At 35.2% G+C, this 72089-nt stretch overlaps 4 protein-coding genes and 1 long non-coding RNA gene across 5 annotated transcripts; 3 read left to right on the top strand and 2 right to left on the bottom strand.

Annotated features, from left to right (window-relative positions):
• The first annotated feature begins 30501 nt into the window (after positions 1-30501).
• LOC113764004 lies at positions 30502-32288 on the top strand. The gene is made up of 3 exons (XR_003467436.1): positions 30502-30653; positions 30848-31386; positions 31764-32288. It is a non-coding gene; the product is annotated as an uncharacterized LOC113764004 (long non-coding RNA).
• A 762-nt stretch (positions 32289-33050) lies between these two features.
• Positions 33051-38923, top strand: LOC113761789 (pheophytinase, chloroplastic). The gene is made up of 6 exons (XM_027304929.1): positions 33051-33315; positions 33897-34665; positions 37135-37361; positions 37650-37841; positions 37945-38101; positions 38304-38923. The coding sequence occupies exons 2-6, from the start codon at positions 33913-33915 to the stop codon at positions 38535-38537; spliced, it is 1563 nt and encodes a 520-aa protein (XP_027160730.1). The 5' UTR covers positions 33051-33315; positions 33897-33912; the 3' UTR covers positions 38538-38923.
• A 5533-nt stretch (positions 38924-44456) lies between these two features.
• LOC113761871 (serine/threonine-protein kinase-like protein At3g51990) lies at positions 44457-46492 on the bottom strand. The gene has a single exon (XM_027305031.1). The coding sequence runs from the start codon at positions 46242-46244 to the stop codon at positions 44781-44783; it is 1464 nt and encodes a 487-aa protein (XP_027160832.1). The 5' UTR covers positions 46245-46492; the 3' UTR covers positions 44457-44780.
• A 4808-nt stretch (positions 46493-51300) lies between these two features.
• On the bottom strand, positions 51301-60425 carry LOC113762263 (structure-specific endonuclease subunit SLX1 homolog). Its single transcript, XM_027305640.1, has 3 exons — positions 59841-60425; positions 53071-53177; positions 51301-51826 (listed from the first exon to the last, which is right to left on the bottom strand). The coding sequence occupies exons 1-3, from the start codon at positions 60137-60139 to the stop codon at positions 51633-51635; spliced, it is 600 nt and encodes a 199-aa protein (XP_027161441.1). The 5' UTR covers positions 60140-60425; the 3' UTR covers positions 51301-51632.
• An 841-nt stretch (positions 60426-61266) lies between these two features.
• LOC113759640 (uncharacterized mitochondrial protein AtMg00860-like) lies at positions 61267-62545 on the top strand. Its single transcript, XM_027302219.1, has 2 exons — positions 61267-61420; positions 62223-62545. The coding sequence occupies exons 1-2, from the start codon at positions 61267-61269 to the stop codon at positions 62543-62545; spliced, it is 477 nt and encodes a 158-aa protein (XP_027158020.1).
• Positions 62546-72089: the final 9544 nt, after the last annotated feature.

Here is a 72089-nt window from a genome sequence, read left to right as displayed (position 1 = left end):
CCTAAATTGCGTTTGCACTTGCCAAGTTTAGTGAAGTTATTGACACACCTGGAAGCCAGCTATACATGTGAATGACAAAGGAGTTTGATTTCATGCAGAATATTATTGATGTTTCTTTTGATATATGTACACCTAAATAATTCCCTTTTATCCAACCCTTAACCCAAGCCTCGTTACAACCCTTATAAAGACCCTTTGATTTTTGCATTGAATTCATTTTAAGTGGTGAAAATATGATATATTAGCAAGCTTATGGTAATGTCATTTCATGGTGTTGATTTAAGTGTTAAATATCCCCTTAAACACTTGAGTGCAGAGTGTATACATTATTATCCGTGTGAGGGCTGTTGAAACTTGTGCATCCTGATTTTGATAAAATTGTTGAGAAGACATGATACTTGTGTTAGTATGCATTGTGCTATGCGTGTTTGCCATCTTGACTATGATTCTTGGGTAGTGCATGCTTGAGGGCAAGCATTGTTTAGGTGTGGGGGAATTTGTTAAGTGATTAATTATGCATATAATTGGTGAATATTTTCCCCTTTATTTTGCTAAAATATGGTGTTAATTGATGAATTTTACTCATATTTGATTTTTGGTGTTGTTTTTAGGAATTGTTGGTGAGAATAGAGTAAAAGGTGTATTAAAAGTCAAATTTTCAGAAGACAGCATCTTATAAGGCGTGACCACGTCTTTGCTGATGAGAAACCCATGCTTACAGGATGTGAAGCGGGCCACCCTTTGAATCTTTGCTAGCATATTGGAAGACCGTTGATATCTTTAGAAATAGATAATCTATTGCTTCCATCTAATAGTATGAGTGGAATAGGAGTCCTAATCCTTTCTTTATTGGAAGAAGCATACGTGAAGTGGGATTCTAATTAGTTTCCTAAAGGGAAACGTTTTTCCTTGGGTTAGAAGAGACGTTAGTTAAAAGGGGGGACGTAAGCCTTCAGCAGGGCATCTCTTATTCTTTTTCCCCTTTTCCTCTTAAAAAGACTATAAACCCTAGTATTTTGTGGCCGCGAATCCACCATGAGGAGCGGCTAATTTCTTTTCTAGTTGAAGGATAATTGAAGCTTTGGTTCGACAATTTTGTGAGATCTAATTTGATTTGTTTGTTTCATTTATTTATGAGTATTTATATATTCTCTGTTCATTCATGACTATGATTATTTTCTACAGTTAAATACCTGATCAATATTTAATTGTCGAAATAGTCTAGTGCCATCTAAGATATCAAATCCGTAATTGTTTGATGGTTTTAGTATTTGTGGCGTGTGATATAATTTGATTGTAAAAGAAACTTTTGAATCTATGTCACGGGAATATATAATCTAACTTAAATGAATCGAGCGTGTGTGTTTGTTGGTTAGAATTGGTAGCTTCTCTAATTATTAATACTGTCAATAGGTTAAATCCTAAGAGCTTGTTTAGGGTTGCTTAATTGGCAAAAGAAATAGCCACAGAGCGTGTTGTGGTTATCGAAACAGTAAGGCGAGACAGGTTGTCAGAGCGTGTTGACGACCATAACCAATTTATTCATGAATAAGTGATTTCACCATTGCATCGATGATCAGTTAAATGAACCAAAGTGGAAATTAGACCTTTGACTAGAGTGTTGCCTATTCTTGGTTTAGTTTTATTTAATTTTGTGATATTGTCTTTATTTTTATTCAAGTGAGCTATTTAGCTAATTTCTCCTAATCCCCCATTTTTCACAAAGAAATAAATCACCCAGTCCCTGTGGATACGATCCTACTCACTACTATGCTCGAATTCATATTTTAGAGTAGGAACTTTTATTTTTGCTGGTTTGACAAGCCAACATGGCTGGTCTATGTATATGCAAGTACTGCTAGTAATACTAGGAAGGAACAGTGGAAATACATAGAGGAAAGGAAAAAGGACTGGGGAGAGGCTTGGGTTATAGTGGGGGACTTCAATGATCTGAAGTCAGATGAGGAGAAATGGGGAGGTCGAGAGAGAGCAGAAGGAAGCTTTACAGATTTTAACTGTTTTATAAGAGAAAATAATCTAATGGATTTAGAATACCAAGGGGTACCATGGACATGGAGTAGCAGCTGGGAGGGGGATCGTGAGGTGAAGGAGAGATTGGACAGGTGTCTATGTAGTACAGAGTGGATGCAAAGATATGAAAAGGCAAGGTGTAAACATGTTGAAACTGAAGCTTCTAATCATCTCATGTTGATTATAGACACTAATCCAGAGAACAACAAGAGAAGAAGGAGGTTCTATTTCGACCAAAGATGGACAAAGAATCCAGAAACGAAGGATGTGATCCAAGAGGCATAGAGCAAAGATATCTCAGGGTCTAGAATGTTCAAAGTGACTAGAAAAATAAAAGAGTGTAGAATAGCTATCTTGGAATGGAGGAAAAAGGTGCAAGGAAACTCCAAGGTAAGGATAATGGAATTAAAAGAGAAACTGAATATGGAGAGGGAAGGAAATGAGGTAGGAAAGAGTGGTCGAATAGCGGAGCTAAAATCTAAACTGAGCAAGGCATACAAGGAGAAAGAACTGTATTGGAGCCAAAAATCAAGGAGCACATGGCTCAAAGAAGGTGACAGAAATACAGCTTACTTCCACACATCTGTGATGGCAAAGAAGAGGAGAAACACTATAAGTACCTTACAGAAAAGGATGGGACTTGGTGCAAGGATGAAAAAAAGATTGAGGAGGAACTAAGTGAGTACTCCAAGGACCTTTTCTCTACTACAAACCCGGACAACTTTGAGGATATTCTAGTAGAGATACCAAGCATTATTTCTAGCCAAATGAATGAACGGTTGATTAGACCAGTGGATGAAAAGGAGATCAGACAAGCATTGTTCTCTATGCATCCTAATAAAGCACCAAGGACGGATGGTATGTCTCCCCTCTTCTTTTAATACTACAGGTATATCATAAAAGAAGATTTAGTATCTGCAATTAATAGCTTTTTTCATATTGGTTATCTTCTCAAAGTTGTTAAAGAAACAATCATCTCTTTCATTCCAAAAACTGATACTCCTAAGTCAGTTGTGAATTATAGACCTATCAGTTTATGCACTGTCCTGTATAAGATCATTTCAAAAATCATTGCAAATAGACTGAAAAAGGTACTGCAGCACTGCATTAGCAATTCTCAGTCTGTATTCATCCCTAGCAGACAAATTCTTGATAATGTAGTGGTAGCTCATGAAATACTTCATTTTTTTGAAAAATAGGAGAAATAGGAATGTAGGATTCATGGCTGTTAAGCTGGACAAGATGCTGAGACTAGTTGGGAGATAAGAAAGCACAGTGTGTGGATGAAATTGTGGCACATGAAGGTGAAGGCAAAACTGAAACATTTTATGTGGAAATGCTTACAAAACTGCCTTCCAATAAACGAGATTATGTCCAAAAAGCTGGGGAAAGGAGAGGGAAGATGTGATTGCTGTGGGGAAGCTGTGGAAACTATTGAGCACTTGCTCTTTTTTTTTGTGAAAATGCAGCAGAAGTATAGAAAATGACTCTAGGAAGGTGGGATGGGCTACAAGACAAACAACACAACCTATGGCTCTAGTGGGAGAAAGCTACTCAATCACTCTCGATGGAACAAGGACAAGATAGGGTAAATCTCACCATCAACATTTTCTGGCAAATCTGGAAAGCCAGGAACAAAAGAGTCTTTGATAGTGCTAACCAGGAACCTCACAAAACAATATAGAAAGCACAAGAGGAGTGGTTGGAGTTCGAGCAAGCAAGGGAGGAAGAACAGGAGAGCACGACAGGTCAGAACAATAGTGGACACCAATCAAGAAGAGAGCAACTAAGGGAAGATGTGGTATGTTTGTATACGGATGCTGCCATATCAGCAAAAAGAATCAGGACTAGACAAGGGATCATAGCAAGGAATTGGAAAGGAACGATCATGAGAGCCAAAGGAATTGTAAATCAGTGGAACGGAACAGCAAGTAAAGAAAAAGCTCTCGCAGTGAAGAATGCACTACTGATGGCTAAACAAGCAGGATGGACAAAAATTATAGTCCATACTGTGACGGCCCCACCTCCCCCTAAGGCGAACCAAAGGGTTCGGCGGGTCGCCTGCCCAGCTCTCACCGGGACTCAGTCGCTCACTACAGTCCTCACTTAAAATCTGAATAAATCACAAGAATAAATAGGGCAACGATCCAAAACTTAAAGCGAAACTTATATACATTGTCATCCCCAAACGGGAGTGTAAAGATCGAATATACAAAGGTTCTCAATCCTTCATACTCCAACCCGTGCCAAGCACTAGGCGAGAACCACTACAAAAGAAACAAAAGAACTAGACTGGCTAGTCTATGCTCTCATTCTGCTCGGCGTCCCCTGTTAAGGAAAACAAAACTAAAGGGGTGAGCTAAAAGCTCAGTGAGGTTCCGAACAGATAATCAGACAATCAATTTAATACATTAAACATGGAGTATCAATAATTCAAGAAACATTTACAATGGAAAGCGATAGTAACATTCATTAAAAGAATACGGGCTCACATGGAGCTATTTGTTTGTTCGTTCGTTCCCCTGACATTTTCCCTTATTCCTCCAATCGTTTAAAAATACATTTTTGTAAGTAGAATCCCTCGTTCATTCTTTTGTTCGTTCATCCCTTTTCCGGACGTTGACCGGACTCCACCCATCCGGACATTGGCCGGACTCCACCCATCCGGACGTAGCCGGACTACAAGGTAATACTCGAGTATACCAAATTCACCCAGGGTTACCATATCGCCCGATCGAGTCTGCTTCTGGCTCGAGTCGATCGGTAACGAAGGGCAGGGCCCAATTCAGCCAAACGGCTTACATTCATGCGCAACTAGCATTTAATCATTAATCATTGAAACTTTCACATTTACTTAGGTCGAGTGCGATAAAGTACACACTCGCCTAGAAAACTCATTTTAACAATCATTGAAAGTATTTAACACATTATCAATCAATAATAACAAGCCAATAAGTCAAGGAATATAGCAAACAAGGAACACTCACCTAGTTATGCAAAATAACGTGCAAAATATCCTTCCAAATATTACCCTTAGTCACCAGTGAAACCTAAGATTGAACAAGAGAACACATTATAGTTTATCGAGCAAAACATTTAAGGGGAAACGAAGAAACCTGACTAATTAGGAGTAAAGCGTGTAAAGATGACTTTCAAGTAAATAGAGGGTTGTTTGGACCCAAGGATGAAAATAACTAGGGTTTCAAAATCAATCGCAAAACCAAACTCAAAAGGCTTATAGAATTCCAATGGAAAACATTTGACTAACGACAAATCAAAAGACAAATAGATAGGCTAAGAAAATATTCTTTCGGAATCGTAAAGAATCGTTTGTATGACTAAAAGTCACTATATATTATATTCAAATAGAGGTTATATAACAAGGGTTTTGATGAAAATCATATGGAAAAGGAAGACTCTGAAAACCGTATTTGAAAGTAGTTCACTTGTGTGAAAATTTGGGCAGCACGCCCTTTGTGTTTACCTAATTTTCCAACCATTTTGGCTTCATTATTTTCTCAAATCAGTCTCAACATCTCGTACAAAAATAATCTCATTTCCAAAAGCCGTTCACTAGGCTTAAAGTCATTCAAGTCATTTAGCTAGGAAAATAAGTCATTTAGCTAGGAAAAAGATCGGAAAGGAAAGTCAAACCCTAAAATATTCCAATAAGCACAATAAGACTCGATTACAAGTCATAAACCAATGCCAAATACTACCGAAATAAGGTTCCATAAGCATACATAAGCATTAGAGGAAACCAGAAAATCCGGAAATGGAATTAGCTTTAGCCCTGAAAAAAAATAGTTTTTGACCTCATTTTACGGTAATGGTACCAAAGGCACTAAGATTATTGGATGAAGGTGTAAGACCCACCATTTCGAAGCTAAGAGATAGGGCTACAATATTACAGAAGGTCACTCAACCCAGTTTCGAGTGTAACCAGGTCAAAAATGCAATCTACTATACCAGAACCACAAAAACAGATTCACAGAACGTATTCTAGTGTAAACATCATAAATCAGGCTACCTAAGTCCAAATCTAGAAATTCCAAAGCCAACTGAAAGCTAAGAAACAGGGCTACATTTCATCAGAAGACCTCAACAACCAATTTGGAAGCATTCCTAGCCAAAATAACCAATTACAGAAGCAATTCCCAAATTCGGGTAAAACCAGGGCAGCAAGGGTAATTCCATCTTTTCTCAAGCTACGCTACTCCGATTGACCTGAAATTTTGTAAGCACCTCTAAAATGCCATTCCCTACAACTTTTATGTTTTAAGCCAAGGCCAATTCGGCCTTTAACTAGGAACTACAAAACCGGGCAGAATGTTCCCAATAAAACCCTAACTTTCTACAATTTCTTCCAAACCAGAAATTGGTTGTAATCATCCACTTTTTCCACCTTCTAGAGTCATTATATACCATTTCCAAGCATCATAGATAGCCACACAATCATGTTCATATTAAAACAGAAAAATCACCAATAAATAGAAAACTTCACCAATTCAACCACAAATCAAGATGTAATCCATAAAGTTTCATCACATACCACCACTAATCATAAATTAGGCATCATTAGAGGAAGGAAAGTGGTTCTTCACAACTCACCTTAGAAACAAGAGAGAGAGAGCAACTAGTCCTCTTAGCTTTCCAAATAACTCCACACAACACCTCACTATCACTCCCTTAAGTAGTTTTATGGAGCAAAAACAAGATTGGATGGTTGAGTGAGTTGATTGAAGCAAGATTGAAGCCAAAAACTTGAAGAGTTTTCTTTCTTTTGTTGCTTGAAGAGCTCGGCCAAGAGGAAGAGAAAAATGGTGAATTTTTTGGTATTTTTTTGATTTATTTGGTCAATGGTAAGAACATGAATAGTAGTCATAAAGCAACCTCCACTCATAAGGTGACACTTGTCACTTAATTAATACAAGTCTATCACTTTGTTTCCTCTCACACCAATCCAAATTGCAACCTCTACTTATCTCTTAACACCCGGTAAATTAATTCCAGTATCCAAAACCTAACCTAGTTGGCCGAATTTTTCCAAACTTTTCGCACTAGTGGGTCCCACGTCCGATATACGCTCTTAATTTCACATGAACTAACTTATACTAGGAAAATGATTTAAAAAACTATATTTTGCTCATAAAAATTATCTGGGGAATTTTCTAATAAAGAAAAGGTATAAAAGTGTGCAATTAAATAAAATAAAGCCTAGAAATTCGGAAAATTTTCGGGTCCTCACACATACAGACTGAAAATCAGTAGTCGAGCAAATTAATAGATGCAGTGAATATGATTACAGCATTGCAACTATCCTAGAAGATGTGCAGGAACTTAGAACAGGCTTTGACAGGTGTACCTTTGTGTTTATTCCTAGAACAGAAAATGAAATCAGCCATGCACTAGCTCATTTTGCAGTTAAACTGGTGCATAATATTGAATGGGAACATGACTTCCCAATATGGCTGATAGATTTAGTAAAGAAGGAAATGAGGGTAGTATCCCCTTTTTGTAATTAACTCTTGTAATATCAAGTGTTAATATTTATAATAGATGTTATCGTTTGTTGAAAAAAAAAAAGCTAATGTCAATTGTGACAAGAGGCCTGCAATAACTGATGAATAGACAATTATACTTCTTAGAAATGAAAGCTATCTAGTTAATGTAAATTGTGACAAGAGGCCGGCAATAACTAAGGATGGGTTTAATTGATGAACCCAATGTAAGAATATTTTCGTAAACTATACGACCACATATAATATTTGTAAACTAAAATAATCTCTCACAAATTAATGGATAAATAATTATATAAACATATATAGATAATAGTTACAGAATTCGAAAATAAATTAATAATTGTAGCACGTTAGAAACCTATATTAGATGTAGTTAAACTCTTTTACTACAACCTACTAAAGTTTGAGTTTCTCTAACATTGACCTATAGGAAGTTATCTGAGGTCTATCATTATGATATAAAAAGTATGAATGTTGGTATTAGGGAGTGCAAGTGTAAACACTTTTTTATCTTAGTTTTTATTATTTATAAATTACCCTCATGTCTTTTAATTAGAATGATTGCATTTTAATGTGACACTAATTAAAGAAATAAAACACTCCAATTGATTACATTTTAATAGTATTGGTAATTATAATTGACAATTGGTCATTAAAACTATTTACCTACCTTGGATTTCATTTCCAATTATTATACGTATCAAAATTTCTCAATTGAAGCATGAAAATTTTCTCATTAGTCACTAGTTGAGATTTTAAAAAAAAATCAATTTCAAAAAATATATACTCTCTAGAAAATGGAGAGCCATACAAGGACAAGAGAACCTTTATTCATCTATATATCTTCATATAAATATCATGAGTAAATTTTACAATTATTCACTTTTTACCAATATGAAGAATTTTTCATGTTGCTCTTAATAGGTTGCATTTTTGTCATTTTTTATGATTATTTTCCTCTTTTATTTTACCAAATATTGTATTAATTGGAGGATTCTACTTATTTTTGGTAATTATCGCTGGTTGTAGGGATTTGGATAAAAAAGAATTAAAATGAATGATTTCTTCACTAAACTTGCTGTTTGGCATGATCACGTCAAAGTTAGAACTTTGCACTTCCTAGAAAGCTTGAGATTTAGCATATGAGAAGATTTCCAACTCTGAGTCAAAGTCATGATCGGATTCACTTGGCCGAATGGATTGTCGTTTATTTGTAATAGCCTAATAGGACACTAGTCCATTCTTTCTATCTCGACTAGAATAGTAGTCTTAGTAGAAGTAGGAAATAAATCAAGAGAGAGGATAGTCTATTTTATTCTTTCTTTCACGTTTAGAGGTGGAACATTAGTAGTAGGCATCTTTCTCTTTAGTAAGAAACAAGAGGAACATCTTTCTCTTCTCTCCTTCCGGACTTCATCTCATATTTTGGAGAATAGTTATGTCAATTAGTTTGACTATTTTGAGCGCGATTTCTTCAATAGAGGTGAACTAGATTTCTTTTTCTAGTCAAAAAATAACGGAGGATTTGGTTCATCTAAAATTATGAGATCATATTGATTATATTTATTTCTTTTATTTTACTAGTATTCATATGTTCTCTGATTTAATTTCTTATGGTTGTTATTTTATTTGAATATCAAGGACGCCCAATATTTAATTTAACATAATAACTTAAAACCAGTTAGAGTAGTTAAATCTGTAATTATTTAATTGCTTTAAATTAATAATGATTGGTATAATTGGGTTTGTGTCAGGAGTACATATGTGTTAATTTAAAATAACTCTCGTAGCGTATTATTTGGTTAGAACAGGGCTTCTCTAATTTTTAAAACAATTGGAAAATTAAACTCTAAGATCGTACCTAGGGTTATTTTTTGATTAGGGAAGTGATTAACGGTCGTACTTTGATCGCCGATACAGTGAGAAGAAGTTGATTATCATCGCGTGTTTGGCAGTTATAACTTGTTTATCAATAAATAAACGAAATTATCTTTGCATCGATGATCAATTAAATAAACTATCTCCGAAATTATTTTTTGGTTAGAGTTATTTATTATTGGTTCAATTTTAAGAAATTATCATTTAGTTTTCTATTCAATTATTTATTTTATTTGAGTTGTTTAATTATTCTCATTTAGATAAAAATCCCCCAAGACTCTGAACTCTAGAAGAAACGAATTTTTTTCAATCCCTGTGGATTCGACCCTACTCACCCTATATACAAAATTTGTATCTTTTTGAGTAGCCATTTATTATTGCACAAGCTCGACATCTGTTAGCACCCAAAGGAATTTCATTATATAAAAAATGATGACACCTTTATAATTGAAAAAGCAATATTAAACTGGAAAAAAAATCTGAAATAGTACCATGCAAACCACTATTATCATTAATAGATACCAATCAAAACAAGAAAAATTGAAAACTATTTATAAAATGACATAAAATAAATAGCAAATGAATTAAAAATTTAGAATACAATTCAAATAATACCAAAGACAAAATCCAAATAATTGATATCCAAGAGAAGATAAACATTTTGACAATAATATAGTAATGCTTCATTTGTATTGTTTTGAGCAAACCAAGCCCATCCATTAAGTGAGAAGCCATTTCCAATGATAAAATAAAAATTATAATAAGAGTAAATTTAAAATGAAGAATGATAAAATGAAAATGCTATCCAAATTGTTTTTGGTGATGTCCAAAATACCCTTATTTTTCTAATGATTATATATATTTATTGTATTGCAATATTAGTGAATAATGGAAGTGGTTATGAAATAAAAAGCTTTAAAATTAAGTAAATTTCATTTATGGTGACAATTATAATTAGACAGATTTAGTACATTCCAATAATTGATAATAATGATAGCGGTTATGGATTAAAAGTTGGCAATTAAAAAAATAAAACATTGCAATATACAAAAAAATTAATATTAAAATTATTAATTAGCCACAGTTCTCATTCCAATTTCATGATTATCAAAAAAACTAATACTAAAACTGATAGAGCAATTATTGAGCACATTTTACACTGTTATTCCACCCTAATTTTGGCTACTTACTGTGCTAGGTATTTAGTTTTTGCTCATATTTCGTATTTGTATAAATTGTAGGTGGTTGGTGTACAAAGTGCTTCCGCAAGGCGAAATTCCAGAAGACTCTTTATTTCATGACGTGCTCACTCCAGAAATTGTAGAGGATACCCAAAACCAGACCCGCGGGATTAGTAGCAGCAAGGCTAACTAGGAAACCAAGCCAACGTGAACCAGATGCATGGAATCAAAGCCCAGGCTCCAAAAGAAAGTAAAACTGCAGACGTTTCTTGGTCTCTGGGGTGGCGGCAACAAAAGAAAAAGAGGGCCAGATTCACGTCATATCAATCAGAGGAGCTTTGGCTTTTGTTCCGTTAGACGTCTTTTTCCTTTGGTCTTCAGCAGCAATTAGAAAAGCCAGATTCTTGTCTAATTTTTTTTTGTCGAAACGATAGATGTCCTATAACCTAATCTAGCCTAGTCTAAAGGGAAGGGGAGAGGGTTCGATGTGAGTACAAACTCCATCGATGAAGGTCAATTAAGACCGCCACAAATTGTGACAAATTTGTGGGAGGCAGGGATTGAACCCCTGACCTCCAGCATCACCTTTAATGGTGATGACCACTGGACCAAATGGCCAGTGGCAGATTGATATATTAGTTTTAGTTTTCTTTTCCCATAGCGGTCAGACGTTGTAGACTTTCGGTTGCTTTTTGGCTTTGACGCTTTTGACTCTTTTGCTTTTGCTTTGGCCTTGTATAATTTTCATTGGCTTTTGCGTTGTACTTTTCGGCTTCAGTACGAACACCAACGCAGAGAAAAGGAAGACTTTTTCCTTTTTCTTTTTTCGGTACTTCATTGTTCCAAATTCTTTGATGTTTGTGTGGATGGAATCAATCAAATCACGTGAAATTGTTACGATGAGAAGCGACTAGTTTTCTCCTCTATCCAAAGGTCGACGCGAAGGCGCGGTCCATAATATCTGTGAGATCTAATCAAACTTTCATTATTTCTTCCAATTTGTTACTATTCATGCGTTTCCTGGATTAATTGTTCATGAGTATTTTATTAATTGAGTATCAATGGCCGGATATTTGATTTAATTTAATAGTCTACTGTCACATTAACTAAATTGAATCCGTAATTGTTCGTTTAGTTGATACCTAGTGACAACCACCATAATTGGCTTTATGTTGGAGGAACGCAAAATCTAATTTAAATAAACCCTTTTAGCATGTTTATTGGTTAAGGTTGGATTTTTCTAACTTTAATGCAATTGGATAACTAAATTCCTACGGTCGTACCTAGAGTTATTTTCTGGTTAGAGAAGCAGTCAATGGTCGTACCTTGACCATCGAAAAAGTAAGGAAGAATTGGTTGTCAGAGCTTGTTGATAACTATAACCAATCTAGTGATGGATGGATGAAATATCTTTGCATCGATGATCATTTAATTGGACCGTACCTGAAAAGTTGATCTTTTGGATAGAATTTTATTAATTACTATATTTTTTTAGTAATTTGTACTTGTGGAGCTATCTTTTGAATTTTATTTATTTTATTTCCATTTTCACCCCATTAATCATCTCCCAATTTTATTCTATTGACTTGGAAAGAAACAACTTCCTACCCGTTCCCCGTGGAATCGACCCTACTTGCCATTGTATGCAAATTTAATATTTTTATAGACAGTTCAGGTATATCGGATCAAGCAAACTCTTCGGAAACAGGGTGAATCGAGTAATCCATTGCACACCTAGGGTCCCTACTCCAGTACTTGGATTTGTTCTATAATTAATTGTGGTGATAATTAGGATTTTTTAGTAATTATTATTGCACAGGTTCGGCACCTGTCAAAAACCAAAAATATTGTGCTCATATGAAAAAAATAGACTTGTTGCTTTTGCTTCGCATTGAATTGTGCTAAAAACATGAATAAAGGAAAAGGATAATAGAAAAATTTCAACTATCTCTATCTATAAAATTTTAATTATTAGAATGTACAAGCCAAAAAAACTTTACGTGGTGGATTATTTATACTCCATTATTGAAAAAAATAGAATTATCATAATACAAAGAATTCAAATTACATGTATGTTTATTTTTCAAACTTAATTATATTCTTCGTTTATAAAAAATTGTGATGATTGAGGTTTATGTGCAATAGAATCATGAATATATGATAATTTTGGTAAAACATGATATTATCAATATTTGATATGTTAGAGTTCAAGTTATAATCCAAAAAGTATTTGGTTCATGATTTCAAATTCAATTCTAAGAGATATGTCAGCGACTTTGGAATGTTTTCTGTCTCTTTTCATTTAATAAAATTTTTAAAAGTAACAAGTTTAAAAAAATAAATAACATAAAAATACTATATTATGATGTTGATGATCAAAGTTTTATAAAAAAATTTTAGTATCTAAAGAATAATATATTTTAATATATTACAATCACGTGCAAATCACGTGAACTGTTACTATATACAAAGCTGTTGGTCCTCCCACTACTCTGTATACGACGTAATGCCCATGGTTTTGATCAAATTGGTGGATTATTTTGTCATATCCAAGAACTGCTACTCGCAGATCATAAGGTGTGCCTAGAAAATCTTCTACCATTTTTATGTCCAAACATAAAAATTGCTTTCTTTTGTCCAACACGTGGCAGAGCAAATCTTACTTTTTTATGTAAATCCATTGTGTTATACTTAATTCTTAATCTATTTGATCAAGCCCAACTTTTAGCCTTATAGGACTTGATAGTAACGTAGGACAGCTGCAGCCTTGTTTAGCATAGCCTTGGAATGGACTGTGGACAGAGACACAAATAAGTAGGAAAAAATTGATATATGTATATATATTATAATCATGTTTTTTTTCCTTTTTTGTAATGTCTAATTTATCCTTACTAATTTGTTTTCTCATCTCCTGCCATTATCTAGAATCCTGTCAATATTATGATTTCTCAATTTGACACGTACCCCCAAGTCGATTAATAAATTTCTTCATAGTGGGGTTGAATGTTGGTTGACTACTGAAAAGCCAGCCCATGAATGCATATATTTGTCGTGCAACCAACTGTACTTTCTGATGACAAAAAGGTTGGTGATTGTCAGCTATATTTGGGAAAACTAATGCTCCCTCCGTCCTATTCATTTGGTTATATTTGGAGAATCCAACTTTTTAAAAATAATTATTTAATTGTGATGTTTGTACTTCTCTTTCCAATTTTATCCTCTCAAATTCAAATTTTAAATTTGAATGTATAATTAAAAAGAAGGGTTATATTGGAAAGAGAGTGTAAAAGTTGCTTTGACTTTTCCAATATGACAAAATGAATGGGACATTCCAAAATGGAAAGTATAACTAAATGAATGGGACGGAGGGAGTAAGACATATCATTGGAGACGAGGTCAGACCTTCATTTTTCTCTAATTTTTTCCCTCTTTTCTTTTTCCATTCTTTAGGCTTATTACTAATTTGCTGCTGATATATGATTGAGGTATTTACTTTGGCATTTTCTTTTCACTATGAGACTTAGCTGTCTTTCAACTTAATGTAACTATAATACCTCTGAAATCTTCTAATGGATACTCCACAATTCTCCATTCTCTCTTCTTTATTTCTAAGTTTAGCAGTTCAAATGGCTTGTGAAAGGATCAGTGACGGAGCCAGGAATTTTTCCTTAGAGGGGCCAAATTTTTTTCGACAAAATTACCTTAATATGTTATGTTCAAAATAATTTTCATTTATTTAAATATATGACATCTTAATATATCAAATATTAACTTTAATTATAAAAGTATATCTATTTCATAAATATGTAACATAGTCATAACTAAAATTAAGACAATAAATAACCTTTGATTAAATATCTTATAACATCACAAACCACCTAAGTTGCACATTATGAGAAGATGCTCCAATATGTCACTTGTGCAAAACAAAAATATAACTATGCAATATAAATATAACTATTTTCAATTAAAAAAAGATAAAAGTTATGTTAACATACCTTGAAACTTCATCCTCTTTTAGTAAAAGTAAATTGAGTTTTATGTTCTTTCATAGAACTAAATTCATGTATAATTAATGAATCAATGCTAAATTTTCAAACAACTTACTTTCTTTATGTACATTGTTAGGCAAACATTCAAGAAATTATCTCTTATCTTGTTTTGGAGCTTTGTTTTGATTATCTTCATAATTGAAAATGTCCATTCTATAGACTATAGAATAGAGCCCGGATTTTTTTCTTAGGAGGGAGGCCAAAATTTTTCTGAACAAAATTATCTTAATATGTTATGTTCAAAATAATTTTTATTTATTTAAATGTATGACATCTTAAAATATCAAATATTAACTTTAATTATAAAGGTATGTCCATTTCATAAATATGTAGCATAGTTATAACAAAAATTAGGACAAAAAAAACCTTTGATTAAATATCTTATAACATCACAAACTACCCAAATTGTACATTATGAGAAGATGCTCCAATATGTCACTTGTGCAAAAATTAAAATATAACTATGCAATATAAATATAACTATTTTCAATTAATAAAAGATAAAAGTTATGTTAGCATACCTTGAAATTTCAACCTCCTTTCTTAAAAGTAAATTGATCTTTACGTTCTTTCATAGAACTAAATTCATCTATAATTGAATCAGTACTAAATTTTTGAACAACTTCCTTTTTTTTATATACATTGTTAGACAATTATTCAAGAAATTATCTTTTATCTTGTTTTGGAGCTTTGTTTTGATTATATTCATAATTGAAAATACCTGTTCTATAGTTGCAGTTGACACAAGAAGAGTAAGAACAAATAGAATCAATTTATCAACAATAGGATAGGTCACTCAATTTCTTGTCTTCACCAAACCTTCAAGTAATTATTTGTAAATTTGTTTATGGGTCAACAAGAGAATAGATCACTAATTTTAAATTTTTTATCAATTAGGCTAAGTTGCATAATTGTATACGGACCAATAAAGTAATTATTTTTTGTTTTAACCCATTGATAATTATGAATTGAGTCTTTTATTCTAATATATCAAATTGGGTCAATTTACTATGGATCATCAATTATATGTTTAATTTTTTGAACATTAAATAATTAGCACAATAAAAAATAAATAACTTTTTTTGAAGAAAAAATTAAATCAAAAGTGGCTAATTCATACACACACACATATATATAAAAACTCTCGTAATATAAACTAAAATTGTAAGATAAAAGTTATGTTAGCATACCTTGAAATTTCAACCTCCTTTCTTAAAAGTAAATTGATCTTTACGTTCTTTCATAGAACTAAATTCATCTATAATTGAATCAGTACTAAATTTTTGAACAACTTCCTTTTTTTTATATACATTGTTAGACAATTATTCAAGAAATTATCTTTTATCTTGTTTTGGAGCTTTGTTTTGATTATATTCATAATTGAAAATACCTGTTCTATAGTTGCAGTTGACACAAGAAGAGTAAGAACAAATAGAATCAATTTATCAACAATAGGATAGGTCACTCAATTTCTTGTCTTCACCAAACCTTCAAGTAATTATTTGTAAATTTGTTTATGGGTCAACAAGAGAATAGATCACTAATTTTAAATTTTTTATCAATTAGGCTAAGTTGCATAATTGTATACGGACCAATAAAGTAATTATTTTTTGTTTTAACCCATTGATAATTATGAATTGAGTCTTTTATTCTAATATATCAAATTGGGTCAATTTACTATGGATCATCAATTATATGTTTAATTTTTTGAACATTAAATAATTAGCACAATAAAAAATAAATAACTTTTTTTGAAGAAAAAATTAAATCAAAAGTGGCTAATTCATACACACACACATATATATAAAAACTCTCGTAATATAAACTAAAATTGTAAAAATTTAGGGGGGCCAAGTTTATCTTATACATATATTTACATATTATGCATTAAATTGTTCAAAACTTAGGGGGGACCATGGCCCCCCTTAGCCTCCCTTGGCTCCGTCAAAGGATTATATGCAATGACTAATATCTCTAGATACTGCCGTTGTGTACAATCTATTAGCATTTTGTTCAAACTTATTTATGCCACTGCTTTCAGTCTTGATCGTTTGGACATTGTATGTCCTTTCCTTCATTGTACAGGTCCTCAAATTTGTTCCAAACATTTAATGCATCTGAAACATAGGCAACTTTTATTGTATGAATTTTTCCTATTGGATACTCTGTTTTTGGGATGTTTTTCAAAAACTAAAATTTTTAAAAAAGTACTTTAAAAGGTAATCTAAAAATTAGTTTAAATTTTTTTAAAATTTTAAAAAATATCTCAAAATATATTCTAGAAACTTTTCTACTCTTAAATATCCCAAAATATTTTCTAAAAATATTCCAAAATATATTCTAAAAACTCTGCTACAGCAAAGTTTTTCAAAAACACCCCAAAAAACAGCTAATTCAAACGGAACCGGTCCAGTGAAATACAGAGGAGATGGTGTACTAAATTCTTTGTCAACACGTTGTCGATTGCATTGGCAGGGGAAAAACCTTTGATGCAGAAGTTTCTAATGTCAAGTGCCAATCTAGAATCTTTCACCCCAATTGTCCCATACGGTGCTTAAATTATTCCAGGTGGTATGTTAACTTGCATATTTTTCTGCAATCAAGCCTTCAAGTATTACCTTCTCAAGTTTAAAGCCAAATGCACGTGCTTTGCACGTGTATGAAATGAACAATATTGCTTAAATATATGAAATTGAACTTAATCAAAAGTAATGTCATTGTATGCAAGAAAAATCAAATGTGAAAAAATCTATTAATGTTTAAAGTTGAATTGGTCCTATATTATAGTTCTTAGAGCAAATCAAAAACAAAAGGAGCCCACTGTCAAGTGCAATACCATGACTATGGCTTTATAAAGAGATGCAATTGATTTAGTTGAAAAATACATGTTGCACATCAAATTTTAAACTCTAAACAAAAAGATTGAACAAAATTCTACAAACTCTTCTATGACTAATAACAAAATTGGTAAACATAGTAAAGAGTTGTATGGTGTACAAGCTTTATAGACTTTCTTTCTTTATCCATTCTTTAGTTCGTTGTCTACTTTAGTGTGCAACACATGAAGTGATTTCCTTCTCAAAATTAACAAAAAGCTATTTCTTTTTTTTTGAGAATATTTAATATAACATTATAAGATAACTTTTATTTTTTACATTATGAGTTTTTACTTTGTCTAATAATTGAAAACGGACGGTTGTCTTTGTGTTAAAGTATATAACTAATACAAACTCACTTACAAATTTCAATATTATTTAGGTATAACTTTTATTGCAATATGGACTCGGTTCAATATAATTTATGAAATATAGGTACAAAAACCTAAGAGTTACAACCATGATTCTTATTATCTAAATAAAGTTGTTGAAAAAGACTCAAAAGGATAAAACATCAAGATATCTGATATAACATAAGCCTAGCAATAAACCTTATATTTGCTATTTTATTTTTAAATGTCATATTGAGATGGTTGGCATGAAAGCATTTGTGTTTTAAAGACTCATTTATTCTTCAATATTTTAATTCAGTTGCATAAAGAAAACACTACTATTTTTTATTTTTTTGTCTTTTCATACTTATCAACGATTTACTTTAGTATTTTCTCTCTTTTATGGCCAATAAATGTTGAAGATAATGTCATGGAAAGTTACATTTTCTATCATACTACATAATTTTTCATATTTTGTTACCATGACTTTCCGTTTTTTTAAAAAGTTTTTTCTTAACTAACTGTTAGATACTAAAGTAGATCTTAAGCAATACCATTTGATAACTAACATAGTCATAATATTCTAATATTTTATAATTTAGTCACTTAGTACTCATAAAATCAATTTAGTTTAATAAAGATTTTTGGGAAAATGACCTATTTCATCCCTCACATTTCACAAAAATATTCTTTTCGTCCCTCACTTTTAAAATGAAGCAATATCATCCCTGACATTTAAAAATTAAAGCTATTACATCCCTGAATCTAATTTTCAATCTGAATCAAACCATCCAATAACTCAGTAATAAATTTTGGAGATAGAATTTATAGGTCACTCGGTCAATTTCATCATATTCAGATAACATTTATCAAACCACAAAAATAAATATTATAACATAAAGTCCATTATTTGTCTTGGAATAGTAGGATTTTTCTTTTGGGTAAATCTTTTCATGCACCGTTAATATATTCGCTTACGAGTCTAGATGTGTATCATATATACAAAATTTGGTATTTAAATTTAAATTGAAATGATATGGTACGTATATAAAACCATCAGTGTATACAATAACAATATAGGAATTCAAGTTGAGTTATATTCAAATTGAGTTAACCAAATAATCTACCAATTATAACTCCAAAATTTGTAATCAGGTTGATAAGTGGTTTGGTTCAGATTGAAAATTAGGTTCAAGGATGTAAAAGCTTTAATTTTTAAATGTCAGGGACGAAATTGCTTCATTTTAAAAGTGAGGGACGAAAAGAATATTTTTGTGAAATGTGAGGGATGAAACAAGTTATTTTCCCTAATTTTTTGTTTTGCATGAAAGAGGTTATAAATAAAAAAAATTCACATTTCTTATACATATTTGACTGGTTTGGTGTACACTGTACACATTGAAGATGTACAATTATTGGCTTTAGCACATTATAGAAGATATTAACAAAATTGTATCAAGTATACAATTACAAACATCTATTTAGATTCATAGACATTTTACTTTGACTCTTTAGAAATCTTTTTTTTCAGTTACATTTTGACTATATATATATTTTGAGATTTTCTTCAAATTTTAATTTGGAAAAAGTTCAAATCCTTTCTACTTTTTTTTGGGTTAATTCCACTTTGTCCTCCCAAATTTTGGATGATTACCCACTTCAGTCCCTAAACTTCAAAATGGGATACTTAAGCCCCTAAAACTTATAAATTGGGACACTTAAGTCCCTAAATTTATAAAATGGGACACTTAAATCCCTAAACTTATAAAATGGGACACTTCGACCACCAACGACATTCAGGATTCTGTCAACAATTTTTCTTAATTGGGAGATATTTATAAGTTTAGGGATTTTAGTATCCCATTTTGAAGTTTAGGAACTGAAGTGGGTAATCGTCCAAAGTTTGGGGGGACAAAGTGGAATTAACCCCTTTTTTTTGGCTAACCTCGAATTCGGGGATGGATGCCACCCCAAAATTTATTGATGGACCAAAAATTACGAAAGTGAGAGGGGGAATGAACCCTTCCAAAACAGGAACAAGACAACTTAATCAGCCTGATTCATGGACCACCAAAAATTACAAAAGTGATAGTGGGAATGAACCCTTCCAAAACAGGAACAAGACAACTTAATCAGCCTAAATTCTCTGAATAGAAGGCACCCCTAGTCTATTTAACTAGATTTCCCCTCGAGCCAATTGAGGTTATCTCATTCAGATTATCATAAATTCTAATAGGCTCTTGAGGATGAGAGATGGCCACATTGGACAATATATTTGCAGCCTTGTTAGCCTCTCTAAACGCAACGGATCTTCTGTTCCATACCTTGTGCCACTTTCTGTCCCACTTTGTATAATATTTGGAATCATATTATACCAAAAAATGTTCTAATTGATTCTCTCTCATATGGATAGTGAATCATTTATTAGGTTACTAATTATATTCTCATTAAAAGCAATATATTTCTTGAACTCATGTTAACCACGACTAAACTATGAGTAGGTTTGGATTGAAAAGATTTGAAATAAACTAATTTGCTTCACAAATTCCAATCACTTTTTTATCTTCCCAATTACCTTTTTATCTCACATACATCACATTACAAAAAGTGCTACAGTAATTATCTCAAATAAATCATCCAAATAAACTCCTACCTAAACAAACTCTATACTCTAACCAAAAGATAAACATTACAAAAGAATACAAACAATTCCAAAAGAAACTCAGATAGGAAATAATGAAAGAAAAAAAATTAATCAATCATTAAGTAGTTTGCCTAATTGTAATCTTGGTCGTCCATCAGTACGTGTTCCCCCTATCCACCGTCCACGTGTCCGCCTTGTCAAATACAACAAGTGATGAGTGATGAGTTGAAGAAACAAATTGTAAAAACAAAAATGGAGTTGTTTAAGTTTTGTAGGTTGAAGTTTCTTAAACTCTGCAACAACAAAACAAACTAATATCCAAATTTATTAGCCCACTTGGCATCATAAATTGACAATTATCAGCATCATAAATTGACAATTATACTTTATAGAAAAGAAAGCTAACTAGTTAATGTCAATTGTGAGAGGAGGCCTTCAATATCTGACCCAATATAACTTTATTTCTTATCCTACATGACCAAGTATAACATTTATAAACTAAGATAATTTCTGACTAACCAGTAATATAAATAAACACAAATAGATATGGATAGGATTCTTAATAATAATAATTAGAGGCAATTAGGAGGCCTATCTCAGTACAACCTATAATAGTAGTTTGAGTCCATCTCTCATGCTAGGAGTGTGCAAAATTGAAAAATTTCGATTTATCGATCGAATTCCAATTGAATTCAGAATTCAGCATTGAAATTGGAATTTTCGATTTCAAATTATGCGAATTTGGTAATGGAGTTTTTGAAATTGGAATTAGAAATCAAAATTGAAATTTTCGATTTCGATTTCGTTTTATAATACATATATTAATATACATATATTTATATAATAATATTTTTTATAATATATGTAATATAAAATTTATATTATATAACAATACATCTAACAAGAAAGGAAAAAAAAGGGGGGAAAAAGGTTTCCGAATTCGGTGAATTTGGAATTTACCGAATTCCGAATTGAATTCGAAATCAAATTTGAATTCGGAACTGGTGAATTCAAAATCGAATTTGGTCGGTAATTTTGCTGCCAAATTTTTGAAAAATTTCGAATTCAAACTTCTAAATTATCTAATTCAAATTCGTTGCATACCCCTATCTCACATTATACCATTTAGGAGGAGTTTGAACTCCCTATATATACAAAGTTTTTGGTCCCTCTCACTCTTCTATGTACCACTCTTTTCCTCCCCATCCTACTTACGTTGTGTGTTTATCTATGAATTTAACAATGCAAAAGAGAATCTTATGTGAGGGAAGATTGAAACATGTTGATTGGTCGCCTTTGATCTAATTGCTGGTGTATTTATTGATCTTCAATAAAATGATGCTTCAACTGATTGAGCTTCAATCAAATGCTGATAGATCATTGGCTGGATTGGTCGCCATCTTCATCGTTAAAGTTGATATATCATTGGCTTCAATCAAATGCTACCTCAACTGCCTCCTAAGCTCTTTCCTCATCACGATTAACTCAGGAAGGAAACCTACCCAAGAACATCCTCTAGCTCACTCTAGGTACAGTGATTGATGTGACACCCACCGTCTAATGTAACAGCGATCAGAAGCAACTTGATTGATTGATCGTTTCCCTACGATCTGTACCAACCATTTGGGTTTTAAAAACTAGCACATTCCCACCTCTAAAGGTAATTGAATCCTATCCACTTACTAAACTCCCGAGCTTAAGCCTTTCTCGGCAACCAATTAATTTAGGCATTGGAGTTACTCTGGGGAATTAAGCCCGATCTTGTTTCTCTCTTTGTTGTTGTTTTCGTAGGCGACAAGCTCGATTTCATTTGTTCCTTGCTCACACAGAACTTAAAATAGATGAAGGATGTGTTGGGAAAGGGATATCGGTACAGGCACACAATATCAGAGTTACCCCAGGACAAATTCTTTTTTCTCAAAGTACCAGTTAAAATAGGTATAAACCAAATTACCAAATAATAATACCAGTAGTGATAATAAAATGTAAGAAAAATAAATGCACATAACACCAAGATTTTTACGTGAAAAATCCAAATTGGAAAAAATCACGAGACCTAATCCAGTCAAAAATCTTCACTATCATAATAATAAGAATACACAGGTCTACCCGAAATATTCGAATGACAATAATGTCACCAATACCAATTAAGCGAAATTGCTACAAAATCACCCCCAAAAACTACAACTGTCAAAGAAGTGGGTTTGGAAAGGTGTTACCAAACGAAGAGAAATCCGAAATCTGAATCTATAGATGAATAGAGCCTGACGAGAGGACCGTGTGGGTAAAATTTCGTTTCAATCGGATTTCGAATCACCCTCCAATCAAGATCTTGAAGTTTCTCTCTCTCTAGCTCTCTCTAGCTCTTTCTCTCTCTTCATTTTTCTCCCAACCAGCAAAAGGTGACGGTTGACACTTTTTCTCATACGAAGAGTAATTACTTCTTGCGGCTACTACTCCTTTTTGTTTATATCCGAGTCAAATTTTTGACTTAAACCTAAAAGTGTTTGGTTTTGTGGTTTGGCCCACAAATGTGCTGGCCCATAAACCCAACAATCTCCCCCTCCAATTAATTTGGAGGGTTTAACCAAACTTATTTCTTGTCTGCAAAATAAGAGTTTCTCCTTAGGTAATGTTTTGGTAAACATGTCAGCACCATTATCATTTGTATGCACTTTCTCAAGTGTCAATAACTTAGAATACAATACTTCCCGAATCCAATGATACCTCATATCAATATGTTTGGATCGAGAGTGGAATATAGAGTTCTTACACAAATGAATAGCGCTCTGACTGTCACAGTAAAGATTATACTTTTCTTATTTCATGCCCAACTCCTGAAGGAATTTCTGCAACCAAAGAGTCTCCTTGCATGTTTCAGTGGTTGTGATGTACTCCGCCTCCGTACTACAAAGGGCGATACACTTCTGTAACTTACTTTGTCATGACACTGCTCCCCCTGCAAAGATCATCAAGTACCCAGATGTGGATTTTCTATTGTCAACATCACCTGCCATATCTGCATCAGTGTACCCATCTAGCATAATTTTACTATTGCCAAAACATAAGTATAATTTGAAAGTTTCCTTGAGATACCTGAGAATCCATTTAACAGCATTCCAATGCTCCTTACCAGGATTAGAGAGATATCGACTGACTACTCCAACATCATGAGCAATATCTGGTCTAGTGCAAACCATGACATACATCAAACTACCAACTGCCGAGATATAAGGAACCTTTTTCATATCTTCTTTATTTTTCTCATTTGTAGAATACTGCTTGATGTTCAGTTTAAAGTAACCCGCAAGTGGAGTTGAGACTTCTTTAGCCTTACTCATATTAAACCTATTGAGTACTTTCTCAATGTATTTTTCTTGAGACAACCAGAGCTTTCCATTTTGCCTGTCACGTGAGATTTTCATCTCCAGTATCTGTCTAACCGGATCCAAATCTTTCATTGTAAAAGATTTACTTAACTCCTTTTTCAACCTGTCAATTTTTATAGTATCACGGTCAACAATCAGCATGTTATCAACATATAGCAAGAGAATAACAAAATCACCATCTAAAAATTTTTTCACATAAACACAGTGGTCACAAGAAGTCCTATGGTACTCATGGTCTGTCATAAAGGAGCCAAACTTCTTATACCACTGTCTCGGTGCCTGTTTCAACCCATACAAACTCTTCTTGAAACGACATACAAGATTTTCCTTACCACTTTTTTTTAATCCTTCTGGTTGCTCCATGTAGATCTCCTCTTCCAAATTGTCATGCAAGAAGCCTATCTTCACATCAAGTTGTTCGATCTCTAAATTCAAACTGGTTACAATACCAAGAATAACTCGAATTAATGACATTTTTACCATAGGAGAGAAGATTTCTTCAAAATTTATACTCTTTTTTTGACTAAATCCCTTCACAGCCAATCTCGTTTTGTACTTTGGTTGTAAGTTGTGTTTCTGAGTTTTCAACCTGTAAATCCATTTGTTCTTCAGAATTTTCTTACCTTTAAGCAGTTTTACTAACTCATAAGTATGATTCTCATTCAGGAACACTATCTCCTCTTACATGGCTCGGAACCAATCTTCTTTATTCTCATGCTCTAGAGACTCACAGTAGGATTCTGACTCTCCTCCATCTGTCAATAACACATATTCATGAGGATTATATCAGTTAGAAGGTTTCATCTTTCTGATAGACCTCCTAAACTCATCTTGTGGTGGCGGTGGTGGAGTAAGTGACATCTCATGCTCAGGTTCATCAGTAGTAAGATTATCACCATCATTAACACTCTCTCTGCTTTGTCTCAACTCCCCCTTGATTAAAATTAACAGGTACTGTAATTGGATCTGGATCTGAATTTAAATTAGCATGAATGTCATCTGAATATTTTGACTTGTCACTTTTATCAATGTTTTCAATGGTTTGATCTTCAAAGAAGACAACATCTGTGCTTCTGATCACTTTCTTCTCAATAGGATCATACAACCTATAACCAAAATCTTCATTTCCATAAATCAAGAAAATACATTGCTTTGATTTTTCATCAAGTTTTGACGTCTCATCTTTGAAAATATGAACAAATGCCCGGCAACCAAAAACTCACAAGTGCTTAAAAGATATATCTTTTTTCATCCATACTTTCTCTGGGATGTCACCATTTAGAGGAACTGATGGAGAAAGATTGATCAAATCAACTGCAGTCCTCATTGCCTCACCCCAAAAGGATTTTGGTAACTTAGCATTAGAGAGCATACATCTGACTCATTCAGTGATGGATCTATTCATCCTCTCTACTACTCCATTCTCTTGAGGAGTTTTTGGCACAGTTTTCTCCAATTTGATCCCACGGGACTTGCACTAGATTTTAAATGGTCCTTTGTACTCACCACCATTATCAGTACAAATACACTTTAACTACTTGCCAGTTTCTCTTTCAATTTGTTATGAAAATCTTTAAATACATCCAAAACCTAATCTTTGGATTTCAAGGCAAAACACCAAACCTTTCTAGCAAAGTCATCAATAAAATTTACAAAATAAACAGCACCACCAAGAGACTTATCTTTCATATAGCAAACATCAATGTGCACCAATTCTAACGGATTCAATTTTCTAGATGAAGGAAAATTTTGAAATGCAACTCTGTGTTATTTTCCATAAATGCAGTCAACACAGGGTTTAAGTGCATTACCTCTAACTTCAGATAGGAGTTGTTTGCGAACAAGTGTCTGAATTCCTTTTTCATCCATGTGCCCAAGTCGTCTATGCCAAAAGTCAATTGATAAATTACGAACTGTATTGACTTTTCTCTTTCCCAACTTGGCTTGCATTAAGTAGAGGGTACTCTGCTTCGTTCCTCTAACAATAACGAAATTTTCTTTGTTGAGTTTTCATTTGTCTCCACCTTGCAAGCTATGGTAACCCTCATCGTCAAGTTTTCCTGTAGAGATAAGATTAAGGCGACTATCAGGGACATGTCGAGCATTTCTTAATATCAGTTGGCATCCAGTATATGTCTCCCATATCAATAACTTTGTATGAGATCTCATTTCCCATCCTAACATATCCAAAATCTTCTTCGATATAGGTTGAGAAGAAATGCCTGTGAAAAATAACATGGTAGGATGCACCCAAATCAACTATCCAATCGCTGTCATAATGAGTAATATTCATTTGACCATCATCACAGAACACAAACATATCATCATGAGCTGCCACAACTGCTGTAATCTCTTCATCACCTTTTACCTTCTCCTTACCATTTTCTCAGTTTGTTCCCATTTTAGGATTCTGCATTCTTTCATATAATGCCCATTCTTCTTACAATAATAGCATGCAATATTTTTTCGCCACTTAGATCTGCCTCTGCATTTGTCATTCCTATTGTGGGGTTCTCTACTTTTGTTTCTCCCTTTTCCTTCTTTCTTTTCCGTCACCAGGGCCGGGACTCATAGATAATTTCTTGTTCCTTCCTTCTGAACTCTTCATTCATCACGGCCTCTTTTGCAATAGCCATGGTCAACACACCATTGGGAACTGAATTGATGACGGAGACCAACATAGTTTCCCAACTATCCGGTAGTGAACTGAATAATAATGAAGCCTGTATTTCGTCATCCAAATTCAAATTTAACGTAGTTGCCTGGTTTATCAATTTTTGAAAATTACTCAGGTGTTCAATCATATCTTCCCCATCTTTATAGCTCATCCGAATAATTTGCTTCAAACAACTAGCCTTGTTCAAACCGGTCTTCCGTTCATACATACTTTCAAGCTTTTTCCATAATATATTAGCTCTGATGTTGTTAGCAAAATATTGAAAAATACTTTGATCAATTTATTTTCTAATATTACCAACAATTTTTCTGTGCAAAACAGCCCATTTTTCATCACTCATAACACTTGGTATACGTTTATTCCCTAGAACAGGTTCAAACAAATCTCTGCAATACAGGTAGTCTTTCAAATCGAATAATTAGTGGCATTCAATTTTATCATATAACCACTATCCAAATCATCCATTTTTAACTAGTACAAATGAACAGCCTAATCTGACTACTCTGATACCACTTGTTAGGAAAGGGATACCGGTACATGCACACAATATGAGAATTAGCCCAAGACAAATTCCTTTTTTCCCAATTATCAGTTAAAATAGGAATAAATCAAATCACTAAATAATAATACCAACAGTGATAATAAAATGAAAGAAAAATAAAGGCACGGGATACCAAGATTTTTACGTGAAAAATCCAAATTGGAAAAAATCACGGGATCTAATCCAATAAAAAATCTCCACTATCACAATAATGAGAATACACAGGTCTATCTGAAATATTCGCATGACAATAATATCACCAATACCAATTAAGCGAAATTACTATAAAATCACCTCCAAAAATTACAACTGTCAAAGAAGTGGGTTTGGATGTCAAAGAAGTGGGTTTGGAAAGGTATTACCAAACGAAGAGAAATCTGAAATCTGAATCGATAGATGAGTAGAGTCTGAAGAGAGGATCACGCGGGTAAAATTTCGTCTCAGCAAGACCTTGAGGTTTCTCTCTCTCTAGCTCTTTCTCTCTCTTCGTTTTTCTCCCAACTAGCAAAAGGTGACAGCTGGCACTTTTTCTCACACGAAAACTAATTACTTCTTGCGGCTGCTACTCCTTTTTGTTTATATCCAAGTCAAATTTTTTACTTAAACCAAAAAGTGTTTGGTTTTGTGGTTTGGCCCACAAATGGGTTGGCCCACAACCCCAATAGGATGAATTTGAGACAATTGAATTAGTGATCTCCAGAATGGAAAGCTGTACCACCAGAAGAAGTTGTAAAGAAGAAAGTGATTGCAGTTGTGTGCTTTGTCAGGTTAGTGTCACAAGTGAGAAGTGCATGTAGGATCACATCCAAGGAAAGAAACAGAAGTTTCAGAGAAGCTACTTTGAGGGCATAGAGGAATGCCATGTCCTCCAAGAAAGTTTGTCAAGCCTCCTATAGAAGGTACCGACATTATGATCACCAAGAAGACATGATGTTAGTCTTGAGTGTTGATTTAGGTTAACCTTTTGTTCTATATAGCTATCTAGTTGGTAAAAATGCTCAAGATGTGCAGAGTGACCTTTCCAAAGGCTATAATTCCAGCTTTTGCTGGGCTCTGGATAATGCAATCCGCTTCTTTTGATTGTACTATTCATAACCACTGTGGGAGCAACAAGAACTGGGTTTTCTTTAGAACTAAGGACTTGTATAATAATTTAATTCAGCTTTTAAATTTAATGGGTTCAAATCTTAATATGTTCAGTTGCATTTGATAACAAAAAATAAAACATTTGAATTAATTAAGTGACACTAACTTTTTAGACAAATTTTCATTTTAAAAATAAATGATAAGCTATTCACTTATCATTTAAGGTGCATTTGATTGATAAAATTGAAATCTGAAAACTGAAATCTGAAATATGAAGTTTGAACCCATTAAATTATTGAATTGTTAAGTATTCAATCTGATACATTTGAGTGCATATCACATTCAATGATAAGTGAATAATTTATCACTTTATTTCGAAATCAAGTTTTGTTTAGAAAATTCAATGCCACTTAATTAATTCAAATATTCAATTTTTAATTATTAAAGATCTGAATATATTAAACTATAATTTTATTAAATTTAAGTGTTGAATTGGGTTATCAAACAAAGGTTTAATGTGATATACATTCAAATGTATCACATTTAATATTTAACTATTCAATAACTTAATGGATTCATATTTCAGATTTCAGATTTCAAATCTCAATTTTATCAAATGCACCTTAAGTTTAACATTATGTACTATGGTGGCTTACGTAATTGTGATGTATGTGCAAAATTTCTGTTGAAAAAATTGAAAAGTGACGAGAATGACTTGATACGTATAGATTCATTTGGTCAAAAAATTAAAATGGAAAACACACAACCAACAACTAATTATTAGTAGCTAGGGGAATAAAACTAATTAGTAGCTAGGGAATTTGATTTATCTCGACTTCACCAACAATTTGTACATAACTAATCATTTTGGTAAAGAAATTATTCACAAAGATCTGTGCAAAAATTTTAGGTATAGAAACACATAGAAGAAAACCAAGAGAAAGTTATTTACATTTACAATGAAGAGGCTATTTTCACAAAGAAAAGACACAGAGCCTTTCCAAGAGTAATTTGAAGAATTAATGTGTAATTTAAATGATTGAAAGCCAGTTCAAAAGACAAAAAATATTTGTTTGGATAGGAGTTTATTTGAGATAATTACTGTAGTATTTTTTGTGATAGGATATATGTGAGATAAAAAGACAATTATATCAATCCAAAATTTTGAGGCTGGGCTTCTTCTCCTGTACTATTATCTTTACTATACTAAAAGTGTCAGTTGGCTTAGCTACAGTGAAAATGGGCCGGTTATAGCGTGATTTGTGTGAGCTTGAGGGGTGGTTTGGTCTTTTGCCATTCAGTGGTGGTGGCTTTGCTGGAAATTTCCTGCTATCCGCGTGGCTTTGTTGTGGGCGGTGAGTTTGTTGCTATCAGCTGTCTGCATGGCTTTGGAACTTCAATGCTGTCCGCGTGGCTTTCTTGTGGCCGGTGAGTTTGCCGCTATGAGCTGTCTGCATGGCCTTCGATTTGCCGCTGTCCGCGCGGTGGCTGTGTTCTTGCTCATTCTTAGCGAAGTAGTTAAATGTAAGTGTTCTGGACAAAGTGCAACAACCGGTGCGCGCAGGCTTTGCAATCTCCATTACTGTGTCTCGTTCGTTTCTTAGCCTGTGCAAAACTAGCTCTCCGATTTTCCTGTGATCGGCAGAGTTTGAAGTGCCAACCTCATCGGTTTTGTTTGTCATATACCCATCTTCTATCCATCTCCTCCGCTGAGGGCAATCTGATTTTGTAGTAAAGATATATACCTATCTTATATTTAATTCCCTCCACCAATCTCGTTCGTTTCTTAGCCTGTGCAACACTAGCTCTGCGATTTTGCTGTGATCGGCAGAGTTGGAAGTGCCAGCCTCATCGGTTTTGTTTGTTATATACCTATCTTATATCCATCTCCTCCGCCGAGGGCAATCTGATTTTGTAGTAAAGATATATACCTATCTTATATTTAATTCCCTCCACCGAGCTCAATTTGATTTTGTTAATTCAATCATTTCTCTGGATCTTATGAGACTTAATGCCCAACCAGTCTCGGTTTTAGGACTCTCCCCTAATCTTCGCTGCTTTGAACTTATATTGTGTTAGATATAACGTATAATTGGTCTGGTATTATTCTGCTTTTGTTGATTGTCGTGCATGTCTGTTCTCCAATCATTGAGGTTTATATAAATTAGAACGTGACCGGTATTTTATATGCTGTACTTCGGCCTATTTCCTTTCAATTCTTATGGAGCCTGCGCATGGGAGTAAGCTTTGTTTGTGGTTAGGTGAATCAAAAGTTATGGTACTACTCTTATTGAAACCTTCTTACTTGTATATAGCTGAGCTTCTTTAATGGGTCGTCCACGGAAATATGCAAGCTTGGAAGAGGCGACTAGAGAGAGGAATGCGAGGAGACATACGGCAGCGTGGCAATGCGAGTGCTAATGACAATTCTGGAGAATGCCGAGGTGTGTGTACTATGATTATTCATATATTAGTTATCTTGGAGTATTTAGCATATATCGCTCTTTCCTCATAATGCTTCTGTTCTGCTGATTTGTTGAGGTTTTCGAAAATTACGATTGGTGTGAGGAATGTTGGACTTTAGATGTATTAACGATGCTAATTCAAAGATTAGTGAAATATTTATTCCTTTGAACAGATACTGCTGCGAGGACAAGACTTTCTGTACCTATCGAGCAACCTTCTAGCGGCCCTTCATTTGTGGAATTGAGCTATAAGGGGACGATTGGTATCAATACTGAAGGAATAAACAATCGAGATGGACATCGCGTTGGATCGACCTGTTTGCATTCAAATGGTAGTTCTATCAGTCATGTAGGTAACAAAAGAACGGGACAAGATTGTGCAAATGATTGCCTGTTATTCTCATGGTAGTTAAATACAAAATAGAGAAGCAACTGATCATTGATTAGTTCTCCTGTTTAGGCTCATTCTTGTAGAGTTTAGATTGTTAACTGGAGTTTTTTTTTTTGGGTGTATTTTGCTGTTAAATGCAGTGGGATTTGATGCTTTTTGTTAAGCGGCACACTAAAAAGCATAAACTTAGAGCATGGACTGGTACATATTTCTTTTGGTACATCAAATTTGTACTTATTGATTTTCTTGAGTTCTTGTTCAACAAAGGCATTGGCTTTGCTGAGTAAGAAGGCAGGCTCTATGATGGAGTACAACTTAAAGGTACTTTCCATCTGCAAGTTACTGCATATTGCTAATTGTATTTCAGCTTTAAAAAAAAAAAACTCTGCAGTTAACCAATGTCCTTGATCTAGATGGTTATGACTGGGCGTAGCTTATCTAATGAGGCTGAAATGAGCCACAAAGCCAAGTCACTGTTTTATGTTCAACCCATATCGCCAATTTCTATTCCTAATCTCAGAGCTTACAACTCTCAACTTCTCACCACCACAGCTGCCTTCTCCTCTTCCTTGCCTTTCAAACTCTCAATTTCTATTCCCAATACCCCCTCTCTTGATCAGGGTTAGTAATTTGCTGAAAAAAGTTTTAATAACAAATTATTTGTTCAGCTAAGGTCATTTATGCTATTTGTTTGACAGGATCAGAATATAGTTTAAGGGACAAGAAGGACAAGAAAACTACTTGTTTATGGGGGTTCCATGATATGTGAAAGTAAGAAAATTTATAAGAAACTTGCTCATCTGGCAGTAATTTATAAGTAGTTCTTGGCTCATGTGGTTTTCCAACTACATGCTTTATAAGTAGGTCCCCAGCTACCTGCTTTATAAGTAGTTCTTGGCTGTAAATCATAGTACTATAATTATTTGTTTTGTCCTTTTTCCCATTGTCTATTTTTGATTTTTTTCCTGAGGCTTGTTTTATTTTAGGAAATTATGCATATGAGAAATGTTTTTATGCAATTAAAATTTGATGGTCAGTTTTTAATGACCACTAAGTGATGATAATGCTATTCTTTGTAACATTTAGAGCTCCTAGAGCTAAATATGTGGACTATAGCCACTCTCACTTGAAAGATTGTTTCCCCACATTTATTAGCACCTATCATGTATTAAATATATAACCATTTTACATTAATCCACTTGCCTTCATTTGATCTTGATTAACATAGACTCAGGGCATCCTCACGCATCGCCTGAGGCTGAAAAAACTAGTATCATAAAAAGGGTAAGTCGTAGCTGAAACATCTATGGGATTCGGGTCTTATTGTGATTTTAGAGGCCTTGCAGACAAATATATAGCTGAACCGTGAATAATAAGACGGTTAGCTTTCTTATTGAAAGGAATGGACGTTATTGTAAATGTCAACTTAAATACCCTTACGAGTTAGGACTTTCCTTCTCTATCCTTAAGCTTGTGCATTCTTTTTTTTTTTTTCCGGAAACATTTCAGTTTACTTGTTTGCTTTCCTATTAAAAATTTATACACCAAAACATTTTATACATACATACAAATATGTATATATATATACATGTATATATATATGTCTACATGCACACGCGCTGTCTTGCGGCGCATGTCTAACTGGTTGGCATTGTTATTGTTTATAAACATATAATTTGTAATGGATGAAGCATTTTATCTACAATGAAAACAATTTGCCAAGTTCAAAGAAAGTAAGAAAATAATTCACTCGTTCATCTTCAAATGCGAAAATACTTTATGGAAATTTGATAAAATTAGTCGCTGCGCATGAATTTTGCTTCTTTATTATCTCTTTTTCTGCCATTTTTTTTTTAAAAACACCAAAGAAAAAGGAAGAAGTAAAGGTGGACCGGAAAGCCCCAGAGCAAAGCTTGAGAAGTCAGCAGACATAAACCATTACGTGCACTCCATGAGTTCATCATGTTCCACACATAACCCAACTAAAATTTTGTGAAAATGAATTAAAAGGAAAACGACAATCAACTTATTTGTTCCATTAGTTCATCATTCTTGATTTTTCTTTGGCTTTCTGACAAAGCACACCCCTTTAAGTAACTGCTAAAATCTCTCTCACTCTCTCTCTCTCTCTCTCTCTCGATACTTGTGGAATATCTTGTATTTGTTTTTCTCTCACTACATAAACAAACTTAAGATTTCTCCCAAATTCTTGGAGCTGAAGCCAATGATTTCTTGCTCTGCTTACTGAAGGTAATAAAACAAGAAACTCTTCCTTGGGACTAACTGGAGTTTTTCTGCTTAATTGTAAAAATTGGTCTGTTGGGATTAACTGATTGGGTGTTTTGTCAGGTGGGTTTGGGCCAATTTTGCTTTCTTGGTTTAGTTTTTTAGAAATGTTTCTTTGCGCTTTTGCTGTCAAGGGTTTATGGCTTTTATTCCAGTTGCTTGATGTTGTATCTAGATGATCCTGTTTCTTGAGTTTTTGGTTTGTTCTCCAGTTGTAAATGTTCTTAAAAAGAAGGGATTTTACGACTAACATACTTAATCGGTTAAATGAATTTTATGAGTGAAATTGGAATGAATATATTCAGTTTCGTTTAATTGGGAGTAAGATGATTAAGAAGTTTATTTTGGTTCATTCATCAAGTCGGGATTATCAAAAGATCCTTGACATTTTCAAAACTAGGTAGATAAAGAAAGAAACAAATTATACAAAGGACAAAGTTCAGTTCTTTTTTGTTTTTGATTTTCAATATGACTTCTCTTTTACTGCATCAGCAAATGCTATGTAGTAGTGTTTGCTCAATTAATCATTTTGGTGAACATTTCAGAGATCTGTTCTGAGCTATGGAAATTATCTCTTGCCACGCTATGCATGGCCAGTATCTAGTAAAATTTAGAGGGTATGCTGTTGGGAAAAGCCCAAGATCAAATCAAGCAAAACTTTGGAATTTCAAGGAGAGAAGATTGATATCTGTAGTCAGTCAATGTAAGCTCAAGGCTCTTAGACATTCTTATTTAGATCAATTAGCCATAAGGAGGCTTGGAAGAGCTCACACTGTTAGGACACTAAGTGCTCTGAAGGGATATGAACATGGTGATCCAAGCGTCTTGAGTGAAAGTTTAAACTCTTATGTACTTGATGGTAAAGAGAATGTTACTGATAGTGACAAGACTGTACCTAAGGTCTTGATTCCTGGTTTGCCTGATGAAAACAAGGGTGATTCTGTTGCTTCAATTACCAGTTGTTCCTGGGAATGGAAGCCCAAACTTAATGTTCACTACAAAACAGCTGGATCCGTGAATGTTGATTTTCCTCCGGTTCTCTTTCTTCCTGGTTTTGGAGTTGGTTCCTTTCATTATGAAAAACAATTGAAGGATCTGGGTCGAGACTTTAGAGCATGGGCAGTCGATTTTCTTGGGCAGGGCTTGTCATTACCACGTGAAGATCCAACTAGACAGACAAAGAATGGTGACAACCTGAAATCAGATGTGGAGAACTTCTTGTGGGGTTTTGGAGATGAGACTGAACCTTGGGCAAAAGAGCTTGTTTATTCTTCTGATTTATGGAGGGACCAAGTCCGTTACTTCATCGAAGAGGTATAATTTGGTTTACTACTTTTTAGCTTTATCAAAGAGTATTTATGAGATTCTCGTGTGTAACATCTTGTGTTTTGGTCCTAGGGTTTGGTCGAGTAGCATATTCAGTTGGTTTTTTATAGTAATGCTCTCTGCTGATTGCTCTATTTATATGTGTCAACACATTGAGAGTATCAAGATTAAACTGATGATGTCTTAAACGCATTTTGTTCAGCTTTATTATAAATGTCTTTCCCTCTGATATGTTATCGAATTGATCTCACATCTGCATCATACTTGTGTTTGGTTAGTTTCAATAAGGTACCTACTGTCATCTGACTAGGTTTTCAACTGGAGTACAGCTTTTTCAAACTTCTATTCATTAAACATTATGTGACGATGAACAAAATTTTGCGTATATTATAGAGGATGGTCCTCTGTCACATTAGCTATTCACTGAGTGTTTATCGTCCTACACCAAGATGGCCTGAAAAGAAGATGATGACAACATTTCTTTGGATGTAGTGAACTGCAAAATCTATCTTCAAGCTGTCCATCCCAAAATATTAATTGATTTACTTTCATTGACCATAAATAGGAATAAGCAGGTATTCAATGGGGTTAAGTAACTAATGTTGGCTCATGGAGAGCATAGATGTTGTATCATATAAAAGAGGGAGTGGGGGACCGAATATCAATAGTATTCCTCAAAAATAATGTTTTTGGCAGAACAATTAGATGAGTTTGAATGGTTTAGTCATTTTTCTTGACAACAGGATCATTTGTAGTTCTTATGGCCAAATCAAGTGAAACTTAATTTCCATATTGATGCTAAAGGAATTCCATTTTGTCATTAGACTGTTACGTAGCATCTTTTTTTATTTTTCTTGTTGCAATTTCATGAGCCAAGTCTTGTCCATGATAAAAGTTGATCAACTGAGAAGTTCTTAGAGTACCATTACGAATTCCTAGCTGCTGAAATAATTATTTCTGCAATTGCAATTTGTATCACTTACACAAAATATTGGGAAGTCTATGCTGGATGGGACCAATTGCTACCTACTATCTTGTTCAGCAATTCCTTATGTAGTGGAAACTTCAGTCATCTCAAGATATTTTGTAGATTTCTGTCACAATCTGCAAGCCTAGGGCACCACAATTTCGTCTTGACATTTCAACCATTGATTACCGTCATACTGCCTTTGATAGTGGTTTGAACAAAATGGTGCTACGCTTAATCCGTAACTATCTAATACTTGATCTTTTTTACGTTTGTCACCAGTTACAGGGCATCTATTTCGTTCTTGTGGTTTTAAAACTTATGATGTACCTGCTACTTGTTACTCTTCATAAATAGTCTTTTAGAAGCTGGGTACAGGGAATATTACAAATGTTAAAATTACTGGATAAACATGCTTGTTTCAAAATAGTTCTGTTACATGGTCAGATAGAGCTTATTTAACTGGAGAATAATCTCAGCTCTGTCAGACCTTTATTAGAAAGAGTGTGGAAACTGAATAAAGCATGACAACAATGCTAGTTTATCAAACTATATGTCAGGACTGCATGAAATTTTATGTGCTTACCAGTAGAGTGGTTGTTCCTGAATTTATTTACTTCTAGTAATATTGCTTTGATTCCCCAAAAATGAGTGGAAATTTTGCACTGGAAAGTGCATGATAGCTAGCCCATAAAAGTTGATGAAATAGCAAAAAGTACCTCTAAAATATTTGACCTACAGATTTAACTTGAAATCTGAATCTGTAAACAACATTTGAACCCTCAGACTTATGTAAGCTAATGGCAGAACCTGTAATTCTCGATATGATATAGATATATAATTCCTGAGGCCTAGACGGAGGTAAGATTCATGGTCTGCTTGGGAATGTAGAGTGTGAACTCACTTTAGACACTCTTAATTTCCTCGCATTTGGTATATGTTTAAATATGTGCACAGAAAATATGATTTTTCTTGAGTACTATATAACTGCTGAAAGATTGTTTTGCAATCAGTTTGTATGCGAGAACTTTTTCTTCACTACATGCCATTCAATAAATATTGTTCTAACTTTGTCCGGCAATCACGGCAATATAGTTTAACAGATTAGTGAGAATCTTAAAAAAGGAATATGTTTTCAATGTATAGAATCACTTTTGGCACTATATTCAAACTTTAAAGTTTATGCTTGCCAGCATCAATATTGTTAACTTTTATGCTGCCATTCTATCTTCCAGTCAAATAAGAACTGTACCACACTATGGATTTTTTTTTGTTAGTTTCTCTAGATTTCATTGTTGTTCTATAACTTTATTTTCATGTAAGGGATTATATTCTGCACGCTTTTGAGAATATCTTCTTGATTACAATTATTCAGCGGAGATGTCTTTAGTATTTCCCTGATATGGCTTTAGGATTCCAAGTTACTTTTTGGTGTTAATACTGGAGATTCCCGACCCAATAGGTGATTACATTGTCTCTCTATGCCACAGGTGATTGGAGAACCTGTTTATATTGTTGGGAATTCACTCGGAGGATATATCGCGGTCTACTTTGCAGCATGCTATCCCGAATTGGTGAAAGGTGTAACCTTGCTTAATGCTACTCCTTTTTGGGGATTTCTTCCTAACCCTATGAAATCTCCTAGATGGTCAAGCATGTTTCCTTGGGCTGGCACATTTCCTATTCCTGCCACAATTAAAAGTCTTACGGAAATTGTGTAAGTTCTGTCACTCTTCTGTTAATGTGAATGTTTCAACTTAATATTTTTGAATGCAAGTCCACTAGCCGAAACCCCGTGTCTTAAAAAACTGGAGCCTGTTGATTACTCGTCTACAAGTGTATAGTCAAATTCTTTTGACCAAAAAAAGGAGGGATGAGAATCACACTGTTGCATTAGAAAATTTTTTAGGAAGAGAGAAACTTCTGTTTTCAGTGTAAAACTGCTTTCAATTGGCTGAAACGCTCTAAACTCTACCTAATTTCTCCATTTCCACTGCGGTTTTAGGTGGCAGAAAATGAGTGATCCTGAAAGTATTGCAGAGATACTTAAGCAAGTATATGCAGATCACTCGACAAAAGTTGATAAGGTGTTCTCCAGTATACTGGAGATAACAAAGCATCCAGCGGCTGCTGCATCATTTGCTTCTATTATGTTTGCTCCTCAAGCACAGTTAACGTTCAAGGACTCTTTATCTAGGTAGCCAGATGACAGGAGCAATAAAATGCAAAATAATTGCTTAATCATATTGTTATTTTCACTACACCAAGTTATGGTCTGATGTCCAGCTTGAATTTTGCAGGTGTCAAATGAACAACGTACCTGTCTGTCTCATGTATGGCAAAGAAGATCCTTGGGTAAAGCCTATCTGGGGTTTACAAGTGAAACGCCAACTGCCAGAAGCTCCATATTATGAGATTAGCCCTGCTGGTCACTGCCCTCATGATGAAGTTCCAGAGGTAGGCAACACTGATCAATTAGCAGCGCTAATTTATGACACTAGTTTGTTTGCCTGGTTGCAGGTTACCAACAATCGCTAGTATAGTTGTTTCATGCAAAATTGGTTTCCCATTTAGAATATTGCCTCTGTTTACAGCAGAGGTTCTGTTCTGGCCTATTATCGTCCAAATGTCTCTGTCTGAAATTTATTTTATCACACAGGTGGTGAATTTCTTATTGCGTGGGTGGATCAGAAATGTAGAATCCCAGGGTTCAGCAGCACTGCCTCTGTTTGATAGCGCTGAAAATTTTCAGAATGACTTTGCCAAAGACCTGGAATTTGTTAGAGAAGGTTCAAGAAAATTAGCAAGGGTACAGATCTATGGATCCGAATCATCTTTCTGGAAAAGGATGATCTCTTTAATCAAATCTCAGTTTGACACTTCAAGAAAGTGACTTAACAAAAGATTATCGTCTGTGTAAATGGTGATACACAACCTGACGCATTTCATACTTTTTCTTTTTTTCAACTAGTCCATGTATAGATAAGGTAGCTTGTATTTGTGTGTTTTCTTGAACAGTATATTGTACAAGGAACAGGTAATAGAAGGTTAAAGTGCCCTGAGCTGCTGTTTCAGTTGTTCTCTTAGAACAGCTACCATCTGAGTTTGTAATTTAGAATTAGGGCTAGCTAATTATATTTTCAGCAAAGAGAAACGCGACAGATCCATGTCTTTTCAGAAATTAGGCTTCTGATAATTTTGTTAAATTGCTAATTATAATCTAGGCAACTTTATCAGCCTGATCATTTCAGATTGAATTATTGAGAGGGACTTTAAGCTTTCCCTTGGCACCAGTATTGTTACTTAGTATTTTTGTTGAGTACTTATTTTCTTCTGGCTACAGAGATCTCCTATCCTTGGCATTCTCTTTTCTTCCATATGAACAACTTTGGCATCTATATTACGGCATTGCATTTGATGCAAATAGTTTCCTATATTAGATTTTGACTGGACTTGCTGCAAGATATCCCATTCCTTGCTCAGTAGTTTCTCTAATGTTGAGGACAAACTTGAATGAGCAATGATTGCAAGTTTTTATGCTTCTTGCTTTTCTTTTGGCTTTTATTGTTTCGGTATGGTTACTTCTAGGGGAAATATAAAGAGTAGGAGTGGTGGAACTTTCTTTTAGGCGTTCACCTGATCGCTAGCCCCGCAGGCCAATGATGCCCATATTAAGTGTGGGCTTTGATCCAAGATTTCAGCATCTACCATCACAACTCCTTTTTGCTAAAAATCAGTGGACTGCACCATAACTGAAGTGAGCTATGTATTGTACTGTACCTTTGCAGGCAGCCAGGCATCAACTGATTATTTCACTGCATTCCAATGTCCACAAAAAATGTGGGCATTCTCTACATTTGTTTCTGATGTAAGAACATTTTCAATAGAGCTGATTTTGACACTCCACAGTAAACTCTTGGGGCCAAACCTTTACTTTTCTACTGCTAAAAATGGCTTGATCATGCCTAGATTTGCAGATTACGAATATCACAAATATTATACTGTCACCACCAAAAATTAAAGAAAAAAAAAGCCTATTTTGGTTTCCTCCATGGTTCTCACAATGTCCATTTCTATTTTTTTTTTCCTTTAAATATGGTCGTTTTATTAACGGCCTAACTCTTTCTAAAGAAAGTATTAATGTAAGAATTTTGGTAAAACGAAATAATATTGCTTCTTTCTTGAACCATGCAATAATTCTTTTGCAAGGTAAAATATGTTGTGTTAACTCACTCATTCTAAATTTTATTTGATGTAACTTTTCTCAATAAAATGTTAAGATTTTTTCGTGAAGCAAATAATTTTTTTTTTTTTTTTGTAAATAAAGCTTGAAGTTTGTTCTGTGTCTTTAAGTAGCCTTGGCATTAAATTCATTAGGCCAAGAATTTTTGCATGAGAAAAAAGAGAAAGTAGCGGATGGACTCAAATGATGATCATGAGCTGGGGCCTCCGGGACAAATTCTTACGATGTCAGTTTCTTTTTTCATTTTTTTTTTTGGAGAAATAATGTCATTATTGCCAAACATCTCAAATATTTATCCTTCTAATTCGTACTAATCACCAATGAGGTGCTGGTATTTTCATAGGTAACACTGAAACTTAAAGACGTTAAATTCTTAGATTCAAGTCCTATTATCGTAAATTGTAATATAGTAATAGTAGAATAATTAAGCCCCGTTTGTTGCAATATGTTACAAAAAAAAAAAAAAGCATTTTTGAATACTAAAAGTACTTCTAAAGTATTTGATAATTGGTAATTTAAAAAACTCAGTTTTTGATAATTTAAAAGCAGTTTTATTAAAAGTAATTCTATCAGAAGTGTTTTTTATAAGTCGCGGCAAGAGGGGACGTTAGTAAATTAATGTGAATCCAATCCAATAGCATAGGTACATAACCCCACCATACATTGATGGTACTGATTCACGAAGAAAACAAATTGAGTACCAACCAAATTTCGGATGTTGAGAGGAGATTGAGCTCCAGAAGGCCATACAGCTAAGGGGAGCCATAAACGTGTAGTCAGAGACAGGCTGTTTGAAGTGTATGGAACATTCTTGAAATTTCACTGTGTCTAAACTGGCAACCAATTTGGCCCCGGTACCCTATACCTATTTTTTCGAAACTGAAATTTCTTGTATTAATTTCTGTTTCTTTAAAAGAACAACAATGAATGCAATACATAATTAAGATTAAATGCAGAAGAATCTTCTAGTCAATGTCTGCATTAATTAAATGGCGGTGCATTTGCTATTCAAGATGTCAATATCTGCGTTTTATGAAATGTAAATTTGGATGATTTGTCAGAGATTATGGGGATCTTCTTTTGCTCCCTTTTGGATCTTGAGTTCACTGAAGGCAATAAAAATGTAACTAATATGAAGAAAATACTTCCTTGCAGGAAAAAAAATTTCTCATGCTTGAGAGAGGGTTACAAAACTAAACAGACTGTATTGTTATTAGTGGTGCTGTTGTCAATATTATTTTGATATGAATGTGGCCCTGATGTTATTCAAGGACGGTTCTATAAAAGTGCCGAGTACTCCCTTGGGGTTAATTTCACTTTGAACCTTTTAATTATACTCAAATTTTTACTTTGGTTCTGAAATTTCAAGTTGGGATACTTGAGTCCTTGAAGAATAAAATTTCTCTTACTCAAGTCAAATTTGTCCTACTTTAATCCCTAAAGTATAAGATTTGTCACACTTAAGTACAAAATATGTCCCACATTCTAAAGTAAAGTATACAAGATTAGGGTAAATCTTGTATACACTGACAGTGTATACACTAACGGGTTTAGATGCATGACACATACAGAAAATTTGATGTTTAAATTCAAATTTAAATGTTGTGGCATACATTCAACCTCGTCGGTGTATACACTAACAGTGTAGGAAAGATTAATCCAATTGATTATATACTTTAAAGATTAAAGTGAAACAAATTTTATTTACGTAGGATAGATTTTAAAATTTAGGGACTAGAGTGTCTCACTTTGAAATTTGGGAACCAAAGTGAAAATCTAATATAGTTTAAGGGAGTAAAGTAAAATTAGCCCTATTTTCTAGAGTTTATTTTAAGTTATTGTTTTTGGACATGTTTTTTCATCTTGTCAACATGTTAACCTTGATAAATTAGAAACTTTTAACTGTGATGAGGTCAATGTTGGATATATCAAAGGGGAGAAAGAAAGCACATGGTTGGTGGGAGGAAATATGTGTGCTGTAAACCCATATTGCAAGTAAGGGAATACATATTTCAACAGAAGCTGCCATTTGCTAGAGACACTATAATTTCTGGGTTTTGTGAGCTCCAAATATCCATCTTTTCCACTTTCTTGATATTTGAAGTTTGAAGTATCATATGTCCGTAGTCTCTCCACCCAATGATGGTTCTTGGTTAGGTGCCGTGATAGTCCTTCAACACTACAGTTTCTTGGTCACATCTTGTCATTTTCTTGGCCAACTCTCTAATTTGTAAGCTGTAAAAAATTATTAAATGATCTTTGATCATATACAATGCCTCAAAACATCAACATCACAAACAAACAAGCACTTAAGATGCCTTAATGGGAAATGCTTGCATTTTGTTCAATGTACGCGGTGTTTTTAGTTTGATGAATTCAAATGTCCAATATATTTATCATATACAGGTCAGTGTATGTAGAAAACTTTACTTGACGGGATAACTCTTGTGGGACGTTTTTCAAAAGATTTTACCATAGCACCTTTAGTATAAAGAGTTCACGACTATAGTCATTAGCGGAACCAAAAATTGAGAGTTGGGGAGTAATACTAGAAAAGATATACACTTCAAAGTATATCTTCTTGGTCTATCTATCGTTATATTTTTGTTAATATCTTGGGGAGAGGGAGAGGGCAAACTCTAATTTTTATAAAGATGTTACTAAAATATATTAATATTTTAATGAGAGACGTAAAGGAATTTTTTTTTGGGATGACCGTCCCCCCCCCCCCCCCCCGGGAAAAAAAAGAATCTGCCAGTGACTATAATTATGGAAGTAACACATTTTCTTTGAAGGGAGAAATTTCATGCAAGTATAGACTTTGAAGTTAATTTGAAAATTTTTGAGGGGCAAAAAGTTTTACTCGTCGAGGATATCATTGAAAACTTTTAAAAATTGAGGAGAAACAAACCTAAATTTCTAGAACTTGGTGCCGATGGCACCTGCAGCACTAGGCCTGTCCTTGCATGAAAAATAGTGAAAAGATGGTTGGAGAACGAAGAACATTCTAAAAAAAAAACTCCCCTTCTGTCTTCTACATTCGAAGAGTTTTGCAGCCCTGATTCCTGTTAAGTAGTACAAGTAGAACTGCTCCTGGGGCTGACCTTTTATTAGGAGTATATGCTTGAGTAAAGCAGAAGGATAAATCCAAGCAAATTGTTCTAAGAGCTTCAATTACATGAGGGTCCTATCTATACATAGTGGATGGTAGAAAAGATGATTTGAAGAATATACACCAAAAGGACAGAAACCAGTTCAACCAGATATGTACAAACATTTTGTCTTATAGACAGAAGCAGAAAAAGTTTTGGCAAAAGTAAGAAAAGAACCTATCATATTGTGTATAAGATCAAAAATTCCAAGTGACCCCTGTCCCTGCCAAAAAAAGACAACAATGATGTTGAGTTTTCCTTGTCGACCATTTCTCACAAGATTCCATCTAACTCTGGATCAAAAACTTGCTGTACAGAAAATCAAATTCTGTTCCAGCAATAGAACCTTTGTGTCACTGCACTTTGGTTAATAAAGTTTTCTAATTATAGGATTAAGTGTTTACCTATAACAGCTAAAGATTGAAAGACTGGCAACTATGATAAATGGTAGTATGAGATTATTATTGAAAGAGTCATGGTTATTATACCTATGTCAGGTTTGAAACTAAACAAAAAAGAGTATATTAATCTGACATGACAAACAAGAAGATTTGTTCAACAACTGAAAAACATGTTTTGGAAGATTGTGTCAAATTCTCACTTCACCAAGTAACCAAACGTGTCAAAAATTCATCCCAATTCGCCAAATGGAAGTACTTGAAGCAAAGGAAGCTTTCTACACGCTTCAATATCAAATTATAATACAACTCCCCAATGACATGGTTATCAATTCCTGAATTAAGTGACAGAAGGGACCATATGATAAGCCGTCCAACTGAAAGGCCAAGGACTTTTTTTTGTATGGACCAAAACTCGATAGTGAGGTTTATATCTCATCTTCGTAGTAATCTTGGCGTTACAGAAACTTTTGTTTAGGATAAGAAATGGAATGAACCCAAAATCGTTTTATGAGGGAACTGAGTAACATGATTGAAGAAAATCAGTGACATTATTCCAATGTCGTATCTGCGGAAGAAGGGCGAAGAGAATACATGGTCGAAGGAAGTTTTTGAGAGTTGTAAAAGATGAATACAAGAAATATGGCCAACAAAAGTCACTGGTAATTTCTGCAGATACAGCCAAGTGCTTCAAAAAAGTTCATCAATTTAGGCAAATAAAAGAATGCAAGAACAAATACATATTCAATCAAAAACAAACTGAAAGTACCTTATACAAATCCCTGTGATATAAATAAGGAATGAATGACAAAAGAAAAGTTAACTATTGTTAACCACCCAATGGTATAGTATCAGATAAATAGAACTCTACACTACAAACCAGCAAGGTTTTCTTGACGAAGCTACCATTTTTGAATACAGATTTCTAGCCTAGGATGCCTGAATTGTCTCTTTGCTCCTCCTTAAATGAGGGCATTGAGCTACGGAAGAATAAAACCAAAGCAGAGTTTGAATCAAGATAAAGTAATGTCTATCGACTTTGTACAGCAATTCCATTGTTAATGAGCTTTGATCAATCAATTCAGTGGAATGGAATGAGAAAGAACATACAATCAATGTGCCCTTGAGCTACTAGTTTCTGTGTTGGCCCAATGTATGCACTTACATTGTAAAAAACAATAAGGAAGCGAATTAATTGAAATCCTCAAATAATCCACATCAATGCGATTTGAAAGCAAGAGAAGCTACAAACATGAGCTTCGCTTGGTTACCAAATCACTAAGGGACCTCAAATGGCCCTTTGGATAAGCATTACAGATTACAGAGAGGTACAAAAAAATGGATCACAGAACTGTAGCATTCCCTTCAGAATGTTTGTCTGAAGTATTTTCGCTGACTGTATGGTTTCTTGATAGTTGCGAAGCGCCAAGTTTGTCAATGCCGCGGACCAGAGACAGATTGCTTTTTCTGCCAACGAATTTTTCACTTTCAAATCTGCAACTAAAACCACCAGACTCAGGTTGCTCACAAGGCTTAATCCCACTGTTGTCTTCTGGAAATTCAGACTCCCCATGAATCCCATTCAATAAATCCATCAAATTACTTCTAAATCCCAGATCAGAGTACACTCTCCGTGAATTTCTCAATGCTCTTGCAAGTAATGCACCATCTTCTCCATCCAAATTCCCTTGTTCATCCCCCTTTTCCTTCACATTCACATTATTACTCCTTGACTCAACAGGTCTCCCAACAGTCTCAACCATCAAACAAGGATTAGTCAAACCATTCCAAGAATGCAAGGGAACCAACTTACTCAACCCACTCAAACATTCAACCACCTCCTTCATCGTTGGCCGCCTCTCCCTACAAGACCTCACACATTTTGCGGCAACTACCGCCAGCTGCTTCCTCACCAAAGGGTCCCTAGGGGGTGGAATCCTCGGATCATAAATAGACACAAGCTTCCCTCTCCTAATCAATGGAATTGCCCAATCCACGATGGAAGGCGGTGAATGCCCCACATCAATAGCCTTCCTCCCACTAATAATCTCCAACAGCAATATCCCAAAACTAAACACATCAGTTTTAGTACTCAAGTTATCAGGGGTCACATAACCAGGATCCAAATACCCCATTGTACCTGCAGGGGGAGTTGACCTCAATCTATAATCATCAACATGGCATCTTAAGGCTAGTCCAAAATCGCCTAACCGGGCATTAAAATTCCTATCTATCAACACATTGGCAGACTTTATATCACGGTGAATGACAGGGGGACTTGATGAATGAAGAGTATCGATAGCTTTTGCAGTGTGTAATGCCAATTTTATTCTTCTACCCCAAGTGGGAGGGCGAGAATTCGAGTGCAAAACATCATAAAGAGTACCATTACTCATAAATTCAACAACTAAAAGGCGACCATGAGAATCACTATTAGTAAAACCAAGAAGATTTACCAGTCTTGGACTCTGCAGCTTTGACAGAATATCAATCTCATTCTCAACTTCTGAATTCTCTGATGTGGAGGAGATTCTTGACCCTCTTGAAGGCTTCTTGATGGCAACCAAGCGCCCACTGCGAAGAACCCCTTTGTAAACTAGGCCATGGCTACCTCTGCCTAACAGTTTCTGCTCAGAAAAGCCATTGGTGGCTGCTTCAAGATCACTGTAGTCAAATTCTTGGATCTTGACAGGCTTCTCTTTTGTTTTTTCTTGGGAATTAACTTGATTGGCTTTCTTAGACGAAGCTGGAAGGTGAGAATTGGAGGTTAAAATTGCTGATTCTGCTTTACATGATAGATAGCCCATCAAGACTGAATGCTTTTGCCTATGGTGTAAGCAAAAAACAAAAACGTTGCCTTTCAATAAAAGCTTTTATGGGGTTTTGGAGTAAAGAAAGAAAGGTTTTTGGGATTGCAGTTTGGTGACAACTTGATGATGGTTTGTTGGCCTTGGCAGTATGTAAATTGGAAAAGGTGGGAAGGAAGCAGAAGGGAAGAGCTGGGAGTGGATGCAGGGTTGAGGGGTGGTTGGCCCTGCCTTTTATTAAAATGGAATCCCAAGATTTTGCCAGGATTAATATGACTGGAGCCAAGTTACAATTTTTGCATTTATTAGAGAAGGGATTATCAAGGGGTGTTACATTGGTGAAATTTAGGTAATGGAAATAGAGAAAATGGATTTTGAACTATATGTGGGATCTCACCCTTTATAATTAGATCAACACTTTTTCGATGTAAATATATATTATATATATTATTTTTATTTAATTTCAATTAATTAACACTTGAACCTCGAGTACCCAATCATAGAATTTAAGAGTAGGGGGGGGGGGGGAATTTTTCCCACAAAAAAAAAAAGAATGAAGGTGATTTTTAGTGGTGACCATAGTAGAAGGGAAAAAGAATGAAGGTGAGGTTGTGGTCCCAAGGTCAATATATATAGCTGTTAACCTTACTGGAGTGAAACTCTGCAAGGGCAGGACTTGCCTGTACTTTGGGGAGGATGGCAAATTCCTTTTTGGTTTAATGAATCTTAGTAGGAAGAAGTAGAAGAAGAAGCATTAATTAATGGTGGTTCTAGGCTGTAATAATGGCAGTAATTTATTAAATGCCTTTTACGTACGTTAGTAACAGCCCGAGTTGGTAGTAACTTTTTGCCAAAAGAGAAGGAAAGGAAAATGATCCCGTGCAGCTATGGGAATGGGAGGGGTTTAAATCACAGCATATATTAGTGGATGAGACACATTCCATGTGAATTTATATTTGTAGTGGGATTTTCTATTTCTTTATTAAAGTTGGTAGGAAGACTTGGAATAAATTTGTTTGGATAGTGGATTATTTCCCCAAATATATTTACTTATATCCCCATTACAATTTTCAATACAGTTTTTTATCTTTCCAATTACCTTTTTATCTTACATACATCACATCATAAAAAATACTGCAGTAAAAATATCTCAAATAATCCACCATCCAAACAAACCATATTAGTAATAGCACCTAAGTATGGCAGCAGCAGTTATAAAAACGTATGGAGCATGAATAGTAGATAAAAGCACTTATGTGAATGTGAGAGTATGAAATATGAGAGAGTTATATTTAACTATTTGTATAATACTTCATCATGCAAATGCAATGGTAGAATCAAAGTAACAAATAATGACAGATTTTTTTTTTCACACCAAATTTGTTACTCGTGCATTATATATAATAAAAAAATGTGTAGTAAATTAAACTTGTCTTCTTATTCACGTAATTATAGAAAAAAATGTGTCAAAACAATCTTTCAGTCCGAATTGTTCCAATTTGTTTTTAGTGCATTTTTTTTTATTGTAATGCTTTTCTGAGTTTAAAGAGTCAGAGAATGTTCATTAACGTAATTTAAAAGAATAACTATGAAAATGAATCAGTGCCAGACATGACCGACTTTCTCTCCCACTTGATTTCCTAAAGCAATTTAGTCCAAGTGTCTAATGATTTTAGCATTGACGCCTTGTTAACTTGAAGATGCAAATAAGGTCTTGTTTTCCAACTATTTGAAGGGTATCATATACATGAAGGAAGCTATATTTAAAGTAAATTTTGTACTTTAATCATTGGAAAAAAAAAAATTACCGTGATTGCATTCCTCATAAAAGATCATGATTTAAATCTCTCATCCATTTTTTTTTCCCCTAGCAAACCTGGTAATCTCTCACTGCGTCTTTATATACACTAAAGAATTAACCTTTTATGCACTGATAATGCAGTAATTTTTTTATATTAGCAGTTTTAAATGTATGTCACATGTGTATGATTTGAAGTTCAACTTTGAATTAATATTATGTACTTTGTAATAGCCATGACTGAATCTCATATCCATTGGTGAATAGAAATCACTCAACTCATATTAAGTATGTAACATGAATTTGTAGTTTCTAGGTCAATTTTTTATAAGGATATAAGGCAAATGTACACATACTTTTCTACTCTGCGTTCTCATGAAATATAATAACAAAAAATATAGGGTTTTTTAATTGGAAATTATTTTTATAAAGTTTTTGTTTATATCATAAATGTTTTTTTCAATTATCTTTTAACTTTTCAGTTACTTTTTTATATAACATATATCACATCATATTTCAGAAAAAAAAATTCACAAAATGTCTTATCCAAACACACTCAAATGTGAAAATGACTCATCATGAAAATTCGACAACCCATCTTTTAAAAGTATAGGATGCCCTGCAAAATGAATATTTAGCAAAATGACGACATTATTAAAAAAAAAAAAAAACCCTTTTTCCCTTGTTTAGGGAACAGAATATTATAACACGACATAAATGCATGTTTATCCACAGATGCCTAAGAATGTGTCTGCAAGCTTTTGGATTGCAATTTTTCAAGAGTTTTGTGAAAAAATTATTGTAGCACCTTTTTAAGCAGGATGTAATGTATATGAAGTAAAAATGTGATTGAAAAATGCGTTTATAAAAAATGCAAAAAATTTTCACAAAACTACATTCCAAACAGGGCCTTAGTAGCAGGTTTGTTTTATATAGGCTTCCTTTTCACATGCTCGGACAGAAAATACAAGTCCAATAAGAGAGCCAAAAATGGCCTAAGACATAACTTTCTGAAGAAATACCCCGTGACTGATGGGACATACAAAGTTGGCGCTTGCAAGCAGCAAGCAGCAATGTAGCTTTCACGTTAGACGACCGATTCTTTCATTTTACACCATCTTCAAAACTAGAACTAGATAAAGATGAAATGGTGGCATGATAAAGCATATAATAAGTTTCACATTGTCTTGTATCTGTATATTGAAGAATTGCATCATTGATTCGAGAAAACACGTAAATCCCACCTAACAAAATGAGGAAACAGGAGAAGTTATTAATGACAGTTTCAATATATTGTTGTTGCTTTATGTATTGTGGGGTACTAGCCACTAGGGTTGCTCAATTGCATTGGGATCTCAAATTCTTGACCAAGTCTCAGAAAAATCTATAAGCAATCTCATTAGTCTTTTTAATGCAATTTGAGCCGTGATTTCTGCAAAAAGTTGAGACAATGAGTCATTAGAACTGTACCCTTGGTGACAATAAGAACAATGGTGTTTTTGGGAACTGGGAACTTAGTGGTAATGTTGCTTTCAAAAGGCAGCAGAAATTGGAAGCTTCAACTGGTAAAGTTAACAGGAATAGCCAAAACAGTAGCAGAACAATGCCCCACTTTCTTAAGGAAGGAATATAAAGTCTTAATCAACGTTCATAAAGTTGCAACATAATCATTTCTATTGATTTACTTTTACTCTCACTTCTGTTTACTTTGAAATGTAACCAGTTAGGCTAGAAATAGTAGTTCTACTCTCTTCGATTTTCTTGGTGAATTTACAAATACAGAGGGTCTAAGTTTAGGGCTGCAGAGCAATATGAATGAAATAGGACCAGCCAACAAGAATTCAAGTATACAAAGTATCAGAATGCATATTGACTTGAGGTGTACTCCATCACATCTATACTTGAAAAATCTCAAGAAACAAGCAAACTAACAAGAACTAATAGCTTTCAGATGAGAAACTTGAACCTTAAAACCAGTCTATCTGAGATGATTTATATTGGATGAACCAGCTGTGATATTGCTGGATACACTGAGAACCCAAAATTAGCATGATAACCATGGTTTGAAGACTTGGCCGAGTCGTCACCGTCTCGACCCTCATCGATACGATTCCGTGACGAAACGATACCGAGATACTCAACTCGCCGAAACATCACCGTGAAGGGTTGAAATGGCTGAATCACACTGAATCACTTCGAGTCATCCCGAATCAACTCGAATTTTATTATTTTAACTAAATTTTTAATTATTTTTGTTTATCATATTTTTTACAATTTTTAGAATATTAAATATTTCAAAAATTCGCATCTCGTCGAGACCGCGACCGATATGCCGAGACCAATGTGGAACAGTCCAGGCCACGACCGCAACCGTGACCGCGACTTTGAACCATGACGATAACTAAAAGCAGCAGCACCAGATGGTGACTTATCCTGTCCCATTTGCAGCTGCGTATCCCCTTCAAAGCCTTGCAGTTATAACTTATAACATGCTTAATCAAAAGCAAGATGAAGAGCTAGAGGGGAGGACCCGAAAGTGCCTGTCAGCCATTTGAAGAGCATGGTGTCTTGAACTATACATGAAAGACAATGTTCTTATCAATCTGGCTGAGCTGGTCTAGAATCCTAAGAGATGAGGATACACTATTACTATTTGCATAAGAAAATGGTTGAAACAAAAAGAGGAGGAGAGTAAGAGTAAAAAAGAAACCAGAAGCTTCTTTTTGGGCAGCGAAATTGAAAAGGTTTCCCAATTTGAGAACCAACAGGATACAGAAACTGAAATCCAAGAAGCAGAAACTTGGGATAATTTACTGTAGATCAATCTGAATATTAACCTGTGGGGTATAAAACAACCATAAGGAAAAGGCTACATCAGAGTAAAATTCTGAAACGCATAGATCTTTAGATGTTATCTTCTAGATGACACACCCAACTAAAACAAATATACATTTGGAATTGTTTGTCCAATCCTCTTCCCAACCTTGGGAAGAGCCCTTTAAGAAAATATTGACTAGAGAAGAGTCCTTTAGGAAGAAAAAAAGAAAAAGGAGCCATTTCAAAATGGAAACCTACATTCAACCAGTTGACATTCCACAGAGTTCATTTATTTCACCAAATTCTGCCTACAAGTCAAAACCTGCTAGGTGCTTAAACTCCGGAAATCACAGCAGCTATTTGCCAAGCACACAAGTAAATTACATCTGGAGAAACACACTCAGAATGGAAAATGCAAAAATAAGACCATGAGGCAAAAAATGCAAAAATAGGACAATGAGGCCAATAATTGCAAATAACAATCGTATTTTACAACTTTTTCTTCCGCATATATTCCGGGCTTGGACAAGACTTTCTGTTTTTTTGGTTTTACAAAGGCCATGGTCACAAAACTATAACCTAAAACAATTAATGGCAGCTCCAAATATGTGTAGCCCTAGCATGTGCAAGCTTTCTTTTGACTATCATCTACATACATCATATGTTACTCATCTATACAAAATCTGAAAGCCTATTATTTCATAAAGGGATTAATACAATGCAGCACGGCAACCCATTAGGAGTGCTGTGTATCCTCCAATTCAGTTGCTAAACTAAGTCAGATCAAAGTGCCAAATAATTTCCAGGTGACTGCAAACAACCGAGCTTTTGACTCGACTAAGAGCTGCATGTCTGTGATGCAATAATGCAAGTGATCTGTTGTCATCCTGCTTCTCCTCCTCAATGGTTTTTCTTTTTCGTGACAGCTTCCTTGAAAAGAGTTTCCATTTTGATTCAAATTCACAAGCTACAAAAAGACCAGAGATCAAAAAGGCGAACAATTTTCTCAACCACTAAGAAAGAATATAGAGTAGTATTCTGTCAAGAAACATGCATATGAGTATGTTCCAACAAGACTCAAAGCTAAAACAGAGCTGCAAAGCAATGAAGAAAATACACACATGTCAATCAAGGAGCTACAAAGTTAGGAACCTAATTAACCTTCATTTTCAGCATTGCAATGCATCGACTACAAAGTAATATAAATTATACTTGAGACCTATGGCATGCTCAATAATCCTGTATTGCCATGCATCAACTAGCATGTAACCAGAGATGCTCAATATGTCATGATGATCCAAGTAAGCAAGTCAGTTGTACAAATTCAATTTCAAGACAGGTTATATCTCTTGGAGTCCTTGGGTAGCCCTTGTCAAAACAATGAGATTTATGCATTATCAGACTCAAGAGAGAATGAATAGGTAAAATTAGATTTGGCAACAATCAAATCCGTGGTTACTACTTCTGTGGCTGAATTCTTTCCACCATTAAAAAACGGCCAAGCCAATTAGTGACCACTAATATTTTCTTTGACTTCATTTTCGAAAAGGTCGATAACATCTAAAGACAAGCAATTAATCACACAAGTTTTGCTAACACCCAATCTAAGAAATTAGCCACAGATCTGAGGGAGCATTTGTAAAAGGCCACTCTTTGGCCACTCCTATTATGTAGAATTATGAAACTCAATCCCAGTTTAGAAACATAAAGGATCGGGGCAGAAAATTAGAGGAGAGTTTATTTGCCAGAGCAAAATATGTTTAACGTCTACAAAAAAAAAAAAAAAATTATTACATTTGACAGTATAACAAAAAGTGCATTGTTATTTTATTTGGAAATCGGATTAAGCTCAGTGAAAGGTCATTAAAAGCTAAAATAGTGTGATGAGCTCCATATTAGAAGTGAATTTCAAGTCAGAATCACTTTGCTGAAACAATTTCAGTTAAAATGACATATTAAAATAATGATATAATAATTTTTAAAGTTAGTACAGAGCTTGTTCCATAACCAATGTTTAGGATGCTAATTGAATGTGACTCAGAGTTTATGCATTGATGTTTATTACTATATAGTATACATAAAATCCTCAAGTACAACAATCTAGAAGATTTTACCATTCAACTAAAAGCATTTGGAAATTTTATAGTTTCAAGTCACAGGTTTTAAGTAGTAATAATCTCTCAAATGCAACAACTTTGAGTTCCATGATACCTTCACTTTTGTCCCGAAAACCTTTTATAAAGCATGCACACACCCACGGCCTTCCCGCACGAGATGCTTTTGCACCACCATTAACTTCACCATTGTGTTGCTTCAGGCTGCAAAAATTGGTACCAAATTTTAAAAGAATGATTATGCAACTAGGTTCAGTCTGCAAAATTGGTGCCAAATTTAGGAAAGAATAGCTCGCCTCAAAAGATTTAAGACAATCTGTAATGGAGATAAAAAATTCTAAACGTAAGGTAATAAAAACAGTTTTTAAACTATATATTTATAATTCTGGCTTGAGATATAAGAGAGTGTGAAATTGTGTATGTCAATAGCAGCTCATACATCTCATGTAGCCAAAGTGCTCCGGTCCGGAGGGATGCAATCTTTACTGATTTTCATCAATATAACTTTCATGGCTGGGACGTCTAAATTGCAATGAGAATATATCAATAAGACTTGCACTACCTTCGTGGTTCTCCTTCAAAGAAAAATCAGCCGCCCAAGGGACTATTATCCTGATTTTGCATTAAGAGTAATCATCCAACATAAGTTAAAACGCTTTGTTTCTGCATTTATTTATAGTTTATTGGGAACCATGCTAAAGAAGTATCACTAGTTGTCTGCATAATTTCTCATTTGGATATTTGCCACTGTTTTTACTGACCCCGTGCTTGCTGAAGTCAAGAAAAAAATCAACCAAGAAAAAGTGCTTCAATAGCCTAGGGCATAAAGTTCCATCCCCAACCATCAGTAAATTTTTTCAGCCAACTGAACATCTTAAGTTAGAATAGCCCATGACATGAGTGTTTGAGCCATTATCAACCAAAATAAGGAAAAAGAAAAAGAAAATTAATCATTTATTTACAAAATGTTATTTCATTCCTTTGTTTTCCAGGTTCACATCCCAATTTCTTCTAGTATTATCCAATATATTTTGCATTTGAAGCAACAATAAATGGAAAAATTGAACGTCTTCAACTACTTAATCCATCTTATTTTGGGTTGCCATCAGTGCTAGATTACAGGTGAAGTTACTCTTCAGCAACCAGAATATTACCTACACCATCTAAAACAAGTTACAGCTGGTGGAGAAAATATACTACAAATGCTTAATCTCAAAAAAGAACACACAAATTAGGATAACTAGGTATGTCATTTACAACAAACTGTCCTTAATCAGTGTTTCTAGAGCCAGCAACCATGCCAAATGTCTATCTGCACATTGCCACAACTTAAAGCATCCAGTAAGCATGTTCTGAGGAGAGCAGCCAAGGTTGTTATCCTGTCATTTACCCCCTAGGTCAACACTCTCTTCAGTCAGTTCAGTGTTAGGCAACCTTAGGAGGGGACTTGACCATTTCCACTGGTCAACAATCAGGTCCCACGTGTAGCCACCCATGAGGATGCAATCATTTGCATTGCACAGGTGTTCTCTATCTAACTATGCTCAAAATGCCCATTCATCCTCCTAAAAGGTTTCAACCACCTTATGTTACTTGTGCAAAGGCTTGCAAAACTACTCATGCCCAAGCAATGTCTCCCACTGTGGGAAGGGCCAGGGAGGGGGATGAGATTCAAGGGTCAACCCCATCCGGAGTTAGGCCGCCATAGTGCTATGGGAGATGAAAAATGCTTGGGTCCACACACTAGAACACTAGAAAGGCATTTCCCCTTGCACCAGATGTTCTCCATCCCCATCCCAAAGGTGTTCTCTTTGGAAGATTGTAGTTACCCTTGACCAAGGGTGAGGCCCTCCCTAGGTTCCAAATGCCCGTTCCCCTCCTTTACAGTTTCAACTACTAAGGCGACAGTCATGCCCATGGGAAATTCCCCTATTCTGTCAAGCAAGGAAGGATTGAACAAATAGGCTCACCTTAACCTAGATGACCTTGACCACTAATCTTCCATTCGACCACATTTCTGAGTTCAATAGGCTGGCCACCACTCATCAAATCCACTTTTTCATACCTTGTCTAGGGTGTCAACCATCAGCCCTCCTCTACCTCCCTCTATTCAGGTCCACTTTCTTAATAGGAAATGACCTGCAAACCTCCCCATCTTGGCCTACTGAAGGGTCAATCTACTCTTTGGAATCTTGTAGCTATCCTTGACCAAAGGTGAGGCCTTCCCTAGGTTCCACATCCCCATTCACCTCCTCCTTTATAGCTTCAACTACGAGTGCGAAGCTCATACCCAAGGCAAATTCCCCTATTTTGTCAAGATAGGGAGGGGATTCAGCAAATAGGCTCACCTTAGCCTAGAGGACCTTGATTACTAATCTTCCAATCAACCACCTTTTTGAGTTGGTTAGGCTGGCCACCCCTCATCAAATCCCCTTTCTTATACCGTCTATGGTGTCAACTGCTTTCTTAATAGAAAATGACCTACAAACCTCCTCATCTCGGCCTACTAAAGAGTCAGCCAGCTCTTCAATATTCACTTTTGTTCCTTTGTTTAATAAACTGCCTCCTACAACTTCCACAACAGCGAACCCTTTACTTTCGCAAACTAGTTGAAATGCATCATTTTTGCACTTAAAACAAGTAACAAGTAGATACAATAAAATTATGGTAGCAAAGTTTTCAATTGTGGTAATAAAAGAATATTATAATAATACTCAAACCTAGCAATTGACATTGAAGATTCTTAGTGGTAAACGTAAACACAACTTTGCTCGATGTATTTATTGCTAGCACTCAGGCTGCCTATCTGTTATGCCACGTGACGCACACTATGGCTTTGGAGGCCTACACTCCCAATCCCTTAGGAGTCCAGAACACCCCATTGCCCAGTACACACGACGTTTGTTGCCCAATGTGAAATGTACAACATGGCATCAACTTGCCACCATAGGGCATGTCCAACATGCACCAAACCTATGATTTGCTCAATGGCTACAATCTGCTCATGGTAAAACTTCATATGAGCTTGATGTATTTTTTCATCTTCAACATCCTAAGAACACGTACTAGGTAAATTTTGTCTGAATGTGGCAAATACAAATGGCTCTTTTCTTAATTAGTGGAAGAAAGACAAGTTGTCAAAGTTTCACCTTTGCTCAATCCTTGTTCGACGTGTCACCTCTTAGAAAACATGAGGCCTGTACATGTTGTGGGCTTTCAGTTCTTGGATGTCTTGGATCACTTGGTTTCCTTGGACATTTGCTCGTCACAGGCACATGTTACAGCTCTTAACAAACAAAGGCTATGGGCCCTAATATGGCTAAGCATTAGATGATGGTATGGACTTCTCATCTTATGACAAGTTTGATGGTTTAAAAGAGGCTAACATGTATAACGATACTGGAGACAGTAGCACAAGTGGTTTTGACTTTCCCAATATTGTGGCTTGACTTGAGATGCCTCTCCTGGATATTAACTAGTTTGTGACTTGAGATGCCTTCCAATATTGTTGTATAAGTCATCTTTCTACCAGTTTTGGCTTAGTTTTTATTTTATATCTACTAGCACATGTTGCACTTGTTGTCTAAAAGGATTTATTCCTTAAACTTTGTTTGGTGATTGTGTGCACTATTTTTGCTTTAATGGTAGCTTTTTACATTGATACAGTTATGGCTCTTTTTATCTTTGATTTTCTTTTATTTTGGTTTATTATAAATTTATTAGCAAAAGGACTATAGTTATGATCATGTGTCTTAGCCTTTATAAAGGGATGTGCAGATTGCAGATATGATAAACATAGCAATATATAATTTATTTTTTATTTAATTACAATGTTACGGGTCAATAATGGTCAGCAAAATGGTTGAACCAGCGACTCGTGACCTGATAAATTTTTCGGTTCAATGAATGGTCTGCGTTTTAAAATCTTGCCCGGCAAGTTCTCTATAACCTTTCCCTATTTAGCTCATTAGGGACAATATAAGGCAACGAGTTATTAGGATGAACCTCGTGGGGATCAAACACTCCCTAAAAAAGAAAATACTGCCAGCCCCCTTGCCTTAGTCTCTAGAATCCTTTACCCTAAGGTGATTTCCTCTTCCTAGTAGAAGTGACCTTTACCCAACCATCTTCCTAAGGTTTGAGTTTCGACGATCTTCCTGGTCATATTTACCAAGGCAGTTGACCAGCCATCCCTTTTTAAAGTGTCCCATGGGCTTGGAGCTTGGGTTTGATGAGAGAAGCATGCTTCCAGAAACAAAGTGGAAGTTTTATTTGTCATAAGTACTAATTTTTTTGAATCTCTATGTCAGAAGTTAGGGTTCTAGTCTTACCCTTGTTCATGTCAAAGGCTTTAATAAGCCTTCAACAAAATGACAGGAAAAGCAGATATGAACCTGGTTACAAGCTTTAATGTTTCACTTAATATTGAAATAAAAATCTGGTGTGGAGGCTAAAATATGCAACAAATAGGAATCTGACTAGGATAACAACGTGGTTCAGCAGGTTCCTCTGAAAGCTAAACTCGAAGAATCAGAACCTAAAAGTGGTGCATGTCCAGAGATCCTTAATTATTCTCTATAAAGCTTTAAAGTAAGCTTGAAGCCAGCAAGCTTTAAAATACTGAATAAAAAGGAGAGTAAACTTGCTCTTCTTAAAGCTACCTATCCTGATTGACTACTTTTTTTTCTATCAAACCTGCCTATGACAAATTCAGTAGTGAATAAGGTGGGAAAGATACCAATTTGTGAGAGATCTTAGAGACAGGAAGTATTCTGCCATAAAATGGCAGGGCGCATTCATTTCTCTTAAATCAATCAAAATTTAGGGTAATTGTGCCTTTCAAAAAGCCATCCAAAAGAAAATGGCTCCACAGTCAGCAAAGGGACATAGAAATAGGTAATACATGAAATGTACTGAACATAAATTGTGGGAATTGGAGAACAGACAACATAAATAGGTAATACATGAAATGTAGATCATGCAGTGAAACACAAACTGAACAGGAGCACTTTACACAAATTTTCAGTTTGCGGTGGGAGACACAACAATGGTAGAATAGGGGATGGCAACAGGCATGGGAAAAAGGGGTATGAAACAGGAAGTAACTTCTGAGATTTACATAGCACGTGCTGTAAAAAAATAAGTTGCAGAGGTTGAAACAACCCTCAATTATAACTACTTAAGTGCCTCAAATCCTTAAATTCAGAGTTTACTACTCAGTTTTGTAGAAAAATTGGTATTAAAAAAAAAAGAAAATTTACTTCACCTCAAATGTGGAAAGAAAAACTCCTTTTGGTTCGTGGCAATCTTACTATTAATCCTAGACAATCAATTACTCTTGTACCAGCCATTGTGTAAGGCTATTCAGTAAAATTGCTCATCAGATACCTATGCTAACCATTTAATTATCTATTGAAGGACAAAGTCATTAATCAGAAAAAACAATCTGGCTTCCATTCCACATTTTGAAAGACCCAAGATACCCACTAATGGCTGCACATGATCAAACAACAGCACCTGTCAAAGATGATCTTCATCAAATTGCTTGGGTCAAGTTCACCTTCATGTACATCACAATTCAATCATATTAATAGCTATAAGCTCAGGTTTTAGTCGCTTAACTGCCTTTCCTATGAGCTCAGGTTTTCCATTTTGGTCATGCTAATAGCTATGAAAGTGAACTTCTGATTAAGGGATTTCCAGGGTTCTACCCATGACAATAATTATTTAAGAAAGTTTCCAGAAAGGGATATACAGGAACTGTTCAGTCATGGCACTAATGGCCATAAACTATAAACTGCAAAGTTGATGGAGATCATTTTGCTAAATGTTACTTTGAATCCAGTGACATGGTTGAGTTCCTAGAATGAGTTCTATTTTTATATCAAAATTCTATTCCACAAACATTAAAAAAATATAGGAGCCCCTCTTTGAGCAGCAGTTTCACAAGCTATGGGATAACTCCAAACGAAACACCGTACAGAACCTCCACCTCTCTTATTCTTCTTTTCTTTTATATTATTTTTTGAATAGAAAAAGAAGGGAAGATTTTCCCTTGATCAGCAAATGGTCACCTTTTTCTTCCCCTAATTTTAAAAAATTTCTTCCAATTTTTCTTCACTCAAATCAGAGGACGTAGCACTCATCTCCTTCTATGCCTAGAATCTCCAAGACTTTCAGTTGAAAATAGAACCCAACTTAAGAACGCCTTCATCACAAACAACATGAATAACTCAGTGCAAATCCACATGATAACAAATCCCATTTAGATAAAACACTGGACAGAAAAACCAGATTTAATGACACTCAATATCAAAACCAAGGATCATAATTCATGACACAAGAATTTTTGAGGAAATAAATTAGGAAAACCGTCAAACGGATTCAATTTCCTCAGAGAACCCCCAAAAATAATTCTTTTTATCAACAACAACAAAATATATATTCAATTTCATTAGAAACCAACAAAACCTCAAACATCAGTTTCCCAAGAACAAGAAAATCTTATTCTCATCAGAAACCCGCAAGCAAGCCAGAATTCATAATTTCAATAACAACAATATTTGCATTCACAAGAAACCCGGCAAAATCCATAACTTCCCCTGTCCAATCATTACAAAATATCAATTGCATTCCATCAGAAATCCACAAAAACCCTCATTTCAATTTCAACAAAATATGTATTCAATCCCATCAGACACCCACAAATACCCAAAATTCATGAGAATCCCTACGCAATTCATGAGAATCCCAGAAATTCCAAAATTCTTTCTCGAAGAACAACAAAAGGAAATCCTTCAAGACGCAAACTCCGAAACAAAATCAGCAAATTTCCGAAAGAAACAGAGGCCTAAAGAAGAGAATTACCGGCGAGAGAAATTGGTGGTGACCCCAACATAAGTCTTGATCGGCGGATTGGTTGATAGAATCAGATACACAGACCAAGAATTCTTCAATGATTTTGATAATCTTGATTTCGATTTCGATTTCGATTTCGAAGATGATACTTCAGGCGCTGTCTTCAACGATGGTGATGATGAAGAGAATTCCGATTTTGATGGGGTTGCCACTGAAGTTGTTGGAGCCTTAAGAAGAGGTTTAGGGCAAGGATTGATGTTGTGATGGGGCTTGAGGGATTTGAATGTTCTTGACAAAAGCCTCGCCATCGGGATTATGAATTTCCTGCCAGGCAATATCTCTTCAAATACCCAAAATACCTTGATGAATCATCAATAGCTCCGCCCTTGATCTAATTCATTTCTACTCCGCCTCCCAAGCTCGCCCCCAAGGCAAGGCCATCCATAGTCCCCGCTGTCCGTGATGGAGTAGGAGGATCGATCAGTAGCTTAGAAGTGTCAATCAGGAAAGGAAAAGAAGAAGGCGTGACAGTTGGAGCTGAAAGCGTGAACGTTGTCAAGCAGAGTCAATGTGAAGGCAAGCACGCTTTTACTGATTGCTCGCTTGAACGGAGGACCACTCAACGATTGGCTCAGACGGCCACGTGTCACAGTTTTAGTAGCCAAATTGAATGTTAGTTAGAGAAATGATAGCATAAGTAGAATTTCTTTGTAATGGGTAGCTTTTGATCATTTTCCCGGATTTTGTAGCGAGAGTTTTGGGATACTCTCTCTCTCTCTCTTTTTTCCCCTTTCCCAAGTTTCCTTCATTTTTCTCTTCTTCTTAACTTAATCCATATTATCTGCTTTGTATTCATTACTGGAAGTTTCATTAATGGAAATGGAGATTCTCTCTTAATTTTTTGGTTAGAATTACTGTTTGATTGACTACCATTGTCAACTTTAAATTTTACTCAGACCGGTTTTTATGTCATTCCAATGGTATCAGAACTTAGCTACGAGCCATAGGGATCACTAAATCACAAGATGAAGCATTAAGCAAAGATCTCACTAAGTTAGGAAGTGTAATGAGAACTTATGCGACCAAAAATGATGGGTTGGAGCAAGTTATGAGAGCTATGGAGTATAGACAGGAAAATACTAAAAGGGCACTCAAAAATTTAGATCAGAAATATGAAGGGATGATGGCTATGATGGTTCAGATGATGGCCAAGCTAAATGACAAAGGAAAGGAGATCGAGAGAAGTAGTTCTGGGATTGGTACAAAAGAAAGGGATAGGAAGATGGAAGTACAGAAAAAGATTGTGGGGAAGTCAGAACCAAAAAACACAGCTAGATTGCCTAAGATGGAATTGCCTAATATTGATGGGGAGAACCCGAGGAAATGGATTCGAAAGGCTAACAAGTACTTCTAGATCCATGGTGTAAAGGAAGAAATGAAGTCAGAAATTGCAGAACTATACTTCAGGGACAAGGCAAATACTTGGTTCCATGGAGTGTTCAGTGGCGGAAGTTCAATTCCATGCCCTGAGTTATCAGTTGCTATGTCTGAAAGATTTGGAGAAGGAACCCAGAAGAAGCCATTGAAAAGTTTAACAAACTAGTACAAATTAGTTCCATAGTTGATTACTTGAAAAAATTTGAGTTGCTAAAAGCCCTAGTAATGCCCTCTTTACCCAACTTGTCAGATCCTTATTACAAATCATGTTTCCTGAGTAGATTGAAAGATGAAATAGTTACCATGGTCAAACTGGCTAAACCTGCAACCTTGGTAGATGCTATAGAAACAGCAAAACTACAGGAAAAGAACCTAAAATCCATGCAAAAGATTTGGTTTTAGGAGTATGAATTCTAGCACTAGTTCAACACCTTGAAGCTGGGTAGTTGTGATTTGGTGTTAGGAGTAGATTGGTTGGGAAGGTATAGCCCCGCGGAATTTGATTTCAAAAAGCTAAACATGAAGTTCTAGAAGGGAAAACAACCAATGGAACTAATTGGAGAAATCAGTGAGGTGCAGTACTTCTGGATGAGTTGCATGAGTCCAAGTACTTCACTAAAATAGACCTGAGAGCTGGCTATTTCCATATTAGAGTGAAGGTAGAGAACGTTCCCAAGACAGTCTTCAAAACTCACTAGGGCCGCTATGAGTTCAAGGTCATGCCCTTTGGGCGGACCAATGCCCCGACTATTTTCTAGAGTCTAATGAACCATGTATTCAAAGACCAGATGAGAAAACATGTCCTGGTATTTTTTGATGATATACTAGTGTACAGCCCAACTCTGGAAAATCATATAGAACATGATACTGAGGTCTTGGGTATCCTGTGACAATACTAGTTGTATGCAAAGTGGAGTAAGTGTTCCTTTGCTCAGTCATAGATGGAATAACTAGAACACATTATCACAACAAAAGAAGTGAGAGCTGACCCCAAGAAGATAGAGAGCCCGATGCAGTGGCCAAGACCTGAGAATGTCAGACAGTTAAAGGGATTCCTTGGCTTGACTAGCTACTATAGGAAATTTGTCAAGAGCTATGGGGCCATTGCCAAAACTTTAACAGTTTTGCTAAGGAAGGACAGCTTCAAGTGGGGTATTGATGCTGAGGAAGCATTTGAGAAATTCAAGCTAGCTATGTGCAGTACACCTATAATAGCCCTTCCTGACTTCACTCAGCAATTTGTGATTGAAACATATGCTTGTTATAGAGGATTATAATAGCCCTTCTTGACTTCACTCAGCAATTTGTGATTGAAACATATGCTTGTTATAGAGGATTAGGTGCTAGGCACATGCAAAACAAAAAACCATTGGCCTTTCTGAGTCAGAGTTTAGGGCAGAAGAACCTTGGATTATCAATATATGAGAATGAGCTACTGGCTCTAGTCACAACTATCACCAAACAGAGGTACTATTTGAAGGGCCACCATTTCATAATTAACACTGATCACCAGAGCTTAAAGTATCTATTAGAGCAAAGGATCACTACTTCACTTCAAAAGAAATGGCTGATCGAATTTATGGGGTTGAGTTATGAGATTCATTACAAAAAGGGAAAGGAAATGCACTTTTCAGGAGGGAAAAAGCAAAGGAAGTTGAGTGTTCAGCCATAACAACTATGGTACCAAAATGGATGAAAGAAGTATCAGAGAGCTACCAAGGAGATGAGTAGGCTTAGAATCTCATTAGCGAGGTAATGGTGACCCAAGGCTAGGTTCTAGATTATAGCTATCAAAGTAGCATATTGGAATACAAGGGAAGAATATATGTTGGGATGGGTGGAGATATAAGAAAGAGGCTCATTACTGCCCTTCATGACTCTCAATTAGGGGGTCATTCAGGGATTCAAGCCAACTTCATGAGAGCCAAGCAACTATTCCACTGGCCAGGGTTGTATAAAGAGATTAGGAATGAAGTATTGCAGTGTGAAGCCTGCAGGAAATGTAAGGATGAGCATGTTGCCTATCCTAAGTTGCTGCAACGACTTCCTATACCATAGCATTCCTAAAGCCATATCACCATGAGTTTCATTGAGAGATTGCCTAACTTGGAAGGGAAAGACTCAATTCTAGTGGTAGTAAATAGATTCACCAAGTATGCCCATTTTGTTAGATTGTTCCACCCCGTTGATGCACCTAAAGTGGCCAGAATTTTCATGGATCATATGATAGAAGTTACATGGAAATCCCCAAAGCATGGTTTCATATAGAGACAAGATCTTTGTTAGTCAATTTTGGACTAAGTTGTTCTCTTTATTGGGTGCTGAATTGAGTTTGAGTACTACTTACCATCCTCAAACTGATGGTCAATCAGAAAGAGTCAATCAAGTTATGGAAATGTACATTAGATGTATGTCCCACCTAGAACCTAAAAGATGGAACTCTTGGTTATCTGTGGTAGAGTGGTGGTATAATATTACATACCACACTGCCATACAGATAAGTCCTTTTGAGGCCTTATATGGGATCAAGTTCCCTCAACTAGCTTTAGGCCTCTACATGTAGGCTAATGTGGCCATAGTAGGAGACTATGTGAAAGAAAGAGAATGGATACACTCCTGTAGCAGAATCTGAAGAATGCCTAATATCGCACCCCATTTTTTTGAAAAAAATAAATAAATGAATAAATAAATTTATTTGAAAATTAGTTTTTATTCTCAATGAGTTTTTGATTTTTTGAAAAAATAAAATCTTACTAGTTGGTTAAAGAAAATGAATTAATGATTAAAAAAATGATTTTTATATTTTAAAGAATATTTGGAGTATAAAAATGTAATTTTTATTAAAAGATGAATAAAGAAATGAGTTTTAGTTCTTGATTAGTTTTTATTTTAGTTTAAATATTTGCAAAAATAAAAAGAAAGAAAATGGGATTTTGATTTTAGAAAATAAATAAAAATAAAGGGTCTAAAATGGGACTTAGAAAGTGCGACGGTTTAGACCCAAAATAATAGTCTAAAAAGGGTTTTAAAGAAAAAATATGAGTCGTCACTTGGTATTGAGTTAAGTTGTACTAAATCACCCAAAATATGTTTTAAAAAATAAATAAAACCCTTTTTAGACCATTCCAGGTTTTCGAAAAATAAGAGAAAAGTGTTCGGGAGTCACGGTTGAAGAAAGGGAAGGTAAAGATTTGATAGAATCAAATCTAAAATACCCTTTCAACCTAACCAAACTTAGTTGCGAGATTTAGTCGAAAATTTTCTTAATCTAACCTGTAAAACTTATCACAGTTGGATGTTTTTATATTGATGCAAATCTAGACCTAATGGATATCGAGAGGGTCGAAATATCTTTCAAAATCTAATTGGTGCAAATCAAATTAATTATGATGCCTAAAAATGATTTTTAGAAGAGGTCACGAATATGCAAAAATGAGACTCAAAGAAAAAGAAGAATTATAATATATAAATATACGTGACCTAAAGGAGAGGAATGCAACATAACAGGTATGGGGGACTAAGATTCGTAACTCGTTTTTCCTTTTTATAGAGGGGATGAGAGCGTGCTAAAACTAAGAAGCCACACTTATCCATTTCCCATATTTGAAGGGTGACTGACTCTCTAACCTAGTTAAGCGAATGGGCTAGCCTACTTCTAATTTCTTAAATGAAATACAAGTCTAAATGTCATGTTTCACGCATATAGGATTAGGGGAAATAATATATAGGAAATATCATATAAGATGAGAAAATATCCTAAAAATACAAAATATGTATGAAATGCGATGAATGTTACGCAAAAAGTGTGAATCTAGCGCGAAAATGGTCTAAAGAATCTAGCATTGGACTAGCCCATTTCTACAAGTCTTCACTAGTATTGGACTAGTGAGAAATCGGAGAGAATGACCATAACTAGCGTTGGACTAGTGTGGAAACGTCATGTATTTATTATAACTAAATAAATCATATCAAACATAATTAAAGCAAATAAACACATAATCCACATAGAACATATAACATATAGGCATAATTTCTAGATGCAAAACCCTAGTGAAAGCGAATAAACATGTAAGCACACAAGTATGTAAGCACACAAGCAAATAAACGCAAATAAAAGTCTAACTATTACATTCAGGACCCTAATTACAATCTAAAAGGAGGAAATTTAAGAAATAATAACCTAACTATTACATTTATCTAACTAATTATATTTTTTTAGCAAAAATTAAAATCTATCTATCATAATCTAGCTAAATACATGTCTTGAGTACCTATCTATTACAAATTGGCATTTAAATGCCTCATAAATAATCATCAAAATTAAATAAAATAAATGAAACTTAAAATGAATAAAATGAGTAATTAAAAGAAAAAGTACTCAAAACATGCAATTATACATAAAAAACACATAGGAGCACATAAGAGGATTTAAAATAATAAAAAAAAGTACCTCCCTTGAAGTAGTGGTTAAATGAGGTTGAATTTGTCCTATTTATGCTCCAAAATCAACAAAATGATTAAGACACCAATTTAATTATAAAGAAATAGAAATAATCATGAAAATATACCAATTAAAGCACTTAAATGAAGTATAATTAACAATTAAAGAAGAAAAGCAACTGGTATTTAAGAAATCAAAACTATTAGGGACCTAATTGCAAAACATACGAAAGTTTTTGGGCAAAATTATAATTATTACAAAAATTAAGGGTCAGAATAAAAGAAAATAAAAATTTAGGGACCAAATTACAATTACATTTGAAACCTAATTGAAAAAATTCCAAATTTTTAAGGCAACAATAAAATTACTCAAAAGTACAAGGATCGGATTGCAATTTGCGTTACCAGATTTCTTAAGAAAAAGGGCTACTGGGCCATTCTATTTGTTTTATGGGCCTAAACCCCTCTTCGGGCCAATAAAAGCCCCAAAAAATAATGGACTATCCACCAATTGTGCCAAAACAAGCCCGGCCAAAAAATTGGGTTCTAGCTCTAGGACCCAAGTCAGAAATCCAAAGGAAAATAAAACAAACCCACTTATTAGAACCCAACAAATAATCCTAAACCATTTCTTATCTCATTTCACTAAAACCCAACAAAACAATGGGCCCGTTTGGAAGGTGAGTTTTTTGGGTGTTTGTATAAACTTTACTGTAGATCACTGTAGAAATTGTAGAAAAACTTTTGTAAGATGAACTTTTTTTCCTTTTCATTTTCTTTCTTTCTTTTTTCTTTTCCTTCCTCCCTTCCCCTTCCCTCCCCCGCCATCCCTCTTCTCCCTCCCCCTCTCCTCCCGTCTTCCCTTCCCCTTCCTTCCCCCCCCCACCCTTCCCCTCCCCTAGCTGCGATCTGGTTGCGCAACCAAATCGCTGCTAGCAGGAGGGGGAGGGTGTCGGGGGAAGTAGAGGCGAAGAGGGGAGGGGGGAGGGAGAAAGAAAAAAAAAGAAAAAAAGAAAAAGTGCACCAACAGATCGGTCAAAGGGGAGGGGAGAGGGGGTGAGGGAGAGAAAAAAAAAAGAGTTTGGCCGGAATTGGCTGCCGGAATAGTGACTGGCACCGGAAGTGGTGGTGGTGGTGGCTGCCGGCGACGGAGTACGTGGTGGGTTGGATGGAGGAGGAAAAAGAAGAAAAGTTGAAGGGAAATTTTTTTGTGTATTTTTGAAGTGTGTAGGTTAAAAATTTTGATAAGTTTTTTGGGATTCCTGTAATAAAAGTTGTTAAAAAACTAGTATTATACAAACTTGGTAAAAACTTGAGGTTCCAAACGCCCAATAGATCTTTCTAAAAATTATTAAGGCCTAGTTATGCCTTAAAACCCAGAAATAATTCACTGAGAAACATGCTTAAAACATGAAAATGAAGATTAAAGATTATAAAGGGTAAGATTAATTCATTTGCAGAAGTTGTCGGGCCAAAGTAAAATTATATAAAAGTTTATGGGTCAAAAATGAAAATTTTAAAATTTCCATGCATCTGTTTGAAGAGCTTGGGATAAATTCTAAAGTTATTATGAAAAAAAAATTTATTCTACAAAAGGGGGTTATCTGCTGGTGCAATTCTAAGATAATCCTGTTCGCATTTGAAGAATGTGAGCTTTTGGAGCTCGCACTCACAGAATGCGAGCTACGGAAAGAATTGTTTAACAAAGAAAAGCAAAAAATGAGCTGGAAGACCTCGCATAAATAAACCACCTCTGTCGTTTCGCAGACCCAACAACCAACACATTCAACACTCTTCACTGCCGCCGGTAAAAATTGGGAACAGGCAGATGAACCAAAAATTGATGACACTTCGCCAGCGAAATCCTTGCAAAAGCCAAGCCCATTGTACTATATCTGAATTAGAGGGATTTTGGATTGATTTGGCTGTGCCCAAGAGGTCCGAGTTGAATCTCGCATTTGCGCTACACATCTTGCTGGAAATCTGCAAGACGAGGTCCAAAAGCCAGGGAGGGTGGCATTGCTACAGCTTTATCTTGGACCCATTTGCCGCTGTCCAATTTTATACAAATTTTCTATTTTATTTCGTATATTCACTGATGCAATGCTTCATTTAAATGGTGAAGAAGTTGTTGGACATATTTTCTTCCTTTTGATTTCCGATACATTTTGAATGTAGGTGAATTCATTTGATGCGTGAAGCTGGCAGTCTGAAATACTTTGTATTTTCTGCATTGTCTAGATCAATTGTGAGGTACCAGACCTCGCATTTGACAAATGCGAGGGGATTTTGTGGGTGGAAAATTTAAAGTGACTTCGCATTCAGCAAATGCGAGCTCAAGAGTTTCCATTTGCTGAATGCGAAGACCCCTGGATAGAATTCTACGCTCAAAACACCTCATTTGCAGAAATTTTTTAAAATTCAACATCATTTTGGAAATTTCTCAAGAGCCTTGCTGCAGTCTTTCTAGGTTCATTCAATACGCATGGAAAATATTCATCCCCTTTGCCGAGGCTTCAGACCCAAATACACGAGGTTTACACATAAAAAATCATCAGGCAAAACTCAACACGATACCATGTAATGAACTCTAGCCTAATGATCTACAAGATAAAGTAGGGAAATTGCAGGAAAAAGAAGGAACAAGAAGAAACAGCTTCTGCAAGATTTCTGACAAGTTTGATGTGAATCTAGGCGTAGATGAAACGGGAAAAGATGAAGCACCTTACCTTTAACAATTTAAGAAGTTGAAACAACGCGTTAAATTCCCAGGAAGAGGAATCTGAGCACTTGTCAGTTGTCACTTGTCACAGGTGATGCAAGAATTTCGACTCCAACAGGGTCAGGCTTCGATTCAAGGGGGTTACAACGTTTTTTTTTGGAAAATATCCTAAATAAAAGTTCTTCTAATACTATCATAGATTATCCAACAAGAACAATTTCCTCGAAAGGAGTTGTATCGAACGAGAAAATCAAGCCTGAGTGTTGCTGGTGGCCAACCTGGTCAAGCAATTTTTTCCAGAAATTTTTTTTCTTTTGCTCTTTTCCTTCTTTTCTCTCTATTTTTCTTTCTCCCACCGCCTCTCCCTCTTTTTCTTGCCCGAATTCTCTGTTTTGAACCCTTTTTTATATGAACAAGGGTTGTTAAACCCTTATATCAATGGTTCTTAAAAAAATAGATTTTGTTGCAATTTCAGAGCCATTAGATGGCTTTGATTCCAGAAGATTCTTGCTAAAGATTGAGGGGTGAGGTGGCAAAGGTTTTGGGAAAAAGAAAACAACAAAAACAAAATGAGTAGAATGGGTTCCAATTTGCCAGCTGCAAAATTGCTTCTCTTGTACTGGTTTTCTGCCTGCGGTACGATGGTGATGAAGAATGGCGCATGTGCGTGAAGCTTCAGTTTTTAAAAAAAAAACTGATTTTGATTGATTTTTTTTTCTTTTCTTTTCTTTCTAATTTTTCTAAAAATTATTTGAAATGATTTTCTTAAAGAAATAGAAATGAAACAAAATGATACAGATGAGAGAGGACATCTAAGGGTAGAACCAGTGGCTGTTTTTGGACAGAAGAATGGTCAATAGAAGAAATGCTGGTGTAGTTCAGTGGTTAATGCACTGTTGGGTTACTGATCCTACAAAAGCAACTTGGAAGGATGGAAAGAAGATTGAGGAGCAATTCTTTCAATTCCAATCTTAAGGGCTGTGATAGAGTAGGAGGATCGATCGGTAGCTTAGAAGTGTCAATCAGGAAAGAAAATGAAGAAGGTGTGAAAGATGGAGCTGAATGCGTGAAGGTTAGCAAGCAGAGTCATTGTGAAGGCGTGGTTGTGGAAGCATGCTTTTACTGGAAAAAGCACATTACTCACCTGAACCTAGGACCACTTCAACAGATGCTTCTAGATAGCCACGTGTCCGAGTTTTGATCATTTTTCCAGATTTCGTAGCAAGACTTTTGGGATATTCCCTCTCTTGTTTCCCCTTCCCCAAGTTTCCTTCATTTCTCTCCACCTTCCTAGGTTAATCCATATTATCTGCTCTGTATTCATTACTGGAAGTTTCATTAATGGAAATGGAGATTCTCTCTTAATTTTCTGGTTGGAATTATTGTTTGATTGAGTACAATTGCCAACTTTAAATTTTTCTCAGACTGGTTCTGTGTCCTCTTCATCCACCATTTTTATTTCCTCACACAACGACTATTGATCCCCTTTACCAATCAATTTCTCAACCATAAATTACTGTCTTTCCAAGTCTGAACCAAAACACAAACTTAGACAAATTTGATGTTCTTTGTAGATCTTCTGAGCTCTACTACTGGAAAGCCATTGTGGTCTTGTGGGTTATGCATGGCTTCATCTTCTTCATTTAATCTGTAAATTATGTGGGTTTCATAGCCTAGGACGAGTTTAATATTCCCCGATGATTTTGCTTATAAACTTGATTATTAATTCTAAAGTTATACTCATAAGCACAACAAAACCTTTCTTCTACTTTCTAAGTTGAAATAAAACAATGACCTGCAGCTTTCACGGTTTGGGACTGCGAACAAGAGAGAGTGGCACATACCGAGGCAGTTAGAATTGGTCAAGATTTAAAAAGAGTAGTCTAGTTTTTTTTTTTTTTTGTCAATACAGGGGTGTCCGGGTCAAGACCCGAAGGCGGCCCGACTAATCCCCTGCGCCTGGAGTACAGCGCCATCCCAACCGCACCCAGACGTTAAGTGAGGTTCGACCCCACGACCTGCGAGTGCCGGAAGCAGCCAAAGACCGCGTGATCTAGCCCCGGGGCGGGTAGTCTAGTCATTATGAAGAAAATTGCTCTAGCAGGAAAATTTATGCTCTGACAATATATATTTTTTTTTTTGGAGAACGCTATATTTAATTCATACCGAATGTGAAGGTTACACTGAGGGTATTACAACTTCGCAGCTATCTTGAGCTCAAACGAAAAGACTATTCTAAAACATATTGCTGGCGCACCGACGAGAACTCCCTAGAGCCAAACAGTATCGATGCCCTCACCATATTAGGAAGTTGTTTAGGAGACATGCAGAACAAGTCAGATTGCAACCGCAAATTTGCCAGCCTATCAGATGCAGAGTTGGCCTCTTGAAAAATGTGTGACACCGAAGAGGAAAATGAGGCTAACAAGTACCTTATGCAGTGCAAGATGTTACATAAAGGCCATTTTGACAACCTCTTTCAATGGATCAACTGAACCAACACTTCTGAATCGACCTTCACCAGCAGTCTCTGGATTTGTCACTCATGACACAGTTGAAGACCATGAAACAATGCCAGACTCTCTGCAATTAGGAGCCCATTGTCACCGAATTCCTTGTAAAAAGTGAAAAGCAATCAACCATTGAATCTCTAAGAATGCCACACTCGCATCAGTGCTCAATTTAAAGAAGTGGGGTGGGGGTCATTTCCACCAAACCACCACACAACACCTTCTTCAAATAGGGTGGGATACTAACTCCGCCCATGGATCCTCAATATCACCCCTAAAATGTGTGATCGAGAACACTCTTGCTTTGCCCAACTGCCGTATCAATTGTTCAACCATGAAGGTGACGCTACCCACCTCGAACCTCCTGCCCTCAAACCGAGCATTATTTCTTACTTTCCACAGACGCTAAAGCACTAGTATTGGAACTACCACCCTAATGTGTTTAACCTCCTCCACTGAGCTAGAGTAAAACCAAGAGAGTAGCACAGATGAGATAGACGAAAACGTAGACTCAATAATTCCAATAATTGGTGCGCTTTGTTCTTATCTAAACTTGCAAGAATTTATTGTTTACTCTTGTTAATTTGTATTTGGCGATTTGAGTTGTTAATTTGTATTTTGGCAAATTGGCTCAAACAACTTTCATTCCAGATGCTGTTTTGAGAATAAATCATGGATATTGAACTCAAGAAAACTAAGAAATGCTGCCTTGTTTGGATTGTTTGTTTCCGTCGGAAAATATTGTCGTTTTTCGTGATCACATTTTCCTATTATCTTTTTCCCTCACATATATCAAATCGCTACAGTAATTTTTTCATGAAAAATGACGGAAAATGCAATCCAAACACAATAATTATTGGTTACATCTATTCTATTCTGGAGGCAGTAAGTCCAAGCACACTGATCTATCATCTACTTGTGCAGCAATTAGTCACTAACAAGATAAGAAAGACAAATAAATACAAGGCAACGCACCATACAAGTAGACGAACATCTATAGTCAACGACGTGAATGACAGCAGTACTGCAACATGGGTGTTGACTTATTAGCCTAAGCACTTTTTTTAATTTAAATACAGATGCAGGTAGTGTCTTTCAGGGCGTGCTCATAGGGGTGGAATCAGTGACGGAGCCAGGATTTTTTTCTTG

The sequence above is a fragment of the Coffea eugenioides genome, chromosome 2, assembly GCF_003713205.1.
Source record: "Coffea eugenioides isolate CCC68of chromosome 2, Ceug_1.0, whole genome shotgun sequence".
NCBI classification, from domain to species: domain Eukaryota; kingdom Viridiplantae; phylum Streptophyta; class Magnoliopsida; order Gentianales; family Rubiaceae; genus Coffea; species Coffea eugenioides.
Note: the sequence above shows the minus strand (reverse complement) of the source record. Positions and strands in the feature narration are given on the sequence as shown.

Excerpts from the sequence above, each read along its gene's own strand:
- LOC113761789 (XM_027304929.1), top strand. The coding sequence starts at position 33,913 with ATGGAAATTATCTCTTGCCACGCTATGCATGGCCAGTATCTAGTAAAA. Across the intron at positions 34,666-37,134 it reads TCCGTTACTTCATCGAAGAG|GTGATTGGAGAACCTGTTTA; the intron begins GTATAATTTGGT and ends TCTATGCCACAG. Across the intron at positions 37,362-37,649 it reads AAAAGTCTTACGGAAATTGT|GTGGCAGAAAATGAGTGATC; the intron begins GTAAGTTCTGTC and ends CTGCGGTTTTAG.
- LOC113761871 (XM_027305031.1), bottom strand. The coding sequence starts at position 46,244 with ATGGGCTATCTATCATGTAAAGCAGAATCAGCAATTTTAACCTCCAAT.
- LOC113762263 (XM_027305640.1), bottom strand. The coding sequence starts at position 60,139 with ATGGCGAGGCTTTTGTCAAGAACATTCAAATCCCTCAAGCCCCATCAC. Across the intron at positions 53,178-59,840 it reads ACCACCAATTTCTCTCGCCG|CCTGAAGCAACACAATGGTG; the intron begins GTAATTCTCTTC and ends CAATTTTTGCAG. Across the intron at positions 51,827-53,070 it reads TTTTCGGGACAAAAGTGAAG|CTTGTGAATTTGAATCAAAA; the intron begins GTATCATGGAAC and ends GTCTTTTTGTAG.
- LOC113759640 (XM_027302219.1), top strand. The coding sequence starts at position 61,267 with ATGAAGTCAGAAATTGCAGAACTATACTTCAGGGACAAGGCAAATACT. Across the intron at positions 61,421-62,222 it reads CCAGAAGAAGCCATTGAAAA|AACACATTATCACAACAAAA; the intron begins GTTTAACAAACT and ends TGGAATAACTAG.